Genomic DNA, 61,190 nt, shown 5'->3' on the forward strand with positions numbered 1-61,190 from the left:
CTGAGCTCTTCCCCCAGATTAGACCAGGTTATGGAACCCATTCCAGGTTTCATGGCCTCCTAAGCATCCTAAGAGGCTATATGAACTCATGATCAAGAGACCAAATATGGGGATCAATCCTGGATTTCACAACTGGGGAAAGATATCGAAAATTACTAGAACCTTCAGAGTGGAATCGCTTCTTCAATCCTGACCGCCCTCACAATGAGGGTATAAAATTGACAAAATTGACCTCTCTCTGTATAAGCCCCAGACATAAATTCTTATTGACCTCAGGGGAAAACTACTTCCCCAGCTTACATCAGCTCTGAGACAGGTCACAGACTATGAACTTTACTGTACTTTCAGACTAGGTAAATGCTCAGAGGGCAGGAGAAAAAAAGAATCTTGATGTGCCTTTGGGTTTAGAATGCAGTTCTTTGAAAAGCATTCCTAGAGTTTACTAGTTTCCTTGTCTGCAGGAAGGAAATTTTGCTTAAATATTTATTGCTCAAATATATCCTGTAGGCAGATAGCTTCCGTATTCCATTTCTTTGGTACTTAAAACAAAGTTTGTATCACTGTCTTTGAAATGTGATTTTAAGAAATAATTCAGTCTTATGTTTTGGGGGCCTTGTTTCATTTGATCCCTTTTGGTTCTTTGGCAATGGAGGTCTCTTCCTATTTCTACACATCCCCAATAGGTTTAACTGAAATCATTATTACTTCTTCTCTGAAAACAAACTATTTCCTTTACATTAAATATTTACAATGATTTACTATAGCACATAACATGTACTATGTGCTCCAAACCATATTAGGAGTGTTAAGGAAGTCATGAAGTATAAGACATATCACCTGCCTGCCTTTCCATTGCCTGCCTTTATAGTCCTTATTGCAATATAATTGACAAATAATTCACCTACCACAAAATTCACCCATTTAAAGTATACAACCTAATGGTTTTAAAATATTTCCAGAGTTTTATAATCATCGTCACAATTTTACAACACTTTCATCACTCCAAAAAGCAATCCCATATCTACTAGCAGTCGCTCTTCATTTCCTTCAACCCCTCCCCAGCCCAAGTAACCACTAATTTGCGTTCTGTCTCTATACATTTGCCGATTTTGGACATTTCATATAAATGGAATCATATACTATGTTCTTTTATAACTGACTTCTTTCACTTAATGTTTTCAAGATTCATCCATGTGGTAGCATGTATTAATACTTCATTCTTTTTTTATGGCTGAATACTATTCCATTATATGGATATGTCACATTTTATTTATCTGTTTATCAGTTGATAGACATTTGCATTGTTTCCACCTCTTCACTACTGTGAATTGTGCTCCTATGAACATTCGTTTACAAGTTTCTGTTTGAACACCTGTTTTCCATTCTTTTCAGTTTGTACCTAGAAGTAGAATTGCTGGGTCAAATGGTAACTCTGTGTTTAATCTTCTGAAGAATTGTGGGCTTGATTAGCTTTTACCTAATGACAAATGCTGTTAAGAATCTTTTCATGGGCTTATTGGCCATTTGTATATCTTCTTTGGATAAATGTCTATTCAAATCCTTTGCCCATTTTAAAATTGGATTATATGTCTTTTTATTGTTAAGTTTTAAGAATTCTTTGTGTATTTTGGATACAAGTCCTTTATCATATACATGATTTGCAAATATTTTCTCCTATCGTTTGTCTTTTTCTTTGTTGTCTTGATGTCATTTGCAACACAAAAGTTTTTTTATTTCAATGTAGTTTATTTTGTCTATTCCTTCTTATGTCACTTATGCTTTTGGTGTCTTATCTAAGAAACCATTGTCTAACCCAAGGTCACAAAGATTTACTCATATGTTTTCTTCTAAGAGTTTTATAGATTTAGCTCTTACATTTAGACATATGTTCTATTTTTGGCTATTTTTATGTATGATATAAAGAAGGGGTTCAAGATCATTATTTTGTGTGTGGACATCTCGTGGTCCCAGCACCATTTGTTGAAGAGTTCCCTCACTAAATGGTCTTGGTAACCTTAAAAATGAATTGACTGTATACATGAGGTTTATTTCTAGACTCTCAATCCTATTCATTTCATCTATGTCTGTCCTTTATGCCAGTACCACACTGTCTTGATTACTGTAGCTGGATAATTACTTTTGAAATTGGGAAAAGTGAGTTCTCCAACTTTGTTTTTTTTTTTCAAAATTATTTGGATATTCTTGGTCCCTTGCATTTCCATGTGAATTTTAGGATTTGCTTTCAATTTCTGCAAAAAAAGCCAACTGGGATTTCAATTAGGATTGCATTGATTCTATAAATCGATTAAGGAGTAACGCCATCTTAACAAGATTAATTCTTCCAATTCATCAACATGGGGTATCTTTTTTGTGTTTTTAGATCTCCTTTCAATAATGTCTTATAGTTTTAAGTGTACATAATACTTACTCTTAAGTATTTTATTCTTTTTAATGCTACTGTAAATATAATTATTTTTTTTTATCTTTAGGTTGTTCATTGCTAGTGTATTGAAATATAATTAATTTTTATATATTGATCTGTTATTCTACAATCTTGCTAATTCATTTATTAGTCTAATAGGCTTTTTCTTTTTTTTGAGGATTCCTGAGGCTTTTCTACATACAAGATCAGGTCATTTCCAAATAGAGAAGAGATAGTCTTAATTCTTCCTTTCCAATCTGCACACCTTTTATTTCTTTTTCTTGCCTAACTGCCCTGGCTAGAGCCTCCAGTGCAATGTTGCACAGAAATAACAAGAGAGAACATTCTTGTCTTGTTCCTGGTCTTGGGGAGAAAGCTTTCCGTCCTTCACTATTAAGCATGATGTTAACTGTGAGGTTTTTGTAAGCACCCTTTATCAGGATGAGAAAGTCCCCTTCTATTCCTAGTTTATTGAGTGTTTTTATCATGAAAACATGTTGGACCTTATCAAATGCTTTTTTCTGTGCCTATTAAATTGGATCATGTATTATATTCATTGACTTTATGTGTTAAATCAACCTTGCAATCTTGGGACAATTCCATTTTACATATAATCCTTTTTATGTATTGCTGATATCTTTTGCTAATCTTTTGTTATCTTATAGTCTTTTGAGGAAGTACAATTTACACAGAAGAAGGAATAGAGGACATTTAATACAAGTATATAACCAAATACTACTATAAGGTACAATCAGAGCTATTCTATTAAATACAGGCATATCTTGTTTTATTGCACTTTGCTTTATTGCACTTCACAGATGTTGTGTTTTTTACAACTTGAAGGCAGAACCTCCACCAGCAAAAAGATTACAACTCCCTTTATTGCTGTGGTCTGGAATCAAATTCTCAAGTATCTCCAAGTATGCCTGTGAATATTTACTGTTCATCAACTATGTGCCATGTACTGTGGTTTGGGGAGATAAAAGCTGTGGGGAACCAGCATCCCCAAAGTCATCAAGATCTTCCCACCTCTTTTCCACTCCAGTCGTGCCCAGGGATCATTGAAAAGGGGGCCAGGTCTCCTTGGGAATTCAGTTAGGTGGCCAGAGATAATACTGTGATTCAGTTAACAAGATAAAATAACAGGGTAAGAACAAGGCTTTAGAGTCAGACAAATGGGAATTAAAATCCCAGTATTGGCACCTACTGGTGATTTGGAAGTAGTAAATTAATCTCTCTGAACTTAGTTACACCACCTGTCAGATAGAGATAATTATAGCACCCTCCTCATGTGGTTGTTAGGGAGTAGAAATTGTAATAAGCTAAGCAAAACACCTAGTAGAATGCTTTGGTACATAGTAGATGCTCAACAATTCATAGTCGTTACTATGCGTTCAGCACTGTGTGACAACCATAGGATAGGGAAAGAAAGTCCAGAAGAAGAATGGAAAAATCATTGGCCTTATTTTCAGAAGGCACATGTTCTAGTTGGGGAGTGAAATTAAGTACATACAAAATAAATGCAGCATTATAAAAATAGCATGTAATTTACCTAAAAGATCATATTATACTAACTATTACTATGATAGGGAAAAATGAGACTATAATATGCAAGATCCTTGACACCGAAGTGCTGACATATTATAATAAGCACTTGATAAATGGTAGCAGTAATTAGTAACAGTCACCTTAAGAGTCCCTCTAGAACAGTGGTTGTCAAAATGTAGTGACTGGTCCAGCTATAGCAGCATTACCTGGAACTTGTCAGAAATGCAAATTCTTGCTCTGCTTGCCAGACCTAATGACTCGGAAACTCAGAGGGTGGGGCCCAGCAATCTGTGTTTTAATAAACCTGCCAGGTGATTTGGATGTAGTGGTTCTAAACCTCGGCTGCTCATTAGAATTACCTGGGAGCTTTAAAAAATCCTGATGCTATGCTCTTCCCAAGACCAATTAGAATCTCTAGGGATGGGATCCAGGCCTTGGAATTTTTGAAACCTCCCCAGGTTATTTAAATGTACATCTGGGGTTTAGGACTATACCTCTAGGTAGAGCTTTGCATTAACAAGAGGAAGAAAATTCAAATTTTAAAATTAGTAAGTTGACCATGCAAGTTAATTGAAAATGCAAGTTATGAAAGAGGCCCTAAAATGCCCCCTTTCCCATTTTATGTCCTCTTCTCCCAAATCTGCCCTACAAGAAGAAAAACTCAGGTGATAACACAGCCTCTTCCCTAACCCAAGGTCGAGCTGGGGGTCATGGGGCAATGCGTCCTGCCTCTTCCCCTTGGGTGGACTGCCATCCCAGGAACAGACACTAAAAGTTTGAGCCTAATGTTCATTTTTAATCACTCAGTGTTAAATTCCCTCTGGAGGACAAGGTGTCTCCCTTGAACACAAGAGGGTCTTGTGCCATCCAAATACACTAATCCTTTATCAGTTGTGCACCGATCCAGACTGACCCAAGATGTAGCCTGTCCTCTGCATAAACACTGGCCACACCCTGACCCACCTGGCATATCTTTGGTGCCTTCAAAGTCCAGGATGATTTCTAAGGCAGAAAGAGAAGTTGGTGTGGAACTTAGCAGAGTATGGTAGTAAAATGGAAGCAGGATAACCTAGGGTTCATGTGCCGTCCTGTATAAGTGGTTGTGTAAAATGAGGCCTCTGGGAGCAGTAGATTTTGGCCCCCAGCCTTGCTCGCAATTAGGGAGACCAGTCTTCAGGTTGTGCTAGCCAGTAAAGCAGACGTTTCCTCTGCTACAGGCTATTTTAGGGAAGTAGCCAGTAGTGAAAGAAAGGTTGGGCTTGGAATCCTCAGACACAGATAGAAATCCTGCTGTGCCCCTTATAAATTACTTAACTTCTTTGAGTCCCAGTTTCTTTGACTGCTTATAAACAACAGGGATTAAACAAGATGACAAAATGTGCACGTCCTAAGCATGGTGCCGACCACACAGATGCCCGGAAATGTTAGTTTCCCTTCCCTTTCCCAGAAAAGGGAAGGCGTAGCAGGGGTATGATTGGGCAGCTGTCCAAGCCTCCTCTGTGACCCCCAGAATCACCAGTGTCCCTGCTACTCAGTGTATGTGTCTTTCAGAGCTATTGCTAATTAAGAATAGTGTAAGATTTACATATTAAATATTTCTCTAATAACCCTCCCACAGGAGCTGCAGCAGACTTGTGACATAATCTATTTTGTGTTACAATCTACATTCCCAGTACCTAGGTCAAAAACTCAAAACAAAAAGCAGAACACAAAATTTATTTTAATTCTAAAATTATTATTGTAAACAATAATATGACGATCTTGTGACCCTGTTTCCTCACAGGAGAGACAGTGCCTCACAGGCTGTACCCATTCCCATGAGGGCTTAGGGCTTTCTTCTGGGCTTTCATTTTTGAGTTTGGGTTTACATTTCTCCATTCTCTTACAGAGTCTTGGGCTGAATTTCTAAAAGAAAGAAGAAAAGGAAGTAGAGGGAAAATGGGCTATTTTCTTTAATAAGGAAATGGTCCCATTCTTTAAATGTCCCTAGCCCTCTGGAATGCCCACAGGAACTCCTCATTCCCAGCCTGGGAATCTGAACAACAATAATACCAGGCCTCTTGGGATGGCCACAAATGGTGTGCTTATTTGAATACATTTGCATATACTTAGAAGCAAACGCGAATAATGAACTAATTAGGGTGCCCAGTGATGATTGCAATCAACCCTAATATTACAAGCTGGCCTGTGGGAAGCGGGTGGCATGACCACAGGGCAGGGTGGCTGCAGCCAAGGAGCAGCTACTGTTCTAGGGCCTCCCCGAAGTGAGGGCCAGAAACCCAATGACACAGAGACCTAGTGTTCGTCCTTGATCTCTCTGCCCTCTCAACTTCCCCCTTTTCCCTCTCCAGATCAAGACCCATCTTCCCTCCCTTCTCTCTCCAGATTTAGGGCAGGCCATAGCTCAGTGACTCCCTCCTGAAAGCACTGATATAAGGTGAGCCTGAGCCTCATATTATCTTCAGGTTGCAGAGAGTTCCTTGTCTGGGAAGAGGCTGGGGCGGGGAGGGGGTTGCCAGGCACATACCCCTTCGATAGTGCCTACCTCTCAAGAGAATCTGCATAGTAACTACAGTGGAGCAGACATACAGGAACATGCCAGTAGCATAGAGCCTTGTAAGGAAATCTCTAGGAAGGCCGGCAGAGGAGCAGACCTTGGAGTGTGGGAAAATTTGGCCCTGATCCATTATACCTGCCTTTAAAGTACATCATTAAAGTTTCATGTTGTTTTCTTCCATATCTGTGGAGCCCTTTGTTCTCTGGTCATTGCTGACCAGCCTGGATCCTGGACAAAGCCAGACAGATTGTTCTGAAGTCTGGATTTCGACTGGCTCTCTGCATCTAATGAGCTGTCACTCAGAACTCTGCCCCAGAGGCCAGACAGTGCCTGAAGGAAGTGGGAGGGGACAGCAATTTTGGCAGCGACCCCAGGTTAGAGGGAAGTTTGTACTGCCCTGACCTCTAGCCCCAATTCTCACTCTCAAGGACTTCTGTGCCCTGGAGCCTTTAGCCACCCAGTCTTCCAAGGGCAGAGCCCAACCATAGGCAAGGTGTCTAGATCCTGCATGACCCCCAGGCCAGAGCCACTCACACAATATTGCTACAGTTACCTTCTTCTCTCACAGGATCATCCACACTTGGACCAAGATGGCAGCTGCCAATGTGAATTGGTGTGAGAAGGATCTCTAAGCCTCGGGGTTCCCACAGCCTGCCCTGAGGCCTGTGGGTTGCATAACTGGAATCCCTCCTTTAGAATATCCAGAAGGCCCCTGTTGAAGATGTAGCTTTTACTAGAAGTAAGCCTTGAAGAAAGAGGCTGTGGCCTCCCTTATATGAGGTGCTCCAGCTTCTCTGGGGTAATATTCAGCCCAAACCTCTTCCCAACAGGTTTTTCTCTGCTTATGGTTTAATAAGAACAAGAAAACAGACCCACAAAACATGTTACTTCAAAAGTGGATTGCCTCTAACTATCCATACAGTATATCCACTTCCTGGCTCAAGCCAACATTTAAAGAGTACCGTACTGAACACCTAGCACAGTGTTACTCAAACCTTAATGAATCACCTGGAGATCTTATTACAAGGCAAACCACAAAGATGTAAAAGGCAAGGTCCCCGCCCTCACTTTGCTTAAAATCCAGACAACATAGTATGACGGAGGTGAGAAGTGCCATAATAGAGGCGCAGAAGAGAGCACAGCAGAAAGTGGATTTCATTGATTTCAATGAAAAAGTGCAAGATTTTGGTGGATTTCAAACCTCAAGCCACTTGGCAGATTTAATGTATAAGGGCAACATCTGTATGATACAGGTAAATATGCTATTGGGGTTCTCACTTTTCCTCTCTTCATTCTGATAGAAATTGCTGGAAGAAAAGAGACTGACATCTTGGCCTAGCTAGTGTGAATGTTTTCTCATAGGCTAAGAAGACCCAGGATTGGCTGTGGGGAACCTCCAAGAAATGAGCTAGAAGAAGTGCATCAGAGGGAGGCACATGAGGACCCAGATGTGGACCCTTCTTATAAAGAGAGATATAAGTAAAGAGGACCAAGCAACTAGTCAGAGTATAACTCACTGTGGGTTAGTTTCATATTCCTGTCATTTCTAAGCAGGGAGCCCTGTGTGCTTCTTTCGAATCAGGCCTGCTTTGAGGGTGTGCAGATTTTGTTACAACCTTAAATCTAACACCCACCCTGGTACAGGGATAAGACTGAACACTGTCAGGCTCGTCACTCAGTATCTGTGCAGAGCAGGAACCATCACAGAATCAAGAAATTTCAAAGCTGGAAGTTCCTTCTTCAGGCCTGACACCTTCTCTTTAAAGGAAGGAAACACTAAACTCAAACCCAGGCCAAGTGCTCTCTGCAAACAGTCCATAGTGGTGTCTTCCTTTCCCTGGAGCCAAAATCCCTAACAAGGATAGATGGCTCCACAGTCCCCAGAGGATCCTCCCTGTGTCCCTCAGCAAGGCACAAGGAATGCAGAGAAGAGAGGCACATCCCCTGCCTGGGGTGGAGGGTCGGGGTAAGGAGAGCTGGTTTATCAGCTTTCGGACCATCCATGTCACAGACCAGTAGGCAGAACTGTGTTTCAGTCCTAGGAATCAGAGCCAGAAGGAGGGGCCCCTGCTTGGCTGCTGAGAATGGTGGAAGTTAACCTGGATTGTAACTCCCAGCGTGATGGAGGGCCAGTGGGAACAGGCCCCAGTAGATACCTTAGAGTTAGGAAGGTCATGGGTCCAGGTTAGCCTAGGATAGTCCCAACATATAATATATAATCGTTATCCAAAAATAAGTATTAAAAGTATCCCCTTTACTATCCATCCCTACTATTGTTTTACACAATAGTTTCTATGGTACCCCTGGTGTAGCTGCCAGTCTTTGACTATGAAGGCTGAGGGGTGGGGTGACTGAGCCCCTGCCTGGCCCCATGAGCCCTTCCTTCACTGCTGCTGCTCCACTTTGATGATTCTGGATACACCCTCATGATCCAGCACAGGAAGATGTAGGGATCTGGGCTCAGGACTCAGTGGGTAGGCTCAGGAGGCTAAGCCTGGCCCGAGGCAACTCTAGAAGGGTAGTGAGGGGACCAAAAAGCACTCTGGGGCTGACCTGAGATGGGAGAGGGCCCTTGACTGTGGCAAGTCCCAGCCAGGCCCGTCCTAAAGCTCACTCAAAGCCCCTCACCAGAGAGGAGAAGGGATTGGGACAGGACACACATTTCTTGGATACCTGCACTGTGATGTTGGACCTTACCCTCCTGGAAAGGGAGGGCAAATGCCAGGGAGACAACAGAGACCATATAGTGGAGAATCTGAAGCCAGGAAGCCAGGACACTATGCCAAGGCAAAGTAACTACCTAATGACAATTAAAACTACAATCACACTATTCACTGATTACTTATATCTTTGCAGATTGCCTTCCGATACCCAGGGACTGATTCTAGCACGGTTTAGCTATAGGCCTCTAGTTTAGCCACACTCCAAGGAATTACATGCCAGGTTTGCCTTCCCATGCAGCCCCATCTGGGCCTTTGCCTCTGAAGGAGCGACATTTTCCTCTTTCCATAGCTGCTGATTGGAGTCCAAACTCAACTCTCCTTCCTTTCTTCACTACCAAATTCTGATCTGCTACCCACAGCCAAACCTAATTCCTACTGAGAGAAGTATGTTAAGACTTATTGTTCACACTCCACTTACTTCCAAAAAATAATCTGAGACAACTTCTAGTGAATGACAAAAAAAAAATGATAGAATCATGCACACAAGGAAAAATAAATAAGAGTGTTTCCAGAAAATATGCGTTAAGGATAATTATTGCAACTGTATGTAACATTTCACATCTAACTTCTTGGCAGCCAAGTCAAATAAGGGATACCTGGTACTTAACATGCCTCTCATTATCAGAGAACAAGGGCCACCACTGGCACGTTACAAAGCAAGCTCTGTTCTCAATCGCACTATCTCACAGCAATAAAGTAAATTAGAAACCTGCCTTGGATGGTGTGCTGCCTATTCCCCACCTGCCCCAACTGGTTCACTTTCTCTTCTTTGCTCAAAAGTGTCCTAGAAGGACCGTATCAACCAGTTCTCTTGCCCTGTGACTTCAAGTTGTTTTGGCCACTGTGAGGCCCTGTCGGGAGGTCAGAAGATGGAAAGAAAAAGAGGCTGGAGTGTCTCTTCTTCTGTGGCACCATGCTTGTCATTGGCTGAGTTCCTCTCCTTCAGCCACATCTCTCACAAAGCTCTCCCACTGCTGTAGTGCTTGGTGTATTCCTGGAACAACTACCAGCCCCTGGCCCATCAGAAACAGGGGTAACGGCTCCCCACTATTGCTAATCTCTGAGTACTTCACCATTCTTCGTTGATCCCCTTTAACTCTGTCCCTACCTTCATTAAATCTCCCTCACGGTGTGTCATTGGTCTTCTGCTAAGACTCTGACTGATAGAGTTAATGTCTCTGTTAGGAATTAATTTGACTTCAAGTAACAGAAAGCCTGACAAACAGTGGCTTAAAGAAATAGGGTATTTTGCCTCACATAATGAGAAATCCGGGAGTAGTAGTTCCAGGTTGATATGATGGCTCCATGATGCTGTTATAAAGCCAGGCTCTTTCCACCTTTCCACTATGCATTCTCTTAGTATATTGGCTTTTATCTTCTTGCTTTCACCTCATGGTCATAAGACGCTTCCCAGCTCCAGATATCACATCTATCTGCAAGGCAGGAAGAAAGACAAACGTGTTGTGCTGACTGTGTCTCTTCCACTCCTATCCTCTCCAGACTTCTATTTGGATCATAACTAGATTATATGACCACTCGTAGATATAGGGGAAGGCTGAGAAACTGGGAAACAGAATTGTCATGACTGGATTGGGAAAGTCATGATCCATGGCTTGGGGCGGGGCACAATGCCATCTCAACAAATCATCATATTAGCAGCGGGAACTGGTGTTGGGTAGCTCATGAATACTGACAGCTGCAGTGTTCTCTAAGGCTAGGAATGCAGCCTGGGCCCCCCAATAAGATCGTGAACACAAAACTAAAACAAATTGCTAGAGTCATGTCTGCAGCCAGTTAAAGGTAAAAGGCAGTCACAGACCCACTATCCCTAAAACTATCTGGTATCAAGTTCCCTCCTTTGGTGAGAGTGATGGAGAGAAACCCTAGACATAGTCAGAAAACTGCTCTGCAAAGTGTTCTACAGAAGTTCTTTCTCCCTCCTCCTTGTGTCCAACCTGCATATGATAACTTCTGCCAAATCACTGGCCCCACTGTATTTTTCCTTCCCACTGGGCTCTCTTCACCCATGAGACTATGAGTGACTTGGGACAAGAACCTCATCTTATTTGTGACCCCATTGCCCAGTAGTGCCTAGCATGTAATAGCGTATACTCTAAAAGGATTCATTGACTGAGTGACTGACTGAATAAAGGAATGGGAGTTGGGTTGTGCTCTCCATTTTACTGCATGCTGTGTGACCTTGGGCAAATAACTTCTCTCAATCTCGGTTCTGTGTCTGTCAATGGAGAGAGTTGCACGAGAAGATCTGCAAGACCTCTTCTCGTTCTGACATGTGGTGATTTTTAACTTCCACTTCGGATGAAAGAACTCCCAGTTCTGGAGTTATTTCTTTGGATTGGGACATTAGCTATCCAAATACTCTCTGTTAAAATACACATGCACAAAGTGGGGAGGCTATCATAATACAAATTCCATCAGCATCACTAAGGAAAATTATCTGATGTTTATAATTAGCTGGTCTCAGAGAGAAGTGTCTTGAGGGAGGGGGACATAGGAGAGGTAAGTTTAGATATGGGTAGGGAAGAAAGTGTGAAACAAGGTATACTGTCCAGGTACTCTGGGACTAGTTGAGACTTCACAGGAAATAGAGAGGGGGCAAGGATCCTGAGTAACTGGAACATAGGGGACATAAGGACAGTTGGGAACTATGGGGGCACAGAAAGTTGCCAAAGAAAATGCCTTCAATCGTCCATGTCTGTCTAGCAGAATAGCTGAGCATGATGAGCCAGGCTGAGGATTGCAGAGGGGCAGTGGGGCAGGGTGGGGCAAGGGAAGATACCTTGTTCCAGGAGGACTGGCCAGAGGACCAGATGGTAGGCCCCTCTCAGTTGTCAGGTGTGACCGGTAGCCATTGGCCTTCCATTGTGACGCCCCATGTGACAGTCCTCAGGGTCCTTGCATGGCTGAAACTGAACACAAGAGAGAAGAGCCTGCCTCCTATGCCTTCCAAATACCTGCTCCACCATGCATGCACTGGGAGTCAGACTGGAGACAAGTGACATTCTTACCATGGTGCCTACTTTTGTCTTTTTTGCATAACCTCTCCCTATCATAGATATTTTTGCCACAAGTATAATTGTATTACTTTATTATTAGTCACTCACCCTGAGTAATTTTCTTTTTCACCTTAGGTGTATTGGCTTAATCACAATCCTTGGTCTATAGCTCTCTTTCTTCGCTGATGAGGCATAGCCTGCCTTTGTGTTTACATTTAATTATTTTAAAAGAATATAAGAAACACATGAACGCTGAGCGCCAGAACTAAAATATGGACCATATCCATATCTACCTTGTTCTCCTCCTTCATCCTATCTCTCTCCCTGCCATCCCACTAACTCCCTCCACCCCATAAATTTTTTAAAAATTTCATCTCCAAGGCTTATAAAGTCTAGTACTACCGAAGTTTTTTCACCTGGACCACAACCCAGTGTTTCTGATTTCTAACTTGCTAATGTGCTCATGCTCAGAGAGGTTCAAGCCTCAGTCAATGATACATGTTCACAGCATTGTGGCTGGAGTCACCGATTTACAGTGAAGTCAGATTACCCACAAATATTTTTCACATTGTTTTAAAATTTTATCTAACCCAGAGTTTCTCAACTTTGGCACTACTAACAATTTGGACTGGATGACTCTTTGTTGTGAGGGGCTGTCCTGTTGTAGGGTGTTTAGCAGTATACCTGACCTCTACCACTAGATGCTAATAGCACCCCTGCCTCTGCATCCCCTAGTTGTTACAGTCAAAAAAAAAAAATCACTCTTGGACTAAACCTGCCCATCTAAGCAAATATCTGGCAAAATCCAGTCCAACAGATTCTGCAGATAAAATGCCCCCAAGTACAATGCCCCTCCCTAAAAGAAACGTGCACAGTTGTGCTATAGAGCCTTGTTTTGCAAAATATGTTCCTGAACCAGCAGCCTGAACAATACCTGGGAGCTGGGTAGAAACAGAATCTCAGACTGCACCCCAGGCCTATTGAATTAGGATCTGCATTTTAACAAGATCACCATGTGATTCATGTGCATAGTAAAGTTTGAGGAGCTCTGATGTAGAGATTACACAAATTTCATTTCTATGAATAAGGTGGGCACAGATTCAGTTTCTCAATGGCAGAGGTTATGGCCTTTTTGGATGGGACAATCTGTTGTTGTGTGGGCTTGTCCCCACTCTGCAGATCATCCCTGTCCCATCCCCATTAAATGTTTACAGTGTTCCCTGGTCCCCAAGACAACCAGAAATACCCTCACCCTACAGACATATGCTTAGGAGTAGAACCACCTGGGGAGCAAAACCCTTAAAAGGAGTGTTCCTTGCCTCAGTCTGCAGATGGATCCAGGAGACAAGGAAAGGTTCAGAAGTTAAAAATTCACAGTGCTCTCCATCACACCCTCAAGGGTGGAGTAGGGCAGTGCCAAGTGATGAGTACTGGCCAAGGAGAAGCCACCCCAGATAACAAGAACATGTCAGAGCTGGGGCAGCAATAAGGAAAGCAGGGGAGACACAGAAGCCCTCCGGGAAAGACAGAAGCTGCAACCTACAGCCCAGCCAGTCAGACCAACTGGGGCAGTTCCCCCTGGTCAGGGCAGCCTCGATAGCTCAGTCAGGAAAAAGCAAATAGATGAAAACAGCTTGGCATCAGTCTGAGGTGAGGAAGAGAATGCATCCAGATGGGTGAGGTGCCCAGTCTATGCCCTACCCCACCCCTTTCTCACCTGGGACTGGTGTGTGTATGTGTGTGGATCCTCAGGCTCTTCTCAAAGTAGGAAGAATAGGCGGCAATATAGCTGGAAAATTTGAGAGCTCAGTAGGAAGAGAACCAGCTTCCAGGCTATAGCTGGATGCCCACCTTAGACTGGAAGCATAAGAGGACTGGTTTTGCCCTCCAACCTTGCTGTTTGCCAGGTGCAGTGAGTCAGGGGCACCTCAGCCAGGTCCTTACACCTCCCCTAAGCTCTTACCCATAGTTACCAAGACACTAGTGCGTTCTCTTGCCTCCCTGCATTAGACTTTCTGTTCCTTCTGCCTTGAATTCCCTTCATCTCCATCTAGTAACTCCTAATCATTTTTTCAAGACCCTTGTTGGAAGCACTTTCTGACTTCCCTTCTCTCAGCCCCCAGGCTCAGGTCGGGGAGGGGCTGCATCCTCTTTTGAGCTCCCCAAATTCTAGGCACATACTGGGTTATAGTTCATAAGCTGCCATGTTACAGATTGTTTTTCTTGAGCATAGCACTTGGGCTCTTTTTCCCTTTTTTTCCCCCATACTTATACCCCTGGCATCTGGTACAGTGCCTGATACAAAATATTCAATAAATGTTTGTAGAGTGAATGAAAGACATCCTAGAGTGCTTGGTCTAACAAGGCCGTGAGCTAACTATTCTCTATTGTTCTCTTCTGTCAGTGAACCACTGTTTAATGAGTACCTGCCTTGGGCCAGGACCTGGGAATTCAATGATGAGCAAGAACTGCCACACCCTGCCTCTGGGCTCAACACTCCAGTGAGAAACAGAGTAAGGGTGAAACACAGAGCCTGTGACTGCTGGGAGGAGCCAGCAAGTTCCATTTCTTTGCAGTTGAGGAAACTGCAGCCCATGAATGGAAGAGATGAGCCTCTCTTATACCTATTTGTGTAGCAGGGTTTTCCCTATGACAATACCATATGTAATCTGTGTCCACAGTCTGTCTGGTCCAGGCACATAGTTGGCAGAAGCCAGCCTCTCAATACTACAGCTCTCCTAGTAAAAACACAGAGACCAAATATCCCTGCCTCTTCTCTTGGGATGCCCATCGCCTTCCCTAACTCCTTACAAGGGGCCTGGATGAAAAATCAGAACAGGATTAGACTTTGGCTGTTGGGAGACAATACGTGCCTATCTCTGAATTCTCTTCTCTCTGCTTCATTTTGAGAGCCTGTGTTGGAAGAGAGGCACAGAAACTTCCTAAGACCTCTAAGAAGGAGGACCAGTAACAGTCTATGGCCTGTTAAGAATGGGCCTCACAAAAGGAGGTGAGTGGCAGGCAAGTGAGTGAAGCTCTATCTTTATTTGCAGCGGCTCCCCAGTGCTAGCATCACTGCCTCAGCTACACCTCAGGTCATCATGTATTAGATTCTCTCATAGGAGCACCAATCCCTGGTGCCAAAAAGGTTGGGGACCACTGTTCTAGAAGGGTCCTAAATTCAGGTTTCCTCCTGGCCTTCCGTTTCAGAACTGTTTTAAGACAGGAAGAATGTTGGCCAATCCTGAAGAAGACATATATTTCTAGACAAGTACAAAAAAAAGACAGTTTTTTTGGGTAGAGTGTAGAAGTGGGAACAGAGGCCAAATAGCTTGTCACCTCACATAATTCTCTGAATCATCCCACACCGAGCCATGGTCAGCTTCTCACGGTGTGATCCAAACATCTCTATGCTTGGCTCCCACATTCAGCCAAACTAAGTTGTTTCCAATTGTCTCACCCTCTCCCAGCCTGGGGGCCTCTGACCTCTGGCCTTTCCTCAGAAAAGCAATGTAGAGCTCAAATCTGCAGGAATGTCTCCCACCGCTGGGCCCCTCAGAATGTCAGTCTGCACCAGGTCCCAGGAGGCAACGTCTGAGAAAGGGAGCAAGGAAGCTGGCCTTGGCAGAGAAGCGATGGGAGCCCAGACATACTTACCCCCAGATACACCATCTTTCTGTCGGCTTTCCCACATTGGTTGGCTCTGCCAAGAGCCATCCCAATTGCTGTTCCGTTATCATGGGATCATCACCTCCTTGAAAGAGGATGGAGAGGCCCGTATATAACTCATTAGCTCAGGCTTCACCACTGTGGATCCACAGGAACAGAACAATGAAAATTCCGCAGTCTCTTCCATGGGACCTCCAGGCCCAGGGCCACAGTCAGTGTATGCAGTGCTTTGTGTGAATTAGAAAAAGCAGGCCCCTCTGGACAGATAAACTTTTAAAGGTGCCTACGCTGAGTGAACAAAACAGTAAAAATTGTCCCCATTTGTGCCTCTGGCCAGGCAGTCTTAGACACAACATAATTTGTACAATTATGTATGCAGCCCTGAGTCAGCCCCCCTTTCGAAGCCTCCCTCAGGTCATCTGGGTATTTTTCATAGCTCTTGTGCCCACCAACTGGTCCACTCCCTGCAGTTCCCAACTGTCATCTGCCCTGTTCGTCTTTTCCTGCCCTGTCTCTGAGGCCAATGGAGGGTATCTCAGGTCCGCTGAAGCCAGCTATGAGGGTGCTGATGTCTAGGCCCAGGCGTGGTCTCCCGGTGCTCTCACAGTGGCCAGTCTTTGAGATGCTGGAGCTGCGCTGTGCCTTCAACACCTGGGTATGAAGACAGTGCTGCTGGAAGCCAGCCTTACACAGAACGGCCTCCTGCAGCCTCTGCCACAGGCTCTCTCTCCACAAGGCCAGGAGTTCTCAGGGCCATGCCAAGGAGGGTCACTGTCCAAGGTGGCTATCAGATAGGTGGCCTCCTCATTCCTCATGGGAAAACTCTCCTGTATCAACCATTCCTCTTCCTTCAAGGCAAACAAAATTGCCTATCAGGGGCTCCACCCATCAGTTTTTGAGAAATATATAACACATTGGAGTGGAGGCTCCCACTACATGTGATGCTGGGAGACCCTAGGTTCATTCCTCCCCCAGGATGTGGAACCGAGAAGCTAAAGTTTATTAAACATTAGAAGTGGTTGAATCCTTCAATTTAGAGTTGAGGTTTGTGGTACCCAGAGTACTGGGCTTGAAATAAGAAGCTGGCAAAGTTAAGATCCTACTCTGCTCTTCCTCAAAGGGAACTCTCATACCCACTTTATTTATCTGAGTTTGGATTGCCTCGTGCATAAATTGAGCACAGTAGTGAATACCTGGGAACTCTTTAGATCCTCCAAGACCTTCCTGGAGCACAAAACTCTGGTCAAGTTAATGCCAGAGCCAAACAGCCTAATTTTGCACTACCTATTAGCTACATAGCTTATTTAGATTCACTTCTTATCTTGTTTCTTAATAGCTCTACCATATGACTGCTTCCCTTCTCAGCTTATGGGCCATTCCGACCTTTTGGTTCTTTTCTGCCAGAGGTAAAAAAGTTGATAACTGGTATCTCCTCTTTCAGTATGTATGTTTTTTTGCATATATCAGTATAGAAATTCTGGGTCAAGCAATTTTCAATGGTTTGAGAAGACTCCTGAAAAGTAAGTTAGCTCTGCAGAAAAGCAGATACATAGTCTAGAAGAGTTTCCATGAAATGAAAGAGAGAAATCCAGCTCCTTGGAGAATACCCTAATACCCTGTCAGCAACAGCTACTGTGAGATGCAACTGGGCAGCAGCCAGTAGTCCCCAGCCCCAGGCTAATGTATCTTTTCACCCTTCACCTCCCTTCCTCCTGGCAACACAAGATGGTTTGGATTACTATGTCTCTTTCTCATTGGTTCCTCTACCTCAAGAAAACTCATCACTGGTAATTACAAGATGCAGATGCTATTCTGATTGGCTGATCTGTTGCTGGGGTAAAGGCCAGCATGGTGATGCTGCTTTCCCAGATGTGGTCTCTTTCAGGCCCTGAACACACAACACCCCCACATTCGATCTCTCTTGACCTTCCTCCCACCCCCAGACAGTCTCTCTCTCCTCCTGTGGTTGCACAGTAAACAAGTAGTCTGTCCAAGGGTTCCCTGGAGACCCAGAGGTTTTCATCTTTGCAATGTTTAGCCTGCTAAAGCTGGATTTTGTATAATCCATGAAGGCAAAGTTGGGGGAAATCAGCCTTTGACAATCAAGAACATATGCATCTCCACAAGACCAAGTAAGAGATCATAGGTTTTCTGAAAATTAAATCTCTCTAATAGCCACTGGTGCAGATAGGTATGGCTTTGCATGTAAAGTAAATGGATGAAAATGAGAGGCTTGCTAGTCCCCAATTGCTACACATTGCCATTGTGCCTGAAATTCCACCATTAAAATTTATTCCTTTTTTATTTTTATTTATGCCTACAGCATCTTGTCTTCCTAAGTGGTCTCCCATCCAAGTGCTAACCAGGCCCAACCCTGCTTAGCTTCCCAGATCAGACATCAGGTTTGTTCAGGGTGGCATGGCAGTAAACCATGGACTATGCCTCCACTGGGGCATGAACCCAGGACCTTCTGCATGTAAAGCAGACGTGCTAACTGCTACACTATGGGACCACATCCAAGATTTATTCCTTTATGTATTTTCTTCTCCCGAGGCCTACTGTTAAACTATAAAGAGCTTAAAATCTGTTCTGAAAGATGTATGAGAAGATTTCTTTATGATCAAATAAGTTTAGAGACACCAACATGATACCAACATATTTCAGCACCCCCAGTGGTAGGCAAAATAACGGCCCCCAAAGATATCTACTTCCTAATCCATGGAACCTGTAGATATGTCACTTTATGTAACATAAGGGACGTGGCAGATCTGATAAAAGTTCAGGACCTTGAGGTGATAGAAAGTTATCCTAGATCATCTGGATGCATCCAAACTAATCACATGAGCCTTTAGAAGAAGGGAGATTTTCCTGGCTGTGGTCAGAGAAAAAGATGTGGTGACAGAAACCAGAGAGATGTTTTGTTGCTTGCTTTGAAGATGGAGGAAGGGGACCACATGCCAAAGAATATCAGTGAATGCCTCTAAAAACTGGAAAAAAAGAAATGAATTCTCCCAAAGAACCTCCAGAAACATAGTCCTGCAAACACCTGTTTAGCTCAGTGAGATTGAGTCAAACTTCAGACCTACCAAACAGTAAGATAACAAACTGGTGTTGTTTTAAGCTACTAAGTTTATGGCAGTTTGTAATAGCTGCGATAGAAAACCAATACCCCTTCTCCCTTAAAGATTCACGGTACACTTTGGCATATCAGGGGCTTTAGAGAGCCTTTCAGTAAAGATGCCCATTTAACCCAACATTTCAGAAACTTATTTAAACATTGGACACTTATTCCCCTGTACCATCTATTGTCATCTTAGAAAATGATGTGGAAAAATATTGTATTAAAGCGTTAATTATTATTACCATCTTAGTGTGATTTCATTCATATGTTTTCAATGTGATAGTTAGGTGAGAAGAATAGGACACAGGATAGCTAAGTTTTGATGGGCCAGCATGTGAGGTCTAAAGAGGTGAGGCCTGGGTGCAAGAACCCAGTAGAGAGAATGAGGAGTAGAGAGGAGGTGGGTGCACCTTAAAAACTTCAGCAGCTACGTAACTTGTGTTGCGCTCAATATAGTTTGTGTCAAATTCTCCTTGCCCTTCATCTTCTCTAGGAAATTTTCCCTGACCTACTCTTCTCCCTAGGCCTAGGTTGGAAGCTCTTCCTATGTGCCTCCACGGCCCACTGTTTTTATTTAAATCTGGCTGTGGCAGCAATGTACTGAAATTGCCTTTTTATTTACTTGTCTCTCCATTAGCCTTAAGTTCCCAGAGGACAAGAACTGTATCTAGTTCTTCATACACATCTTCTGTGTCCCACCAATGCCTAGCATGTTAAAGTACTCAGGCTGAGACTTTGCCTCATCATCTTTGGACCACAATTGCTGCTGCCACTGAAGCCTGCGTTGGCCCTGTGTTTGCCACCTGGCCGTAGTCCAGCCAAATAAGAACTCACATTTCAAATAAGACCACGGAGCACCTCTGTCACACATTTTGTTCCTGTTTTTGTTTTATCTGTCTCCCTCTTTTTCTGGTGAAACAAGCAAAGGGCTTAGCCTGAATGTGTTCTGTGTTGTACCACAGTTTACTGGGCATCTGAGTAGGCTACAAGGCTGAGATCAAAGGAGTGAATACTACACTTCCGAGACAGTTTATAGGAAACAATTGAAGTTGAGGAGTTGTGGATGTGAACAGGACACTCTAGGGAAAGGAAATGAGGGGCTAGGTCAGTACTAGTGTAAAGGATAAGAGATAAAATGAGCCAGAGAGAGAATCCCAAATACCACATCACCTATAATCCAGGGAGGCTTCCTGAATATAGAGGACTTGAAAGTAAAGAGTAATCAAAATTTCCTATGGGGAACCAACCCTTCCCTTATCTCAGTCTCAAGGTGAAACATGTAATCTGGGCCTGAACAATTAGAGCCCCAAATCTATTAGCCCCAGTGACTGTGTGGAGAAGGAGCTAATTATAATGACTCCTGAGTCTGAATTTGACCCTGGAAGGATAAAGTCCTGAAACCGTTACTCAATGGAGAATGACAATTTACCAACGTGAAGAAGAGCAGAGGTGTGAAATAGGAGGCCCAGTCCTGTGATATCACATGAGTCCTGGGTTAAGCATCATCTTCTTCCTTGGTCACAACTGACGTACTAGTTTCTTCCTCAAGAAATTGGAACTGAGCCTAAGAGTCCAGTGTCAGTAGAGGCGGTTTCCTGAAAGGGCAAAGAGGCAAAACCGTGGAAGCCATGGCATAGCTGTGTTTTCTGCCTGTGGACTGTGTAGCAAATTAAAGGTCAGAGAGATTGTGGTTTACCTAAAGCTGTAACTTTGGTATGATGTTTACAGAACTAGAATCCAACTTTTTTGAATTCAAGAGTTGGGCAGGAAACAGCTGGGTCAGAGCAGCCTAAGATCTCTGGGCACACGTGAGTCTTGGTTGGCAGGACGGGTGATCATAGCCTGGCCAACCAGCCCAGAAAAAAATCAGGCCAAGCACAAGGACTCACTCTCCTTAAACTCAAAACATCAAGGACATTCTGACGCTTAACGTGTGCCTCGCTTGGCTCAGAGACTGGCCTTAGAGGTAGGACACAAGCAGCACCTGCAAAGAATTTATAACGCCTAAGCCTGCGGGACCAGAGGCTTGGGTGCCTTAGATTCTGGAAACTACAACTCCCATTATGCAGCGCGACTGCAAGGGCTAAAACCGGGATAAACTACAAGCCCCAGAATGCCTTGAGCAAGGGGCGCGAGTACGGAAGAACGGAGGGGCGTGGATACGTCGTCCGCGCGGGACCGTTAAATTTGAAACTTGGCGGCTGGTTTTGAGGTGGCTGGTTTGTGAGAGGCAGCTTCGTGCTTTTGTCCTGGAACACCATCTGGTCGCTTCGATACCTCTAAGGGCAGGTTGCAAACGGTCTCCGGCGCTGAGGAAAGGCCCCCAGCAGGTGGAGGACCTGAGCCGGGAATGCAGGATGGCGGCGATGAAGAAGGAAGGGGGTGGATCGAGGTAGGTACGGGAGAAGGACTGGGAGCTGGGCCTGCGAGACCCAAGGTGCCTAACTCGACAGGGCCCCGTTCAGAACAGTCAAGGAGAGGAGTGGCACGGTCATTAAAAAAGCAGGCCAGGCCGCGGCCTCCTTCCTGTTGAAGTCGGATGCAAGGGGTGCAGGGGAAGACACAAGGTAAGCACTGACCTCAGTGGAATTGCGGGAGGGTAAGAATTCCGCTGCATCCAGCTTCAACACAAAGGAGGCTGTGGAACCCCAGTGGTACAAAGAGCTTGGAATTTGTTGTGGGGGCTGTATCTCAGTTCAGCCATTTCCTGTTTGACCTTGGACACGTCTTAATATGGAAAATGCTGAAATTAATCCTACCTTGCGGGTTCTGGGAAAACTCATAGTGTTTGTAAAGTAACACTTTGCCTCCAAATAAGTGCTCAAGAAATGGTAGTTGCTGTCATTATGCCACTAGCATAGTTAGAAATATAAAAAGCCCTTCTTCTCTTTATATAAATATGCTTACTGCTTTTCTTATATAAATATGTATCAACTCATCTGGGTTGGAATTCCGTAGGCATTTTAATTATGGGGTACACAATACTTAGGTAAATAGCATGTCACAAGCTCTTGAATTCATATAAGTATTTAGTAACAATCTACTAAGCACTAGGTATAGCAAATAAAAGGATCTCCACCCTCCTGAAGCTTAGATTCTAGGGGGGATGAGGTTAGGGACAACAGACAAGAAACAAGATAAACTAAAAGTTAGATGGTGGTCAGTACTTAAAAAAAAAAAGAAAAGAAAAGCTGTTGGGGAGAGGGTTGGTGCAATTTTAGATAGTTTTGAACGGGGAGTCTCACCTCACTGAGAATGTCAAGACTTGACATTTGGGTCAAGACTTGAAGGAAACTCAAGGGCTCATCATGCCTGTATGTGGAGGAAATACAAATCTGGATGGAGGGTGAGGATTAGGGGAGGAGCTGTACCTGGCAAAGTAGCTGGAACAGAATGAACGGTGGAGAGAGAGTAAAAGGAAATGGAAGAAAAAAGGTGAGGATGTAGGTATTGTAAGGACTTGACTTTTACTTTGATTGTAATTGAAAGTCATTGGAAGGTTTTGAGTAGAGGAAAGACATCTGACATGAATTTAAATGGGATCACTTTGGCTGAATTGTTGAAAAGACTAAAGGCAGAAAAGGATAGGAGTAAAGAAACCAGTTAAGAGGTTATCGACATAACTCAGGTGAGAGAAGTTGGAGCTTGAGCTAAGCTGGAAACAGTGGAGGTGGTGAGAAGTTGATGGTAGAACCAACAAAATTTACTCAGTTAATGAGAGTTGTGAGAAGGGTATCATGGTTAGCACCAAGACTTTTGACCTGAGCAACTGAAAAAGTGAAATTGCCATTTATTTGAGATGAGGGAAGGCTGTGGGAGGAGCAGGCCTGGGAGGAGGCAGGTAAAGGAAGAAGCAACTTAGTTTAGGACATATAACTGAGATAATTTAATTAATTTAAGAGTGAGAAGAAAGATGAACTCAACAAATATTTATTCAGTGCTTACTAGTGTCAGATCTTGTATTAGACCATGGGGATACAAAAATAAATGACAGTGCCATTATAGGATTCACACAATATTAAAAAGATGTGAGTAGCTACAACCTAAATTATTAACCACTTATACTTTATTTTCTTCAAGAGAGTTTTTGCTGACATCTAGACTGAGATCATACCTAACTTTTACTCTATTTTGAAGATTAGTTCCTAATCTGTCTCTTTGTTTTAAACCCAGAGATAATATCTCTCATCCAGAAATAGGCTCTCTGTCCAGTGTGGAACTCTGAAGTTCAGAGTACATATTCAATATGGTGATTGCCTTCAAAAAAAGTTGTGGGGATGCCCCCCACAGACTTGATAGAATTTGGGGAAAAGGGCTATTGTGACCAGTAAACTGTATATTTCTCTGTTTCTGCTTTGGGCTGCCTATATATGTAAACTTCAGTTTTAAGTCATGAGTTGAAACATAGATATTAGTCTGATGAACACTTTGGTAATTCTAAATTAAACTGCATTCAATGGTAAGCATAGAATTGCTTTTTGTCTACTTTGCTAAATTTATAATACTTTTTTTTCCTTCTTTTCTTCTTGCTTTAAACTTTATTCTTACAGTACTGTCCACAATACCATTGCTACATTCTCTTTCATTAGGCAAATACTGAGCCATAAATTTGGATGGCTCAGAAGCTTAGGAGTGTAGTAATACTACTAGTGTGCCTGTCCACGATCTTCAATGCAGAGATCATGAGTAATCGCTTATCTGAAAACATTCACAATAATCTAGCAATATAATAACTCCATGTTTGTATGAGACTTACTTTTGTTTCCCCCTTCATAGTGAAACCATGTCCCCGGAGGGAGATGAATGGGAGCTGAGTAAAGAAAATGTACAACCTTTAAGGCAGGGGCGGAGCATATCCACACTTCAGGGAATATTGGCACAGCAGGAATCTGCCCGTAACACTACTCTACAGCAGCAGAAACGGTGTGTAAACAAGTCGTGACTCAACCTGTCATCATTCATCGTCAGCTGTGGTAGATAATGTGTATGGATCGATGCACAATGGCATAGGGAGTATTCTTCAAAAATTAGTTGTATGAGAATCTGTTTCCCACCTGCTTTTTCATCACATGACAGCTATCTAAAGATCTCCTCAAGTACAATTAAGAGCAAGAGGTATAGGATTTCATTTCATCATGGAGCAGCCAAACTCTTGTATCAATAGAAATACATCTTATACAGAGTGCAATGTGAAGCAGAGTAAAGCAAGTATCAAATTACAATATTTCCCTGAAGTATTATGTCACTCTGAATCCCTAAACAGAATTGACTCTTTGATAGTAATCAATTAGAGAAATTTCTTTGGATTCTTAGTACTGAGGGAGAATGAATCTGCTACCTTTCATGTATACTCAATTATTAAGTTTCTAGGAAAGTATTTTTGATAATATGCCAAAAAGAAATAGTGATCTCCAAAGAAAATGTGAACCTCAGAGAAACTTTATACTAAAAAATTTCTCAATAATCATTTAACAAGCTCTGGATAAACAAAAGCTGAAAAATACTAGTATGTTATTCAAATGGACATAGGAAATTTGTTCTCCTTTGACTAATACATGTTTTGATAAATATACTTTTTTCAAAAAAGTAAAGTATCAGTTACTACCCTTAATCACTGACAAAAAAATTTCTGCCATCATACACGAATTATCATAATTGTGGGTTATAATGTAATAAATATCCCTGTTCATCTCATTGGATCTTTAAAAGCATTGGGTTTTATGGTTCTGTTTCAGAGTTGGTGGTGTTCTAATCTTACCTCTTTTTCCTGGCTTCTGGAACATTACACTAGTTTTACTAGTTTTTCTACTTCTCTAACTACTCTTCCATTTTTCTTATTGGCTTCCTACTGCATTTTACCTAAGTCTCTGTTCTTTTTCCTCCATTCTCCGTCCATATTCAAGTTTTCCATGATTGTTTAACAACTGTGTACATCTCTTCCTTGCCTTCTAAATGTCTTTTTATCTTTTATAGCATATAATTAGATAAATGTTTAACGTATTATTGAATCTCTTCTTACATAAATGACCTTCCTTTTTCTACTCCATTTTGGTTACTGGTACCAAAACTCACCTAAATTATCTTACTGCTCTCACCCTAATTTTATTTAGTTGGTTCCTAAGGACTGGTGGGGTTTTTTTGTTTTTTGTTTTTAAGAGTAATTTACATCCACTGAAATGCTGAGATTTTTACATACACTGTTTAACTAGTTTTGACATGCATTTCAAGACATTTTCATTACCTCAGAAAGTTCTCTCATCCCCCTTCTCAATCAAAGCAACTCATGATCGCAATCTATCTCCATAGGTTACTTTTGCTTATTCTAGAATATTCTGTATAAGTGGAATCATACAATTCTTTCATTCAGCGTATCTTTTAAAGCTTTTTCATGTTGCATATATCAATAAATTATTCCTTTTTATTGCTGAGTAGTATTCCATTTTTTTATCCATTCATCAATTGATGGACATTTAGATTCTTTCCAGTTTTGTGTGCTTTATGTATAAAGCTACTATAGACATTCTTGTGCAGGGCTTTTGTAGACATAGATTTTCACTTTTATTGGAATGGAATTACTGGGTCATAAATGTATGTTTAAAAATGTATGTTTAACTTTTTAAACAACTTTTATTAGAGTATAAATTCCTTTTGTGTCAGGGACTATTTTGTTTTTCTTTATATCAAACATAACCCCGTATACAGTTTTTGTTGATTTATCTAAATTGTTTATTATATAATACTTCCAACTGGTAAGTCTCAACTTAGTCTTAGCACTTTGCCTTTCTCAGGTCTTTACAAAGTCATAATTTATACTTCCTTTAAGACACTTCTAAAATTCTATATGATATTATTCTCTGACTAATGTTGCCTATGGAATTTTTTAAAGATTCTTATTTGTACATATATTTTTGTGTACGTGTTTAGTTCAATACTATCATATACAAAATAATAGCTATCATTTATTGAGTGCTTACTGTGTCTAAACATTTTACATTTAAGACTAATCAACTTAATAAGATAGGTACAATTATTATCCCCATTTTATTGATGAGGAAACTGAAAACAGAGTTTAAATAGCTTATCCAGTGTTATTCAGCTAGTAATCAGTGAAGCCGCATTTGAACCTAGGGAGTCTTGTTCTAGAGCTTTAAATTGCTGTATAATACTGCTTTCCTATATGTTGTTTTAGAATTTGTTTCTCTAATTTCTACATGTTTTGTCTTTCCTGTTATGTTATCAGGCAGAATCCTAATTCTATTCTTTTTCTATCTATTTAACCCTCAAATTCCAGTAGAGTTATCTAGATTGATGTTAAATACTGAATACATGAATAAAAATAGAGGTTATACTTGTTCACTTGGCTTTTGTCATTATAGCTTATGTTAACATTTTCTGTTTAAATTTCAGGGCATTTGAATCTGAAATTCGATTTTACACCGGAAATGACCCTCTGGATGTTTGGGATAGGTGGGTCTTTTTTATTTTACAAGGGCAATGGAAACTTAACATGAGTCCCTATGGCCCTGCTTCTCAAATTGAGGTGTCCTGAGCAGTGTGCCGGAATATAAAGAGGTATCTTGGGGACACAGAGAATAATTTTAGCGTCCTTTCCTAAGGTATTCAAGACTGAAGACATTTCAAGTTTGTGGCATGCAGCTGTGAGCTACACCCTTCTATCCCATCCCCATTGTTTCCAACAGGCACTTATTAGAGATACTTGGAAAAGTTTGAGGGATGCAGGCTTAGGTCATGTCACTGAGGACCTCTAAATAAACATTTTCAATATATTAGATCTGCTTTAAAAAAAATCAAGAATGGGTCTTGAAGCAAGAACAAGAGCACACATTAAATTTTTAAAATATTCTTTTCCTTTTCTTCCTGTTCAGGTATATTAACTGGACAGAGCAGAACTATCCTCAGGGGGGCAAGGAGAGTAATATGTCAACATTATTAGAAAGAGCTGTAGAAGCACTACAAGGAGAAAAAAGATATTATAATGATCCTCGATTTCTCAGTCTCTGGCTTAAATTGGTAAGTCTCAGGTGCTATTTGGGTTTAAAATATTAAACCAAGAGATTTTTCTCTAGAGATCCTGATACACACAAAAAAATGGCAAAATCTGAACCATTTAGTAGATACTAAACATTTAATAAATACTCAATATTTGGTAAATTGTTTCTACTTTAAAGATGGATTTTAATATAAGGTTTTTTACCCCTTTAAGAGTGATCACAAGGCTGGTTTGTATACCTCTCCATGGGAGTGGGTTCTTTCTTTTTCTTTTCTTTCTTTTTTTAGTCCCTCCCTCCTTCCCTCCCTCCTTCTTTCCCTAACTGGGTCATGCAACTGTATTGGAGGAGGATGTGTTGGAGCCAACACATGATGTTTAGTAAAATTAAGAAAAAGTTTTTGTAGGTGATTCTGGTATTTCTCCCTTTTTGAGAATCATCATCATAAAAAATGACATTTAATTCTTTGTCTGTCTTTGGGCTTCTTTTACCTAGTATGTTGCTGCATCCAAAAATGTCTGCCTGACTACTTTGTACTGTCTTACTTGACGTGTAGTTCTTTTATTTCTAGAACACTCTTGAAGATTTTTTTATGGAAATATCTTCAAAACAAATAATGACCAAGGTTTCTTAGACATTAATTTCATTGCTTTTATCCTAAAAGATATAAGAAAAAAGTAAGTGATAAATATTTATAATGTTAGATAACAGATAATTAGATACAAAAAAATAAATAAATTTTTAAAAATTAAAAAATACAGAAATAGGTATTTAAATAATAAATTGGATAATTCTAACTAATAGAATATTTACAACAACTATAAAATATTGGCATTTGAAATTGATAAAAATTTTTGACTGAAATATATCAAATAGTTAATAATATAGGAAATTAGGTGAGTCTTGAAGGCATAATATATCTTTATTTCCACAGTACATTTGATATATCTTTGTTATCTTTATTAGCAAGTTGGAGAAATTACCTTAGGGATATTGTAGGAATCTATAACAAAGGATTGTACCCAAAGAATACTAAACAGATTTGTTAGTGTGAATACTATAGTCCCTGGGTGGTATACTAATAGATTTTGTTTTTCATTCTATTCTATGTAATATTCTTGTATAATATTCTTATATGAAATTTATTAAAAATTTAGACTAGGTAAACCTCTAAAGGACTTAATCCCAGGAGTCTATGATTGTATATATTTGGAACTATTAAAAGTAACAATGAGATAATTTCTCTGTTCACTTATGCTAACCTAGTGCTGATACTGAAGAGCAATGACATTATCCTAAAGTAAAAATCATAGTATAAACCAGTGCTGCTGAAAGAATGGCCTGCAGACTATTCGAGTTAAACACAAAAATTGAGAGTAGTAATCATTTAGAAACTTTGTTAATGATTTGACATTGCCACAACATCTAAGCACATTATCATTTATCTGGTAACTTCTGTTTTTATTCTATTTTTAAATATAAAAATTCTTAAACACACACAAACTCCCAAAGCTTGCCCCTTAACCACAGGTAATCTGAAAAGCACTAATCTAGACAACCCTAAAATTCAAATGAACAGCCCTAAAACGATCAGCAATAATCTGAACTTTGGGGATAACAAGGTACGTATTAAACTATTTTGCTATTTTTTTTCTTTATGTGATGGTCGGGAAGAGTGAGATGATTTTCTCACTACTCTTTTTTGCTTCTCAGAAAGATGTCTCTAGTCAGAGTTATTTTTATAAGGGATAATTACAGTCTAGCTAAGGAAAATTTTATTCATAGAAAATATTCTGTATTTTTAATTAAAAGTGTAAAATTGTCTTAGTTTGACTTTTTTAGGGGTTACCAAAAAGATTTTGACTTTTGGATCTATTACTCTAACTGCGATATCCTTTTATTTATGTTATTTCTTAAGTGATTTCATTCAGCACTCTGGAATAACCATGGGACAGCCAACCTTTTATTGGCTGACTTATGCTGCATCAGAGCTGTTCAGAAAGCTGTTAGCAAAGTGAAATGTTAAACCTTATTTATATAGTAACAGATACCAAGGACTGGATCTTATAGCACATTCAGAATTATAACTTTGCTTGAAACACCATCACATATGGAAAATCATCACTAATTAGGGTAAGCAGAAAAAACAATTTAATGAATTACTGCAAAATTAAACTATAAAATACTGTTTTTGTCGAAGATAAAAATGGAGCATTTCATTTATTCAGCCTTTTTCTACCAGACCCTGGCTAGAGACTGAGGTATAGTAGCAATATTTTCTGGGTTTTTGGAGCTTACTTTATTGGAAAAGATGGATGTTAAGCATTAATTATAAGTAAAAAAAAAACCAAAAAACAAAAAACAGAAGTATTGAACTAACTGTAAAGACACACGTAAAAGAGGACTTAGGCTAGACAAGCAGGAAAAGGTCGGTAGAGAGAAAATATATCTCGTAAATAAAAAGAAGATATTTAGCCTCCCTGGTAGGAAAAGAACTCCTAATTAGAATACTGAAATGCTATATTTATATGAAATTAGAAAGTTTTAAAAAGTATTTTCTGTGAAAATAGTTGGGAATCACTACTAGCATTTTAAATTTGTACAACTCTTAAGAAATTTTTAACTTTTTAACAAAGTCCTACTAGGAATTTATCTTAAGGGAGTAATGTAAAACATGAAAGGATGTATGCATGAAGATATTTATTATAGAATTATTTCGAATTGGGCAAAATTAAAAGTTACTCATCCCCAAAATAGGAATAGTTAAATGATGGAAGATATAGGTAAACGTTATTCATCTATTTAAAAATAATAGAGTAAGCATCAGCATAGAAAAATAAATGATACATTAAGTGGAATAAAAGCAATTTTTATAAAATTTTATAAAAATGATAAAAATCCTTTTATTCTGTATAAAAGACTAAAGAAAATAGGTATCAAACTGTTAATGGTGTGGGATTTTTAGTGATTTCCACCCCCGCCGCACCTTCTTGTTACTAGAATTATCTACATTGTATCTGGTCTTACAAGGTTCCTTCTAAAGTACAGATCTGACCATGTCATTCCTTTTCATTCCTTTGCTTATAGCTCTCCCACCCCAACACACATACATTGACTATCAGATAAATCAAAAATTGATTCACTTGACATTGAAGACCTGTTACACCTTTTTTTTCAAACTCCTATCTTGTCTGAACCCCTCCCTACAAACTATTTGCACCTAGTGCACCTTTTCTTTCTCATTCTTTACCTGATATAAGTCTATTCCTCTTTCAAGGCCGTACTCAAATATACCTTCTTGAAGTCTTCCCTCTCAGTCCTATTTGCTTACAAATTAATCTCTTTTTAAGTCTTCCCAGTATAGTCCTTACAACATTGTATTATAATAGATTTTTTTTTTCGATGCAGAAACTACAGATAGTATCTCCAGTGATTATTTGGCACATAATAGACAGTAAGTGAATAGAAATTGGTTAACTCTTAATGCTTTTAATTTGTTACAGGGGCATTTATGCAACGAGCCTTTGGATATGTACAGTTATTTACACAACCAAGGGATTGGCATTTCGCTTGCTCAGTTCTATATTTCATGGGCTGAAGAATATGAAGCTAGAGAAAACTTTAAGAAAGCAGACATGATATTTCAGGATGGAATTCAACAGAAGGCTGAACCACTGGAAAGACTGCAGTCTCAGCACCGGTATGCTGTTTCTCTGGAGTTTGTCTTAACTCTTTAAAACTAGTGGCTGTAAATAGTTGTTTTTGCATCATAAAGTGCTCTCTTGGATTGGCAAGTTTACTTAGTTCTCAGTTTTTTAAAAGGCATATTTAAAACTTTTTATTTAACATGCAGTAAAATTCATTCTATGGTATATGGTTTTATAAGTTTTCACAAATGAAAAGAGACATATAACCATCACCATGATCATGTTATAGAATAGTTCCATCACGCCATAGAATTCTCTCATGCTATCCCTTTGTGATCAACACCTACTCTCACTCCCAGTCCCTTGGCAACCATTGATCTATTCTCCAGCCCTACAGTTTTGCCTTTTCCATAATGTCATATAAATGGAATCATACAATATGTAGCCTTTTGAGTCTGGCTTCTTTGATTTATCGTAATGTGTATTTGAGGTATAAGAGGTCTTTATATATTCTGAATACAAGGCTTACGTCAGATAAGTGATTTGTAAATCTTTTCTCCCAGCTTAAGTCAGGTCTATTTGTTTTCTTAACAGTGTCTTTTATAGAATAAAGGTTTTTAATTTTGAAGAAGTCTAACTTATCAATTATTTCTTATGGATCACGTTTTTGGTATAGCTGAGAATTTTGTCCAGCCAAAGGTCACAAAGATTTCTTCTTGTCTTTTCATCTTGAAGTTTTTACAGTTTTACTTTTTACATTTAGATCTGTGATCCATTTTGAGTTAATTTTTGTAGAAGGTATGGGTCAAGTTTTTCTTTCTTTTGCAGATGAACCTCCATTTGTTCCTGTGACACTTATTGAAAAGACTTTCTCCATTAAATTGCCTTTGCACCTTTGTCAAAAATCAGTTTCAGTTTGATCATGTTTGTGTAGGTTTCTGTTTTGTTCCGTTGATCAATGTGTCAGCTCATTAGTGTATACCACACTACCTAGATTACTGTAGCTTTATAGTAAGTCTAAAAATCAGATAAATGAGTTCTCTAACTTTGTCCTTTTTAGCTCTTCTAGTCCTTCAACTTTCTGTATAAATTTTAAAATTGAGAATTATACATTTCTGGGATTTCGATTAATATTGTGCATGAGCATGGTATATTTCTCCCTTTGTTTAGATCTTTGATTTCTTTGAGTGAACTTTGGTAGTTTATGTTTTCAAGGAATTGGATCATTTCATTTGAATTGATGAGTTTATGGGGATAGAATTATTCATAGTAGTCCTTCGTTATCCTTTTAGTGTCTGTACGTTACATAGTAATTTCTCCTCTTCCATTCCTGATATTGGTAATTTGCTGCTCTTTTTCTCTCAGTCTGGCTAGAAGTTTATTGATTTTTATTGATCTTTTTAAAGAACCAGTTTTTGGTTTCATTGATTTTTCTCATTGATTTTCTGTTCTTAATTTTATTAATTTTTGCTCTTTTTTCCTTCTAAGCACTGCATTAGCTGTATCCTATGAGTTTTGATATAATACTGTATCTTCCTTTTCATTTAGTTTGAATTATTTTCTAATTTTCCTGTGTCTTCCTTTGGACCCATGGATTATTTAGAAGTGTTTCATTTAATTAGGAAATTTTTGGAAATATTTCAGATATGTTCCTCTTACTGACTTCTAATTTAATTCCTTATGGTCAGAGAACATAATTTGTATGGTTTCAAATCTTTTAAATTTATAAAGGTTCATTTTATGGCCCAGAATATGGTCTATAGTGGTGAAAATACCATGTACACTTGAAAAATATGTGTATTCTGCTATTTTTTTTCAACTCTACAATATCCTTTTTTTTAATATGCTATGTTTAGACTATTTAATATAGTTATTAATTATGTTGGATTTAGGTCTACTATTTTATTATTTGTTTTCAGTTTATTCTCTGTCTTTCGTTCATCTGTTATCCCTTTCTGGCCTCCTTTTGCATAATCTAATTATTTTTTAGTATTTTATTTTATTGGCTTTTCTATTCTGTTACTTATTATTAGACTCTATATCCTGTTGGTGATATTCTGTGGAGAATATTGATGTTTTTGTCTTAGTAGGCAACTAGCCTTCAGCTGTCACAAGTTCTTTCTCATCTCATGTGGGTAATGGTTTCCATGTCAGTTCATTTTTCAAGACCTTTGGGTCTATCCCATATGTGTTATTTAAGGGTTAGTCTGGGACTTTTGCAGTGGTTTATATTATAGTTCAGTTCTCTCAACCTATTCTGTCCTGCTTTGGTTCTGCCTTGTGCATGCATAGCTCAAGAGTGTCCAGGTTTTGTGCCAATTCATGTACAGAGTTAAACAATCCCTTCAGCTCATCCTCTCCCGTTTTTCTCCCTGGCCCTCAAAGTCCCCTTTTCCCAGTACTCCGGCCAGAAGGTGAAGGTTCTGTAGGAGTTTTTGCTTTAAACCTCACTGTTGGAACAATTCAAAACCACGAGAGAGAAGAGCAGAAGGGAAAAAAACAGGAAACAACCCTATGTGTTGTTTCTTCGAGTTTAACTCCTCTCCACAGTGCACTTGTTTTGTTTATTTTTCAGAGGCCTCAGTTGCTTTTCTGTATTATGTTTAGAGATTTTAATTCTAATCCTTGAGAGAGAGGCTATTGTGGGTTTACTCCATCTTGGCCAGCATATGCACTGTGTTCAGTTTTTTTACCCTTTTGATAATACTTAAAACTTTGGCAGCAGCACAGGAAGTTTAGTCTTCAAACTTCTGCCAGCTTTGCTGAAGTAAAATGTTACATGGGATGCAATTTCATTTCATATGATTACAGAAAAATGGTGTGTGGTAGGTAGAGCAGTGTGTTTGTAGAAAGAGAAAGAGGCACATACAGTGATAAAATAATGTGGCAAGATGTTAACAATTGCTGAATGTACCTGAAGGGTATATGGGTGCTTATTTACTCTTTCAACTGTTTTATGAATTTAAAGTTTTATAATAAAAAGTCTGATCTTAATAAATGCGATAATCTTAGTCTTAGTCACCCTGATCTGATCCCCAGATCAACCTAATGGTAATCTTCAAGAATATTTTTAATTAATTGAACTTGGAGCTAAATCATTCTAGCCAAAACTGACTCTGATATCAAGGTGGCTTTCTTTATTCCTGAGAGAATAAACACTTTGTTTGGGCTGTTTTACATATTTCTTACCCCATCCTGTCCACCTCCCTTGTTTATTTTAACAAATTAGTAATTTTGAATCTGGGGAGGGGGAAAAAGGAGGGAGGTAGATAGGGTAAAAGGGGTCAAATATGCGGTGACAGAAATCTAACTATGGGAGGTGAATACGCAATACAGTGTGTGTGTGTGTGTGTGTGTGTGTGTGTGTGTGTGTGTACACACATATGCCTTACAGTTAAATTGTACACCTGAAACATACTGGATTTTGTTAACCAATGTCACCATAAAAATAAATAAATAAACAAATAAATAAATGATTTTTTTTTTTTTTTTAAAAAAAAAAAAAGGAAGAAGAAGAAAATTTGAATCTGGCGCGTAGTACTTATCTCACCAAAAGTTAATTGCTTTCTTTTTTTACTTGAGACAATTCCAAGCTCGAGTGACTCGGCAAACTCTTTTGGCACTTGAGAAAGAAGAAGAGGAAGTTTTTGGAGCCTCTGTACCACAGCGAAGCACACTGGCTGAACTAAAAAGCAAAGGGAAAAAGACAGCAAGAGCTCCAATCAGCCGTATAGGAGGTGCTCTCAAGGGTAAGTTTGTTAAATGTTATTATGGGAGACTTAGTCTCGGGTGGTAGGCAAATTATGTAAAGAGATAATGTGTAAATATATACATAGCCACTGTCCTAGTTTGCTGAGTACTAGGTAGCAAAAAGAAGGAAGTCTAAGAAGAGCTGAGATCACAGGGTGCACTAAAACCAAAACATGTCAACAATTTTGTCCTAAGAAAAAACTAATATATAGGAAGCATCAAGAATTTCTGAATTTAAGAGTTGTTAGTTGAAAGATCTAATAATATCGAGTATTGTCAACGTAAACATGTACCAAAGCCTCAGACAGTGTATAAATATGGTATTCAGTCTTTCAGGGCTAGAAATTAGGCTTTCTTTGTAAACTGAAAGATAATCAACATTGAGGTTTTTTTTTTAATTCACCTAATTTTTTGGAAATTTTAGGTTCACAGCAACATTAGCAGAAGATACAGAGAGCAATAACTAATTTATTAACTAAATTTATAGACATTGGACGTAGACAAGAATATTTATTTTAAATCTCTTATCCCTTTCCTGGTATCAACTTATCAATATTTAGAATGTTCTTGGAGATTCTAGAATTAAAGTATAGGGAGTATATGGTCCTAAAGAATATTTTATTCAGAACATGATGAAGCTTGATTGTAATAAACAGTCCTACAACAGAGAACACCCCTAATAAATGGGCTAATTTTAATTTGTCTTCTCTAGATTCAGTATATCTTAGCTGATTTCCATCGACAGAAAATTTTAAACTCAACAATGAAGATTAAGTTAGGATTAGTCTCCAATAAAACTAGGCAATGTTAGAACGATGACTGAAAGAAAATGTAGAATTTTTATATATATATATGAATGAAAGATTGGAGATGAGGAAAAGATTGGGAGAGTATAAATAATAAACACAGAATGGACTAAAAAGTTAGTAATTTTACTCATTAAGGTTTTTTTGAAATTGTTATTTTTAAACTTTGATTCAATGGTAGTAGAAGTAATCTTGATTTGGAGATGATTTAGATATAATTTATCTGGCATCTAAGTTGATAATTAAAATTTTTACATGAAATTTTAATATTTTTTTCTCCTAGCTCCAAACCAGAACCGAGGACTCCAAAATCCATTTCCTCAACCAATGCAAAGTAATTCTAGAATTACTGTTTTTGATGAAAATACTGATGAGGCTTCTATAGCAGAGCTGTCTACGCCTACAGTCCAGCCATGGATTGCACCCCCTGTGTCCAGGGCCAAAGAAAATGAGCTGCAAGCAGGCCCTTGGAACACAGGCAGGCCCTTGGAACACAGGGTAAGGACTCTTACATCTAGTGTTTTTGCCGACATTACAAAAACTATAGAGTTAGATTAAAGGAATATTTAGTATCTCTTTTAATTTCTCTTGAATAATTATGCATGGTCTGCATATGTTGTGTCAGAATGTAAAACTATGGTAATTTTAGTTTTCTTCTTCATTGCCAGCCTCGTGGCAATACAGCTTCTGTGACAGCTGTACCCTCTATGCTTCCCAGTTTTACTCCATATGTGGAAGAGACTGCACAACAGCCAGTTATGTGAGTTTAATCTCCAGATAAATTGAGGTGGGAATTAATAAGAGTGGACAGGGGCACCTATCCTAGTTCCCAAAGGCATTTTCTTCTCCGTGGGGGTGGAAGTAACCAGTTTGGTGTTTCCTTTATGTCTGTATTCCTTTGAGTATGTTAGAGCTAACAGACCATTAGATAAAATTTTTATTGAGGAATAAATGTGATTGGTTAACGTGATATGTTTATATTTATATTGCTGTTGTCAAAGATAATCACTGGGATTTAAGTAAGATGTTCTATCTTTGTTATTGACAGTAATTAGAAATTATGATAGTTTTTCCTCTGATCCTACTCTTTCCTTCTAGATGTCTTTTAGTTCTTTTCCTAGTCCTTAGCATTTCTGTTTATAAGAAAAAGTACGAGGTGTGGCTCCATAATGTAGTGGTTAGCATGTCTGCTTTACACGCAGAAGGTCCTGTGTTCACGCCCCGGGTGGCACCATGGACCATACCCTGGGTGCGCCAGGCCCAGGTGCACCAGGCACCCCGAGTGTGCCAGGGGTGAAAGACCCTGGGTGCACACTGCAAGTGTGTGGGAGGAGACGCCCTGCCTTAAGAGATCCACTTCTTACTGGGAAACAGCAACATCCATAGGTTAGGGGTAGAAGTGGAGGGGGAGGGAAAAAAAAGAAAAAGTACGATAGGTGATGATTAGATAATCAGGCAGTCTGATATTTAGTCTAATACATAACATTTTGGAGTTCTAATACTAGAACGTACTCTGTGTCCCAGTGCAAGAGTTTCCTAATCTGTAACGCTCTACTATATTCTAGGTAGTGTAGGAATCTAAAAATAGGTAAGATTAATTAAAAATCCTGTCTGATAAGAGCTCAACATGAAAGAGGCTATTTTTTTCCCGTTTGCCAATAGTATTTTTTAATTTTTTCAATTATAGTTAGCATACAATATTATATTAGTTTCAAGTGTACAACACAGTGATTAGACATTTCTATAATTTATAAAGTGATCTTCCTGAATAAATCTAGTACCGTCCAGTACCATACATAGCTATTACAATACTACTGACTATATTCCCTATGCTGTATTCTACATCTCCATGAACATTTTGTAGTTACCAATTTGTACTTCTTAATTCCTCTCCCTTTCACCCATTTCCTCACTCACCCTTCCCCCACAGTCCAGCAACCATCAAAATGCTCTCAGTATCTATGAGCTTGTTTCTGTTTTGTTTGTTTATCCTGTTCTCTAGATTCCACATATAAGTGAAATCATAAGATATTTCTCTTTCTCTATCAGACTTACTCCACTCAGCACAGTAACCTGTAAGTCAATCCACATTGTTGCAGATGACAAGATTTAATCCTTTCTTCATGGCTGAGTAATGTTCCTTTGTATTATGTACCACCTCTTCTTTATCCATTAATCCACTGATGGATACCCAAGTTGCCTTCATATCTTGGCTCTTGTAAATAATGCTGCAATGAACATATAGAATCACATGTCCCTTCAAAGTGGTGTTTTGGGGTGCTTTGGATAAATAACCAGAGGCAGGATCACTGGGTCCTTCTTTGTCTCTTAGTATAGCCTTTGTTTTATAGTCTGCTTTGTCTCATATAAGTATTATTACCCAGCTTTTTTGTTTGTTTCCATTTTCATAAAATATCTTTTTCCATCCCTTTATTTTCAGTCTGTGTGTGTCTTTTGATCTGAAGGTGTCTTATAGGCAGCATAGGTAAGGGTTTTATTTCTTGTCCATTCAGTCACCCATGTCTTTTGATTGGGGCATTTAATCTATTTACATTTAAACTAATTGTTGCAAGATATGTAGTTATTGTCATTTTATTATTCATATTTTTAATTTTTTTAAAGAAGTCCTTTTAACATTTCTTATACTACTGGTTTGGTGATGATGAACTCCTTTAGCTTTTTCTTATCTGGTAAGCTCTTTATGACTTTCGATTCTAAATGATAGTTTTGCTAGGTAGAGTAATCTTGGTTGTAGGTCCTTGCTTTTTATCATTTTGAATATTTTGTGCCAATCCCTTTGGCCTTTAAAGTTCTATTGAGAAATCAGCTGACAGTTTTATGGAAGCTCCCTTGTAGATAACTAACTGCTTTTTTCTTACTGCTTTTAAGGTTCTTTCTTTGTCTATAACTAATTTTTGGCATTTTAATTATGATGTGTCTTGTTGTGGTCCTCCTTGGGTTCAAGTTATATGAGACCCTCTGGGCTTGTATATCTATTTCCTTCACCAATTAGGGAAGTTTCCCATAATTATTTCTTCAAACAAATTTTCAGTTTCTTTCTCTCTTGCTCTCTCTTCTCCTTCCAGTACTCCTATTATACAGATGTTAGTACGCTTGATCTCTCATAGGCCTCTTAAACGGTCCTCATCTTTTTTGGATTCTTTTTTTTTTTTTTTTTGCTGTTCTGATTGGGTGTTTTCTGCTACCTTACCTTCCAAATCGCTGTTTTGATCCTCTACTTCATCTAATCTGTTGATTTCCTCTATTGCATTCTGTAGTTAAATTATTACATTCTTCATTTCTTTTTAATATTTTCTGTCTCCATTTTTATGTTTTCTGTCTCTTTGTTGAAGTTCTCACTAAGATCATTGAGCATCCTTATAACTAGCACTTCAAACTCTTCATCTGGTAGATTGCTCATCTCCATTTTATCTAGTTGTTCTTCTGGAGCTTTGTTCTCTTCTTTCATTTGAGACATGTTTCTTTGCCTCCCCATTTTAGCTGCCTCTCTATGTATTAGGTAGAGTTGCTATGTCTCTTGGTCTTAGTAGAGTGGTCTTATGTAGAAGGTGTCCTGTGGGGCCCAGTCGTGCAGTCTTCCCTGGTCACCTGCAATGCAAGTCTGATCATGTCATTTTCCATGTCTTTTTGTGGCTTAATAGCTCATTTCTTTTTAGTGCCGAATGATATTCTGTTGCATAGATGTTTACCCACTCATCTATTAGAGGACATCTTGATTGCTTCCAAGTTTCGGCACATTTGTATGAGGTTGCTATAAATATTTGTGTGCAGGTTTTCGTGTGGACATAAGTTTTCAACTATTTAGCTGGATTATATTGTAAGACTAAATTTAGCTTTGTAAAAAAGTGCCAAACTCTCTTCCAAAGTGTCTATACCAGTAGTGAGAGTTCCTATTGTTTCATATTCCTTGCCAGCATTTGGTGGTGTTGAAATTTTAGATTTTATTCTTTCTAATAGATGTGTGGTGGCGTCTCATTTTAATTTGCAATTCCTTGATGATATGATGTTGAGCACATGTTTTCATATACTTGTTTGCCATCTATTTATCTTCAGTAAGGTGTCTGTCCACATTAGTTTTAAAACACTTATTCTAAAGTATTTTATTCTTTTTGATGCTGCTACAAATAGAGTTCCCATAATTTTATTTTCAGATTGTTCATTGCAGGTATATAAAATACAATTGATTTTTATATATTGATCTTGTATCTTTTTTGATGAACTCATTTATTAGTTCTAATAGTTTTTAAGTGGATTCTTAGGATTTTCTATATAACAAGATCATATCATATCATCTGCTAATAGAGATTGCTTCTTCCTTTCCCATCTGGATGCCTTTTGTTTATTTATTTTTACTTATTTATTTTTTGCCTAATTGCTCTGGCTAGAACTTCCAGTACAATGTTGACTAGAATTGGCAAGAATGAACATCCTTGTCTTGTTTCTGGTCTTAGCAGGAGAAGCATTCAGTTTTTCAGCATCAAGTATAATGTTTGGGTTTTTCATAGGTGTCCTTTATCAGGTTAAGCATGTTGATCCTTAGACTCTACCATTAAAGACTCTGATTCACTGGGTCTAGGGTAAGGTCCAGGTAGGTAGCTTTAGTTGTAAAAAGGTACATAAGAAAATAAAAGATATATAAGTGATTCTGATCCATAGCCAGAGTTGAAAACGTGTTCTATCCTGATTGAGGAATTTTATGCTTTATTCCTTTCAAACTTGTATTACCACTCTCATTCTTCCCCCTCAGCTGAGAACCTTAAACTTCACATCATTAGTTCCCTAAATGCTGTGTTTCTAACTCTGATTCTTTTGGGTTCTAAATAGTGGAAAATGGGCTTAATTTCTTCTCATACATTTGGTTTGATTAAGACATAGTATTATATTTTTTTACCTATAAGGAATATAAGCTATTTAATGACTTTAACTTAGGGCTAATTTCCTTCCTCCTCATAACACAGTAGTACTCAGAACATAATTGTTGATAACCCATGTAAATTATTTTTAGGCTCTTTCCTCAACCTTATTTGTTTTATTTATTTATTTATTTATTCATTCATTCATTCATTTTGAAATTGATTACATGTAGTCTTGTTGCTGTTATCGTCTCTGTGTTTTGTCAAAACATGTAAGAAATAACTCATTTGAATTGTATGGTGAATAATTATTATTTTGCTTCTTTTAGGACACCATGTAAAATTGAACCCAGTATAAACCACATTCTAAGCACAAGAAAGCCTGGAAAGGAAGAAGGGGATCTCCTGCAAAGGGTTCAAAGCCATCAGCAAGATTCTGAGGAGAAGAAAGAGAAGATGATGTATTGTAAGGAGAAAATTTATGCAGGAGTTGGGGAGTTCTCCTTTGAGGAGATCCGGGCTGAAGTTTTCCGGAAGAAATTAAAAAAGCAAAGGGAAGGTAGGTGCATTGATTTAGTTCAAATTTATAAAAATAACAACTTAGTTGTAGGAAGGTTGAGCTCATATGTTAAGTCTGAGGAAAATTGTCTTATTGTTTGTATGTTTATGTGATGCTTCTATGGTTTCTACTGTTTTTCTCTCTCTTCTTAAGCTGAACTCCCATTGCTGCTTTCCATGAGACTCCCAGGGGAAAAAAACTAAGCAACTAAGTCTGTGTTCAAAAGTAAAGGAGGAGAAGCAGCTCCGAACTGTAGGAACAATTTATATTCACCAATGCCATAGGCAGACAGCTATGATCCTTGACATGCATACACATACCTGCCATGCCTCCCCATTAAGTGCTTTCGTCATATTGCCTGAACTATTTCACTTTTGATACTTTGCCTGAAATTTCTCCCAGGGCTTATTCAGTTTAACATAATCACACTGCAGTTACTTAGATGATAGTTATTTATATTAAAGACATTTTCTTCTTTCTAAATTAAGAGAAGTTTTACTATAAATTGAGAAATTCAAAATTTGGGGGAAATGGAAAGCAGTTCTGATTTTAGAGCCTGGAGTACTTGGGGCAAAAGGTAGTGCAGAATGGGCTGAAGTATTGAAGTATATTATTTGGAACTTAAAGCATTAGAAGATGCTTTGAGTCACAGCATGGTGACTATAGTTAATAATGCTGTATTGCACATCAGCAAATTGCTGAGAACAGCAGTCCCCAACCTTTTTGGCACCAGGGACCAGTGCTCTTATGAGAATCTAATGCCTGATGATCTGAGGTGGAGCTGAGGCGGTGATGCTAGTGCTGGGGAGCAGCTGCAAATACAGATGAAGCTTCGCTGATTTGCCTGCTCACCTCCTGCTGTGCTGCCCAGTTCCTAACAGGCCACAGTACTGGTCCATGGCCCAGGGGTTGGGGACTCTGGCTAACAGAGTAAATCTTAAAAGTTCTCATCACAAGAAACAAATTTTTTTGCAACTACATATAGTGATGGATGTTACCTGGACTTATTGTGATCACTTTGCAATATTTAAAAATATTGAATAATTATGTTGTACACCTGAAATGAACATTGTATGTCAATTATACCTCAATAAAATGGTGTAAAATAAGTAAAAGAAAAAAACAACAACCAAAAAAACTAGTTTCCTTAAGGGTATTTATATACCTAGCTTATACTAGGTATAAAAATAAGATGAAAATACATTTTATTCTTAGCTAGCGAAAGAAGGACCAGTGCTAGGGTTAGATGGGATTTGAACAAGTAAAAAGACCTCTGAGGATTTTTTAATACTCATTTTGTAAGCTGGTCTCTGAATTGAGTTCATGAACTTGTAATTTCCCTGCTGTATATAGTTTGTATTCTTATAAATCCTCATGCCTATAATAAAGTGGTTTCTTGTTACTATTAAAAACTGGCTTCAAAGACTGTTGCTGACTACTTACTGTGGGGTAGGAATACTAGAAATGAGGAAGCCACAGGCAGGGCCTAGAGACAGGGTTGTTTTTTCTTCCCTTTGCTACTTTCAAATCATTTTTTCCCTCCTTCAAAATCTCTAATTTCTTTCAGATCTGTGTCCTCAATCTTTTTTCTACCTCCTGAACCTCCTTAGTGTTCTCACCTTAGACTTTCTAGTCACTCCCCATAATTCATTAATTCGCTCATAGCAAATTGTTTTTTTAAATCAAACCATGTCACTCCTTTACTTAAAATTCTCCAATTTTTTCTATTGTCTTAAAATGCAATATAAACTCTTTGTGCCCACATAACTTGGCACCTGCCTACTCCAACCTCATCTTTTACTTTTCTCCCTTTTGCTATGTTATATACTATGCTTGCATTCATTTGGATACTTGAGCCACAATGATCTTGTTTCTGCATTAGGTCCTTTGTACCAGCTAGTCCCTTGGCGTAGAATGTTTCCCCAGCTCTATATATGACCAGCCCCTAGTCATTCAGGTTACAGCTTTATAATATCTCTTTCTTAGAATGATCTTTTCTGATCACTGGTCTCAAGTGGCCCCTGACCGCCATGCCCCTACCCAGCCACACAATTTCACATTACCTATTTTACTTTATTTTAAACCCTGTTTTCTGTTAATTCATGTGTTTGTCTCCTTGAAATTGAATGTTAGCATCACATGGCCAAGGACTTTGTATTATACACCACTGAAACTTAGATGCTCAGAGTTGTACTTGGCCTGTAGCATTCTCTTTTTATTGACTTGAATAAATAAAAGAATAGCGACCTCATCTGTAATACTAACATACATATGTTGAGGACATAAGTCCTAAAGACAGTTTTTGACAAAATAAATTGCTATGAGGAGTAAATGTTCAGCCAACTTTACTGTTTCTAGCTGAGCTACTGACTAGTGCAGAGAAGAGAGCAGAAATGCAGAAACAAATTGAAGAGATGGAGAAGAAGCTGAAAGAAATTCAAACTACTCAGCATGAAAGAACGGTTGATCAGGTTATTTCTCTTTTTTTAATACATAAAACTAAAGCTTATTGACACAAATTTAAGCTATATAAAAGCATAGAAGATAAAAGTCCTCCCAGTCCCATTTAGAGTTTTCTGTTGTTTCTCAGCTATTAACAGCAGCTAAGTTCAGCAGAAAAGTAATTTAATAGGTGACTTCAATGCAATTCGTAGCATGTGCTATAAGTGATGCAATTTATTGATTTCTTAGTTATACACTCACCCATTAGTTTTGTTACCTCTAACTTTAGCTCTTTATTCTAGTCATGCTCCATTAAAATGAGGTTAACTAAAGAAATTCATGCTATATTCTTGGCACCATTTAGCTGAATACAGAGTATTGGTTTATGCTAATAAATTATTGGAAATAATTTTTGTGGAACAGACATTTTATATGGTTAGTGGATATGTAGGGGGAAAGTATGGTAAGGCTAATTTTGAAACTAAACATTGAAAATAGCATTTTCTAGAAAGGAAGAACAAATTGATTTTGTTTATTTCATGCAAATAGCAAGAAGAGAAGACGTCTACAAAGGAGATAGCTGAACTGCGAATTGCTTCAGTGTCTCAGGAAATCCCAGGAATGACTCTGTCCAATGCTGTTTGCCCAATAAACTCTTGTGCCAGGTAGAATCACATTGGTGGAAAGGATGATGCTTATGGGAGGGCATTCAGAACCAACTTTTGACTCTCGTGACTTGAAGACTCATTGACTCATATAGCATCAAGACATGATTTTTGCAAGTCTCCGTCACAACATAAACTTTGATGCTAATGAGGAAGGACAGGGTACATTTTTTAATTAAAAATATATGGATGTTATAGAAGCAATTAAATTTAAATAATTTTTAAAAGATAAAACCATCACGAGATGACTACTATTAACATTAATAATCTGCTTTATATGTTAATGTAACTTAACATCTATTATCAAGTAGACTTCAACAATTTTAGTGACCAAAAGTTCCAACATTTTTAAGAATTTGGATTGATAGTATTAGAATATTTTCTTATCTTAGAGTGAAGATTATAATAGTTAATGAAAAGACCTCTTGACTTTAAAGAATTAAATTATTCTTTCTGTGGGTACTAAGCACATGTTTTAAAACAAGTTCCTTTACAGGGAAACTTCACTCGCAGAAAACGTTTGGCAAGAACAACCTCATTCTAAAGGTGAGTTGTGCTGGGCAATGTCATGGAGCACTTACTGATAACCCATGCTTTATGTAACAAGCAGTAAGCATTTTTCTTAATCATAGTAAAGGAAGTTGAAAGAAGGGAAAGAAGGAAACATAGTATCTTTGAATCATGGAATTCAGTTATAAGCATTTGATTGAAAATTAGATAGACATTTGAAGGAATATTATTGTAAGATTCCTCATTGTTTTGAAATATTTGGTTTAAATGTAAATTTAAATTTATAATCTTTCACTTCAGTTAGTATACAGTAAGTTAAGCATATCTATAGTATACAGCAGCCAACACTGGAAAGTGGTTTTCGGAACAAAAGAAAAAAAAACTTAAAACTAAGCCTATTTATTTTCAGATTTGTTCTTTTTTCCATTCAGAAACATGTTAAAGCGGTAAAAATATGAATATACACCTGTAAATAGTTAAAAAAAAATTAAATAGAATCTGAGTAAACCTTAATTCTAACCACCAACTTATAGGAAATAAAAGCATGAAAGAACAGGTTAAACCACACAGGAGGATGTAATTACAAAAAAATTAAGCATTATGGGGCAAACATTTACTTTCTTCAAAAAACTAACAACTTAAAAAAAATTCTATAGAATAAAAGTGTTTTAAAAGACATTTCAAGTAGTCACAGTACATGAATCTTACTCTGCATTCCTAATTCAGATTTTCTTAAAAATTTCGGTAAAATGTGAAACTTCTAACTGGATGTTTGATAATTTAGAAATTAATTCTACAGATATGATCATATTTTGAAGTTATGCTTTTGAATAATGACCTTTTATAAATATATACTGAAATATTTATAGATGAAATGATATATCTTAGATTTGCTTCAAAATAATTGGAATTGGGTTGGATTTGGGGAGTAGTGGTAGTGGCAGGAAATAAATATCACCCATGTTTAGATCATTATTATTAAATAATATCTACTTTTATATGTTTGAAATTGTTCATTTAAAAAAACCGGATTGCCTTTCTGCTTTCAAACAATGTGAAATATTAATTGACGTAGTTGTGAATAATAGAGCATTTACTTTTAAGAATATAAATCTAGTCTCTTTTTTCTATAGATCTCAGTATGCCTTTCTCCATTTTTGATGAGTTTCTTCTTTCAGAAAAAAGGAATATCAGGTTTGACATTTGTTTTGACACTTAAAAGTTTTCTATTATTATTAGTAAGAGGTTACTGTTATCTATGTCAACAGAAAAAAAATTGCTAAATGGAGTATGTCTTTTTCCAGTCCCCCTGCAGCTCCCCCACAGGTTTTAGTCCAACGAAGACCCCTTGCAGTTCTCAAAACTTCAGAAAACATCACTTCAAATGAGGATGTGTCTCCAGATGTTTGTGTAAGGAACAGTATTTCTAAGTTAATATAAATGGACTAGTAGATTGTTTTATTCAGTTCTCATGTTTAGCATTTAAATGAAAATTACTGGCTTTAAATAAGCACATGAAAAGGTGCTCAGCATCATTAGTTATCAGAGAATGCAAATCCAAACCACAGTAAGCTATTACTTCACAGGCACTTAGAATGGCTATAATCAAAAAGACAAAATAACAAGTATTGGTGAGGATGTGGAGAAATTAGAACCTTCATAGGTTGCTGGTGAGAATGTGCAATTGTGTGATAACTTTGGAAAACAATTTGGCAGTTCCTCAAAATAGTAAACGGAGAGTGACCCTATGACCAGAAATTTCCTCCTAGGTTTATATAGAAAAGAATTGAAAACACATATTCACATAAAAAAACTTGTATGTGAATATTTGTGGCATTATTCATAATACCCAAAAAGTGGAAACAACCCAATGTCCATTAACTGATGCATGGATAAACAAAATATTGTATATCTATACAATGGAATATTATTTGGCCATAAAAAGGAATGAGGTACTGATAAATCTTACAACTTGGGTGAACCTTGAAAACAATTTACTAGGTGAATGAAGCCAAACACAGAAGACCACGTATCATATGATTCCATTTATATGAAATGTCCAGAATAGGCAAATTTACAAAGACAGAAAATAGATTAGGGATTTCCAGGCGATTATAGAGAAAGGAGTGTTAGTGACTGCTAATGGGTAGGGAGTTTCTTTTGCGGGGGATGAAAATGTTCTGGAGTTAGTGGTGATGGTTTCACAACCTTGGAAATATACACTTTAAAAGGGTAAATTTTTTGGTACGTGAATTATATCTCAATTTTTTTTTAAAGTAAGAAAAAAAAATCACTATCTTAAAAGCCTTTAGAACTTTTTTTTTTTTAATCAACATAGCAAAGGATCTTTGTTCTTTTATGTAAAATGCTTTTCACGGCAATGGAAGAGTTATGTGGGCCAACCATTTTTCTTTAGTAATGTTCTATTTTAACCATGGATTAGTGACATAATACTTAGGGTAAAAGGACCCCACATAGACATTCAAGTCAAAGTAAATAACCATTATCACTGACATTTCATTGAAGTTTTAAGGAATAAAATCATCCCTCTCTTCAAACCAGCATCTGGAAACTTGTCTTGAGGTTGAAGAGAATTAGATATGTTTAGTCTGAAGATAACAGTGTAGAAGAGTATTTAATTACATACTGTGTTCTTGAGAGTAGCACCAGAGAACATGATAAATAGACTGGAAATGGAGGTAGTGGTTCCAGGTTCAGCTGTTCAGGGATGGGCCAAATTATTAAAGGAGTCGATCTTTAGCCTTTTACTTGAATTTTGTTAATAGGCACCTATCAGAATTTTTTTCCCCTAAAAATAACCATATTTAAAATGTCTAAAGTAATAAGACCATTAGTAGTGTTTGCATAAAATGTATTCTTAGACTATAGATATCTATTTTTTAATCTTATAATATTTTAGCCACATTTATTATTTTTTTCTAGATGTACCTCTCACCTCTACTTACTAATGTTGACTCAGAAATTTAAAGTATATGTCAAATTGATAATCTAGAAAATTAATGTCTAGTATACACAGTTAAATGAAATTGGTGCTTTTGGATACTGCAGGTAAATGTATAAAATGGTACAATCTCTCTGAGGGCAGCTAGGCAATATGCATAAAGAACCTAGTGTTCATAACCTTTTAACCTAATATTTCTACTATTAGGAATTATTCCTTAAAAAATTAAGATATTCTTAAAGATTTAAATGTCTGAGGATATTTAGCATAGTTTTATAATAGTAAAAAACAGAATAATCTAAAAGAATTCATTAACTTCTGATAGACCCCATGGTGTGATCACCATGTTTTTAAAGGATTTTTAATAGCACAGAAGATATGATAAAAATACAAGAAAGAATAATACATAGAATTGGTCCTTGACCAACACAGGTTTGAACTGTGCAAGTCCACTTACACAGATTTTTTTTTTCAATAAATATATAGTTCGCCTCCAGATTCCTGGGTTTCACATCCATGATTCAACCTACTGTGGATCACCACAGATCGCAAACAGTATTTTTCATACATGGTTGGGAATCCGAGGATGTGGAGAACCAACTGTATGCATTGTTCTGTGCCATTTTATATAAGGGACTTGAGCATCCCCAGATTTTCATATTCATGGTGGGATCTTGGAACCAATCTCCCAGAGATACCAATGAATAAGTTTTTTAAGAGTCACAAGTTATACAAGGATTTTTGACTGCACAGAGGTCGGCACCCCTAACCCCTGCATTGTTCAAGGGTCAACTTTCCTAGCACGTATGCTATAATTTTACCTGTTTTAAAACCTTTTTTAAATGCATAGAATATGCTTGTGTATGTATCTTACTAGAAATATGTGATAATAGCAGTTGTTTCTGGGAGTAGTAATTCAAATGGAGATGATGGGGGGTTAAGTGTAGGAGGGAGATTTTTTTGCTATATATCCTTTTAAACTAGTTGACTTTTTAAAACCATGTACATATATTACTTTTTAGTGCTTTTCATTTTTCAATACTTTATACTTAGTTTTCCATATTTTCTACCATGATTGCGAGTTATTTTTAAGAAATAAAATAATGTAAAAATTAAGTATTTGGTGTACAAGACCACTTAAAATCTAGGAGGATAGCAGATTACCAGAACATTTTCTAGGCCAAAGCAAAAAGAAAAATAGTATTAGTCCTCTAGTTCTTTGGTAAAATTGATTGGAGGAAAAAATATTATACAGTATTTTTCCTTTGTACGGAGAATCCTCACAGTGTATTTTTTGATGAAATATAGTTTGCCATTTTCATGATACAAAACCTTTTCCCTCGAATGTTATAATGTGCTTTTTAAAACTGTCTTTCCTTAAAGATTCAGATATGCTACTCTGTACCCTTTGTTGAAAATCACTTACATGATGTATGTCTCTCCAACTAAAAAAGACAAAGGCATAGATATGCTTATTGAAATATTTCAGCTAAACTTTACATGGTTTCTATTTCAGGATGAATTCACAGGAATTGAGCCCTTGAGTGAAGATGCTATTATCACAGGTTTCAGGAATATAACTATTTGTCCTAACCCAGAAGACACTTGTGACTTTGCTAGAGCAGCTCGTTTTGTATCCACTCCTTTTCATGAGATAATATCCTTGAAGGATCTCCCTTCTGATCCTGAGAGACTTTTGCAGGAAGAGGATCTAGATGTGAAGACCTCTGAGGACCAACAGACTACTTGTGGCACTATCTACAATCCAACTCTCAGCATCAAGAAGCTGAGGTAATTGGTGATACAGGTTGCACAAACCAGATTGTTAAGTATTCTTATTCTGTGTGTGATTATCAATTATAGCAACTAATTATCAAGCTCTTACTATGTGCCAGGTACTGTGCTAAGTCCTTTACTTTATATCAGGGGTCCCCAACCCCCAGGCCATGGGCCAGTACCAGTCTGTGGCCTGTTAGGAACTGGACTGCACAACAGGACGTGGGTGGCAGGTGAGGGAGCAAAGCTTCATCTATGTTTGCAGCCTCTCCCCAGTGCTAGCTAGTATCGCCGCCTTAGCTCCACCTCAGATCATCAGGCATTAGATTCTCGTAGGAGTACCAGTCCCTGGTGCAAAAAAGGTTGGGGCCCTCTGCTTTACATGACAGTAGGGCTCCCCCAGATAAAGTGTTAGTGGGACTTCGTAATTTGAATATGAGAGTTAGAAGAAATAAATCTTGAAGGTTATGGGTAAAAAAAGCCCAGGAGGATTATGATATCTTTGTGGAAATTTGGCAGTGTACCTGCTTGGGATAGAGGAGGCATTTATTTTTTTCTTTAATATTAAGTTTAAAATAATGATAAAATAATTTGATACTAATTTCAAATAGGCAACTAGGGATTTTTTTTTTTTTTTTAAGTATCTTTTGATAGGTGGAAATGTAAAGAATTGGTATAAGAGAATGGCATAGAGAGCCAGGACTAAGCCTTATGATCTATCCATATTTAAAAGTCATTTGAACCAATCCCAGTTTTCTAATTTGTGCTTTTAAAACTGCATTTTCAAATTTTTTCTCCAAAATTTTTTTTTCACATTTGCTTGCATGTATTCACATTAGTGATGTTGGTGTCACTTTTACCTGACTTTTTCTTGTTGCAGAGTAAAAAGTCCAAAGAAGGAGTAAACAGAAAGAAAGTTTGTGTCTTAGTCAATTTTTTTCAATAATTTAGAATAGATGTAGAATAGGCATTTACTATAGGTTAGGTAAATAAAGCACATGTTCAGAAATTTAATGATAGGTATTGCTTATTAACCAGGGTTACCTAGATTCTGTTACTTAGATTATGATTATGAATCTATTTCTGTTTCATGAAAATAAAGGACTTTAACAATGAGACTATTATATCAAATAAAATTGTAGTAGACAAATTGATATATATTTTCCCTATGATAATTGACTCATTTGTTGTTCTTTCAGCCCAATTATTGAAGATAGCCGCGAGGCCACACACTCCTCTGGGTTCTCTGGATCTTCTGCCTCAGTTGTAAGCACCTGCTCCCTCAAATGTCTTCAAATTCCTGAGAAACTGGAGCTTACTAATGAAACTGCAGGTAAGTTCATATATATCACTTATTTAGTGGTATATATTATGAACACATTTATCTTCAGTGAACATTTATTTATCTCCACAAACTGAACTGTTTTCAATAGAAAAGTTCCTATAAATTGGAAATTTCTAGAATAAATCAGTATTAACTGAATGTAATATAAAGAAATGAGATAAAAGAGTGTCGTTAGCTTAGCCATATTAATCATGCAATCTTGTTTTATTTCCCTCCCCTGTTATACTCATTTTAGGGTTTTAGGTGATGTTTTTACAACTTTTCCCCTCCTCCCCCCCCAGAAAATCCTGTTCAGTCACCCTGGTGTTCACAGTACCGCAGACAACTACTAAAATCCCTACCAGAGCTGAGTGCCTCTGTAGAGATTTTTGTAGAAGACAGACCAATGCCTAAGTTGGAAACAGAGAAGGAAATTGAATTAGGTAAGTACCATTGAATACATATCCTTTTGTATATTACTGTGTACAAATAAGTGATTATTTGTACTTGAGTTGATGCCTTTGTACAATAAATATTTGCAAATTACAAGAAATAGGATCATAGAAGTTGACATATTGATAAGTTCATATCCCAGTAACAATAGGAATTCTGTCTTCTCTTTCAATTTTTAGCAAATGATCTTGAAAACTATTCTAGCTGCTACTAACTGGCAAATATAAAGTACCTTTAGACCTTAAACCAGGAAGTAAAATCTAAGGGGCTATACATATTCCAGTGGTTTTTAAATGGAATCAAACTTTCTCAACAGGTAATGAGGATTATTGCATTAAGCAAGAATACTTAGTATGTGAAGATTACAAATTATTCTGGGTGACACCAAGAAACTCTACAGAATTAACCATAATAAAGGTGAGACTGATTTTTTTTTTTTTTGTCACTTCAATTACCTTGTAAATAATGGGGGTTTAAGTGGTAAACTGTGGACCCATGGCACCATCAAAGCTCCTTATAGGAAAGTCAGTGATGTGTCAAAAAATCACTCATCATTATATGCCAGGATCAGATATCAAAAATAAGAAACTATTGTGTAAGTTTCTCAATATGTCCAAACATATTAAATATTCTATCAATTTTATCTTTCTGAAGAAATCTGAAAATTTCTGGCCTCTAATCTGAACAGGTGACATTCTAGCCTTCACACACACACACACACACACACACACACACACGATTATTGTGTAATTTTCATTCACCATCATCCTAGGGATTCACATGAACTCTTTCCTACACTAGATGCCCAGTTATATTAGATCCCATTTTTCTTTCTTTTTTGATTTAAGCCCTCATGTTTTAGTAGCTTCCTGAGAAAAGATGCATGGAATGTAGGTTTTTTGAACACTTTCATGTCAGAAAATTCCTCATTCTACATCTTTACCTTATTGGTAGTTTGACTTAATATTAGAATTCTAGGTTTAAAACATTTTTTCCTTAGAATTTTGAAGATGAGCTCTATTATCTTTTGACTTCTAACCTTGCTTGTAAAGTCTTTTGCCATTCTTTGAGAATATTTTTCCCTTTCTCTGGGTCCTCGTAGGATCTTATTTTTGTTACCAGTATTCCAAAATTTCACAATTATATGCTTTTATTAAAGTTGTCCATACGCTAAGCATTCGATGGCCATTTCAATCTGGAAACTCCTTCATTTCTGAGAAAAATTTTTTAAAGAATACATTTTTGTTCCCCTCAGTTTTCTCTTTTCTCTCATTTCAGAATTCTTTTTATTAGGATATTGGGTCTCCTGTACAGATCTTTAAAAATCTTATCATTTTTCTCCTGTTTTCTATCTCTATCTTTCTGCATTACTTTCTAGAATGTTTTGTCAACTTTATTTTTAGTCTTTTTACTGGGTTTTTTATTTCTTTTGTCATGTATTTAATTTGAAAGAGCTTTTTATTCTCAGAATTTTCTTCTTTGTAGCATTCTTTTTCATTTTAAAGATGGAATATTCCTTATCTCTAAATATATTAATGATGCTTTAAATTTATTTCTCCCTACATTATCTGTTTCCTTTGTGTGTTTTGATCTCTGTCTTTCATATTAGAGGCTTTCTTCAAGTCTTTGGCTCTTTAATCGTATTCAATTGTGGGTCTCTAAAGGCTAATTGAAAACTCTGTCTATGGAGGAACCTTGACAGATATGGGGCCCACTGTAGGATGATATCGCTTAGTCATTTTATCAGAAAATCTCAGTTTTTAGGTCTTTACTCTTGAGCTTATCAGATCCCTCAGAGAATACTTCTCTAATTTCCTGCCTAGGGCATATAATCCTGGCTACTAGCTTCCTGAAAGCTTGGTGGGGAAATTAGTCTAGAGAGTGGAAGGTACATCTTAACATTTGTTATATAAACTTTTTCTTCTTTTCCAAATGGTATTCTCACCCTCAACAGTGTCTGGTGTCCTCTAGTCCAGAGCCCTTCTGTTTTATACTCTCTAGGAATAAACTTTTGGTCTTACAGAATGGGAAAGAGGCAGTTGCTAGGCTGGGTTACAAAAGGAGGTAGGAGAAGCTGGTATCTAACTTCCTCTTTAATAAGAGTTCAACCACACCTGTTTTAGCTCTGCCTTCACCCTTACTTCTACAGGTATTTGGTGCCACCAGTTTTATACTATAGGGAGATGGTCTTACAGTGTAAATTTGTTTACACTTAGCTTTCTCCATTGCTAGAATCAGTTTTCCTTGGGTCTGCTAAGTGGATTGTTACCTCTTATTGTTCTCTTTCCAGCTTTGAGAATTCGTTGCCCCTATGTCCTTTATTATAGATTTATGCCTTTTAAAACATCCTTTTATTATTATTTCTGTTGGGATATCAGAAGAGGTGGAGGCAGTGTTTTCAATCTGCCAACCATAATCATAGATTCTAATTGCTCTGATTTTTAAAATACAATTTCTTACAGGTATCTTCTCAAACTGTCCCATGGGACTTTTATATCAACCTCAAGTTAAAGGAACGTTTAAATGAGGAATGTGATCATTTGTGCAGCTATTATCAATACCAAGATGGTTGTATCATTTGGCACCAGTATATAAACTGCTTCACCCTTCAGGTTTGCACTAATGTAAAAATATAATTTCAAGTCCTCAAATAGAGAGATTCGTGCTCCATTTAGCAAAATAATTTAGTACAAAATTCCTGTTAATCTTCTAGAAATAGACTGATTCATTGTAAATTAAAAGCATTGATCATTTTCTTTCCCAAGTTATGTTGACCAAGAACATCTTTTAGCTTTTTATTATGTCAGTTGTCAAACATATATAAAAATACACAGAATAGTTCAAAGACTCAGTCATCTCACTATGGTCATCATCAGTTCGTGGCCACTCTTGTTTTAAATTCCTGATCTGATAATTCCAACATCCCTGCCATGTCTGGTTTTGATGCTTACTCTGTCTCTCAAATTATGTTTTTTCCTTTTTTATGACTTGTAATTTTTTTCTTGATAGCCAGATATGATGTACTAGGTAAAAGGAACTGCTATAAATAGGCCTTCAGTAATGTGATAAGGTGTGAGGGGAGGGAAGCATTGTATAGTCCTGTGATTTATATTCTTTTATAGTGAGCCTATGCCTCTGGACTGTGAACTTCACAAGTGTTTGGTTTTTTTTTTCAACCCCTTTTTATGTAGGACAGGATAGCTAGAGTGGGCTCAAGTTGGGTAGTTCCCTTCCTGAGGGCAAGTCTTATTAAGAACAGAGTGCTCTGGCCTATTTCACAATGATTCCTTTTCCCTTTCCCTGCCAGAAGGATGAGGGGAATTTTTCTCTGATATTTAATGAGAATCTGGTCTAGCTCCTAAAGGTAAAACTCACACAAGTGTGGAAGCCCCTCTATGCTTACAGATCTTAGGAGAGTTATTGATTTTTCAGTCTGTTCAGCTTTTTTCTTGTTAGGACAGAACGGTGACTTCCAAGCTCCATGCATAGGGAAGGGGAACCAGGGGTTGAGAGGTCTATTTTTGCCACTCTTATCTGTATTACCACCATCCCACTGGATTATTTTTAGAATCCAAATATAATATATCATTTTATTTTTTGGAATATTTTTAAGGTTTTGCCGCATATTTTGATGGTAATATGAATTCTCTAAAATGGTTGGAATAAGGGTAGTTTAAAATTACCATTTATAGATTATCTATTAGGGGCCAAGTTCATCCTTGATGCTTGATGCTCTTCATTCATTATTTCATTAAATTCTCACAAACAATCTTACAGGAGAGCAGTGTTGTTAAAATTGGGACAAAGACCTAACCTATAAAGGAGCCCACATTCTAGTAGAGAACAACAAGGAAGAGTACAAAGCAGCAGTTAGCAAGGTATTGATTTAAGTACAGTTACCCAGACTTAAGAAATGGTGAGGTTTTGTCCTTCTTTTTCCAGGATCTTTTTCAACACAGTGAATTTATTACCCATGAAATAACAGTGTTGATTGTTTATAACCTTTTGACAATAGTGGAGAAACTACACAAAGCGGAAATAGTCCATGGTGACTTGAGTCCAAGGAGTCTCATTCTTAGAAACAGGTTGGTCCTTTTCATTCTCTTATAGTTCTGTCAGCTTTCTCTTAATCCTTTCGATTAAAAAAAAAAAAAAAAGTGCAGCTCGCTGCCAGCGTTAACTTAACATCTGTGTAGGAATGCTATGTTTTCTAGGATTTGACATTTTCAGCAATCGAGAATTACTGTATTTTGTAAATGGAAATAATACTCAAAACAGAATGCTATAAATAGATTGATGTCATTTGTTTCCAAAGACTATTGATATACTAGAGTGATGCAAAAATAAGAATAAAAGCAAAATATTTCATGGCAAACTTTGGGGGTAAGATTATAACTGTAATCTGTGAGTTATCTTGGGGTAAATGCTGCAGTTGCAAGTGCCACCCTCAAGTATTCTTGGAGCAAATGGTAAATGGGTTAAAACATGGATAGTTGCCATTTTCTTTTGCTTTCGATAAATGCCATGTTGATGAACATAGTATAAGATAATATTTTCTACCTGAAAGTCAATAATCATTGGGAATAATTTATAAGAAGAAGTATAAAATATGAATATTTGTGAGAATGTGAAGTAGATTATCTAGTCTGTCTTTGAGTGGTGCCAGTGTAGACATAGCAAGTGTGATAGTGAAACCGAGGTACTGCTCAGTTTTAAAGACCAAACTTAAATTGAGGTAATTGCCAAAAAGGACAGATAAAACCAGAGTACACATGCAAACTATGCCAAGAAAAAGGGTTTAGTGTTCAGATTAAACCCAGTTTAGTCATGAGGTTCAAGGGTTGAGCACAGAGCAGGAAATAAGAAATGAAGCCTGAATACTAAAAACTGAGAAAATATAAAACACATTGAAGTATAAACAAGGCATGAACAATAAAAAGACAGCCCATGATTTTTGTTTTATGAAAAGGATTGGGGAACCAGCATACCCTTTTAGTGATTATTTGTCTCGTGGTATTTGAGTAAAGCAGTCTGGTTTAAAAATGGGTTGTCTGCTTCAACCTTGGATAAGCAGTTAACTTTTTCTCTGAGGTCATTGGTATACACTAAAAGCTGCAATCATTCTTTACATTTCTTCTGACTACTTAATCTGTAAGAGGATACTGAGTTAGACTTAAATTATAGCTGGTGTGGAAATTAAAAGAACCCTCAATGTATATCTCCAATTATAACCAACAGAACTAGAGGATCCTACCTTCTTTTCCTGAGACAGCAGAATCCTCAGTTCTTCCCCAGGCATAATACAGCAGCATTTCTCATCCAGGGAACCATAGGTATTTTGGATGAGATAATCCTTTATTTTTTAATTAAAATTATTGGGGTGACATTGGTTAATAAAGCCAACTAGGTTTCCAATGTACAGTTCAATAATTTCATACGTATATTGCATTGTGTGTTCATGGATGAGATAATTATGTTTTATGTTTCTATTCGCTCATAACTCCACCAAATTAAATACAAATTATATTCTCCCAGCCATTGTGACCACCAGAAATCCCCACATATGTTTCCAAATGTGAGAACCCCAGGTATAGTTTTTATTTCCACCCCATTTCACAGCACTGAAAGTTTGGAGCATAGTGCTAAAGTTCTCTGGGCTATGGAAATAATAAGCAAAAAGATAACCTTTTAATGATTGGGCATTTGTGCACTATATATTCATATATCCCTCCTCTCAGTCAGCAGAGGACTCCAGGAAAACCCATGATGTTAAAGGGATGATCCTGTTTTATTGCATGGAATAGATAAAGACAAGGAAAGCAAAATAAATAGTGAATTGGTATTGTAAAATTTTTGTTTTGTTTTGTTTTAGGAAGTAAGGGTTAGAATAAGGTAAAATAGAATATGGTATTAGTTTAATAGAACCAGGATAGTGTACAATATAGGTAGCACTTTACCAAAAATGAGTCTTATATTATTTTCAGTTAAACTCTGGAAGGGAAGAATATGAATAACACTTGGAAAGCCTAATTTATAATAGTAAACAAGAAAGGCTGATACCTATAAAAGCTTTATTTTCTCCATCATAATTCTCATCAGTGTATAAATCATTGCTATTATATGTATTAATGTGTACAGTACAAGGCAGATATCCGTACTCTACTTTCAGTACTTAACTGTATATAATATGGAAACTTGAGAAATGTTCTGTGGTGGTCATGTGCTATGGTTTAGATACTTTGTGTCACTAAACTATAATCTTTACATTTCCCACTTGGGTATGTACAACTGCTGCTCTTATAGGTGCATTTTCAAAACTAACCACTGGAGGGAGATGTTGGCATAGCTAAGACACACCTGCAGTATCTCCCACCCTCCCCCCCCCCCGCCTTTTTTTTTTAAAGACCAGCTATGCAGCTTCTTTCATGGCTTATTTTTATTATTTCTTTCTCTTAAATCTGGGCTTAGAATCCACGATCCATATGATTGTAATAAGAACAATCAAGCTTTGAACATAGTGGACTTTTCCTACAGTGTCGACCTCAGGGCTCAGCTAGACATTTTTGCCCTCAGCGGCTTTCGGACTGTACAGATCCTGGAAGGACAAAAGATCCTGGCTAACTGTTCGTCTCCCTACCAGGTAAGTGTAAAACAAGTCTGAGTAAATATGGAGAGGGTTTCTTAATCTAAATAAGATTTGAAAGCTAGTGTTTACTGATATTGTCTCTCCTGGAATAGATGGCCTAGTTTTCAAATATCAAGTCAAGCAAAATGTACCATTTTTCTGTCACAACACTGAAGAACATACACATACACGTGCAGACCCATGACTAACTCAGCACCCTAAGTGTCAGGGCCATTTCTGCCACTTATCTATGTGGTCTTTATAAATCATTTTCTATGGTCTTCTCTGTGAATAAGGATAACAGTCTGTTCTGTGTACATCAGAATTGTTGTAAGGATTAAATTGAATAATGTATATAAAAAACATCAGGGTGTATGTAAAGTGTTTTATATAGTGGCATTATATATTATATTCCTTCTCACTCAGCTCTGGACATAAGGCATTTGCTGATTAAATATGTAGCATGAACCTGAACTAGTCATGTAGACCACATTTAAATCATAGCTGGGGTCCATCCAAATTCAGTAGGTCTATAAATTTGAATTTGACAGTCTAGATATTTTTGTTACCTTTATTCTTAAAGATAATTTCTAGAGTTGGCTCTATTGGTCACTTCTTTGGGGAACTTGTCTCTTTACTATAGGGTAAGGAACAATCTATTAAAATATGTCATAAAATAAATTTAGTTAATCACTATAGTATCTTTCAACTTCCTACATAAATTGCCGTGATAGTAGCAGAGAATTATTTTAGCTGATGGTGCTTTTTGTGATTTCAGGTAGATCTGTTTGGTATAGCAGATTTAGCACATTTACTATTGTTCAAGGAACATCTACAGGTCTTCTGGGATGGGTCCCTCTGGAAACTTAGCCAAAATATTTCTGAGTAAGTATTGGTGGTTTCAGGGTCTTTGCCTGTCCAAATAATTTTCTTTCTCTTGGGTGCTTTCCCTGCTTTGGCAGCCTTAGTTTTCTTAGTCTAAATGCCATAATTCCATTAATTCCAACCATTTTTTGTTAGAGTGTCAGTGGAGCACCTAGTGCAGGACAAAGGAATTGGTAATTAAGAATACAAAACTATTCAGATATCAGGATATTGTTCTGGACCTAGATGTATTGTACAGACTACAGTTATAGTTTTGAAGCCTCTCAATTTGGAATGCTAGTAGGAACATTTCATGAGAATGATTTTCTAACCAATTGGTGTTAGTCTTATACCCCTTTTTAATAGCTATTGTTATCAAAAGTTAATAAGCATCTCTTGAAGAGAGTTAAATTTCTAAATTATATACTAATTGTAGGCTATTATTTATTTAATGAATGGGTGATACCAAAGCAGAGAACTGAATCTCCTTTGTAAAGAAGTAAATGCTCTCTTAATAAGAGCTGCTTGGTCTCAAAACCTTAGTATTCCCTGAAGCCTGCTCATAAAACTTATTAAATAGCCCATGTTCCACTTCAGTTCATCAGACTGAAAAACTTCCCAGAATAAGCTAATCAATCTATCACTACTGGTATGTTTTTTGGTTTTTTAAAAAAAAAAATCAGTATCGAAGATTTACCACCCTTTCTCCATTCCCCGCTCCCAGCAATGGAATTGTATTTTTTTCTTTATTGAATTTAGAATTTGCCCAGTCTTACCTCTAATGCATACTTTAAAAGTAGGCTTGCAATATAATGTAAGACACATAGGATAGAGTTAGGTATCTCCAGGTGGTTATGGTCCTAGGTGGGCCTAACACAAACAGAAACAGGTGGTGTTTCCTAATATCTCTGCCTTATACAATAATGGAAGCTTCTCTGATTTTTTTTTTTTTTTTTTAAGTACAAAGGTCATAGGCTTAAGCAGTAGTTACCTCAATTAAGCATAGGATCCTTAGGATTTCGAAGATAACCATTGTGGGTGCAGGGAGCTGTAGTCTTTCTAATGACCTAAACTTTAGGAAAGTTAGAGAAAAGGAGACAAAATTCCTTTTTCTTCTATTTGTAGAAGAGAAGTGCTGCATCTTTGTACACAGAGGAAATTTATAGATTTAGATGAGAGACTTTTCCTTTTATGTACATTGTATTATGGCTTTTCCCACTATGGGAAAAGTCTTTTTTTTTTTTTAGTACCACCCTGGCTTTCAAAGGACCATTTGAATGATCTCTAACCCTAGAGTTCTAGGCATTACTTTAAAACATCTTGGTGCGTAAATGTACCACTGAGTTAGACACAGAAAGAATTTTAACTTTTATATGCCTAATCTTGATGGAAACGGTTTTATATATTTTTAGGCTAAAAGATGGTGAATTGTGGAATAAATTCTTTGTGCGGATTCTGAATGCCAGTGATGAGTCCACAGTGTCTGTTCTGAGGGAACTTGCAGCAGAAATGAATTGGGTGTTTGATACCACATTTCAAAGTCACCTGAACAAAGCTTTATGGAAGGTAGGGAAGTTAATCGGTCCTGGGGCTTTGCTCTTCCAGCAAGATAGGCAGTCAAGTCTCTCACAGAATCCTGCCTAAAACCAATTGTTCTGTTGTGGAACATTGGACCTGTATATGCTATATAATCTAATTTAGGACACATTTAGATACATTATCAACACTTTTTTACTTTTTGATAGTACGGTATATTTCTAGGTAACTGGCATTTTTTACACAGCAATGTACCTACTCTTGGCCTTGTCTAACTTTAACAAAGAACAAAACTGTTTTATTCTAAATGGACTACACGTATATGGGTACCTTGTCGTTTAACACATTTGTCTACTTTTCCCTGTACTTTTTTCCCTTTTGTAATTTGTGACATGTATGATCACTATGTATTTTGTAAATAATAAAATAGTGTTTGTTAAATTTGTGCTTCTAACATCTTATCTACTTTTTGCCAACTAAGATAATAAATGGCTTGATTTTGCAGACAGGAGCTGTTTTACCATGGAAATTTATATACCCTAGATTTGGAACTGTTATGGTAGGATTGTAACAAGACAGAATAGCCAACCATTCTTTTAGGTGTTCCTGACCTTCCACTAAGTGGTCTAGTTTGAAAAATAGATAAAATAATTTATACAAGGCTAAATTTTCTTAAATTTCAAGTGCTAAGATTGTTTACATTTTCATTATATTTTAATGTTTTTGTTTTTATCCACTAAGCCCCTTGGTCTATTTACATAATCTCATAGTGCTGCTGTTACTGGGTCTGTTGATTAGCGCTGTAGCTGTTAAAAAATGAAAAGGTTTTGAATAGGGTTTATCAACCTCTCAGAAATGGCATGATCACCATTCTATTACATACAGAATGATGGTGGGCTCAAGGGCTATGAAGGAATAGAAGGGGGTTTTGTTGTTTGAAAGACTTGAAGAGGGCAAAGTTCCAAATAAAAAGATAACCTTTAAGTATGGAATAATTTGGGAGAGAATAGGTATAGATGGAGTATTGGACCCCCTACAGGGAAGCATAAGCTGTGCCTGGCCTTGGGGATAGGGGAAAAAAATAGGTATAAAAGGGCACTGAAAACTATCTATTTCATATCTAAGTATCAGAATTACCAAATATACCTCCATGCTTGTGCCTGATTTTTTTTTAAACTCTAGTTGTCACTGTTACTGCTCTAAAATTGCTGGAAAGCAGAAAATTCTAAGTATATATCAACTAAAAATAATTAAGCATATATAGTTGAAGCACTGAAACATGACTTGGATCTGAAAGATAATCAACTTAGAAATTCTTACTCTTTACCAAA

The 61,190-nt window shown here is 37.6% G+C and overlaps 1 protein-coding gene across 1 annotated transcript; it reads left to right on the forward strand.

The window, feature by feature from the left end:
* Window positions 1-6,438: 6,438 nt before the first annotated feature.
* BUB1B (BUB1 mitotic checkpoint serine/threonine kinase B) lies at window positions 6,439-60,313 on the forward strand. Its single transcript, XM_016152196.2, has 25 exons — window positions 6,439-6,445; window positions 14,849-14,854; window positions 21,351-21,449; window positions 23,834-23,980; window positions 26,465-26,524; window positions 26,944-27,088; window positions 30,570-30,766; window positions 34,296-34,462; window positions 35,553-35,767; window positions 35,938-36,029; window positions 40,473-40,702; window positions 43,061-43,173; window positions 43,694-43,809; window positions 44,306-44,355; window positions 45,453-45,513; window positions 45,624-45,729; window positions 48,798-49,072; window positions 50,257-50,390; window positions 50,684-50,824; window positions 51,151-51,251; window positions 53,297-53,446; window positions 54,777-54,919; window positions 57,303-57,474; window positions 58,238-58,344; window positions 59,736-60,313. Exons 3-25 carry the CDS (start codon window positions 21,415-21,417, stop codon window positions 59,965-59,967), a joined length of 3,189 nt encoding a protein of 1,062 aa, XP_016007682.2. The 5' UTR covers window positions 6,439-6,445; window positions 14,849-14,854; window positions 21,351-21,414; the 3' UTR covers window positions 59,968-60,313.
* The last annotated feature ends 877 nt before the right edge of the window (window positions 60,314-61,190 follow it).

This window comes from Rousettus aegyptiacus, unplaced genomic scaffold (genome assembly GCF_014176215.1).
Source record: "Rousettus aegyptiacus isolate mRouAeg1 unplaced genomic scaffold, mRouAeg1.p scaffold_m13_p_3, whole genome shotgun sequence".
NCBI classification, from domain to species: Eukaryota; Metazoa; Chordata; class Mammalia; order Chiroptera; family Pteropodidae; genus Rousettus; species Rousettus aegyptiacus.

Coding starts and splice junctions, on each gene's coding strand:
- BUB1B (XM_016152196.2), top strand. CDS start 21,415: ATGGCGGCGATGAAGAAGGAAGGGGGTGGATCGAG. Junction 40,703..43,060: donor ATTAAAAAAGCAAAGGGAAG/GTAGGTGCATTG, acceptor TACTGTTTCTAG/CTGAGCTACTGACTAGTGCA. Junction 50,825..51,150: donor AGAGAAGGAAATTGAATTAG/GTAAGTACCATT, acceptor CTTTCTCAACAG/GTAATGAGGATTATTGCATT.